The sequence below is a fragment of the Anneissia japonica genome, unplaced genomic scaffold (assembly GCF_011630105.1).
Source record: "Anneissia japonica isolate Jap-2015-1 unplaced genomic scaffold, ASM1163010v1 scaffold24_len2511860_cov200, whole genome shotgun sequence".
NCBI classification, from domain to species: Eukaryota; Metazoa; Echinodermata; class Crinoidea; order Comatulida; family Comatulidae; genus Anneissia; species Anneissia japonica.
Genome location: NW_022730786.1, coordinates 687,191 through 754,558, shown reverse-complemented (window position 1 = coordinate 754,558; position 67,368 = coordinate 687,191). Strand labels below are relative to the sequence as shown.

Here is a 67,368-nt window from a genome sequence, read left to right as displayed (position 1 = left end):
GACGTTGGTACGAGTAGGTTAGTCTACAAACGTCGCCTAAAGTAATTGATTTTACCCGGCAGAACGAAAGAAGGAAACTCCGCTTTTCAGTTGTCTCAGGCGATTGATTTTTGACAAACAATGACCTTTCAGAGGTCAAATTGCTGTCAAGAATATGAATTGGCTGCTTCGCAGCAACAAGTTACTATTTTGTTACTATTACTGGTGATATGTTGTGGTAGAAACTTTTGTGAGATAGTTTTGCAGTGGAAAGAGTCAGGGTGGAACTTCTTTCACCAGTGTCAGAATATAGTTATCAAAAAGATCATTAAATCCAGCTTCTATCGTCCCGCCCTCATTCATTTGTAATTTATGTCATAGAGGCAGAATCAGATACAACTGCTCGAGATCTTAGTCTTAACATCATGGAGGCTTATACATGCAGTATGTTGTTTCTATTGGTAATATGATTAATGTCTGCTCAATATGCTTGGACAGCTGGTTGATAAAGACAACAGTGTGTTTTTAGGGATAACTTATAATAGACTGATAATATAGTGTGATTAATATTATATTAGCTGCTTATCATTTCACATCATGCTTTGTAATAGACATTGTATGTTTGTTTGCAGGGACACTTGTTCATAATTGGACCAGAGGGCAACAGAATTTGTGAGGGAAATCTGGGAAGTCCTTTGGGAGTGCCTTTGTTCTGCCTTGGAAATACAGCACACCTGTATATCTATCAATGGAAAATCTTAACCATTATCAAATACAATGATCAAGATGGGAAGGAAGGTTAAAAAATGGGGAATGATAAAGGAGAAAAGAGATAACAGACAGGGAGTGGAGTTGAATAGCTCAGTGGTTAAGGTGCTTGCCTTCTGATCCCAGGGTCCTGGGTTCAATTCCTGTGACAACAGGACTTTTTCTCACGTCTAAGATCAACTTCACTCCCTAAGCCTCATAAAGGGACTTAGTTTATAAAGTATCATCCTCATCCTGTAAGTGGTGAGTGTACTTGCTGTTGGATGTGAAGGAAATAAAAAAATAAAAAAAAAAAATGAAAACTAACACAACATATAATAATCGTGTAACGGTCTGACAAGACCATTAGTGAGCAAATTGTGCCACAAACCACATTCAGCTCGACAGCATTTTTGTTGCGGCCCATGAAAATATATTTTAAACACAGTGTGTAATGATCCACCTACATTTTTTGGTTAGTAAACCCTTTGTTGTTAGAGCCCAAAGCTGACCCTCTGTAAAAAAGGTTTTAAAAAAAGAGTATAAAGCAGTATAAAAGCAGTGCATTGAGGTTTTTGCAAGCACACTGGAAACATGAAATATTTACTATTTATAATAAAATTTTAAGCCAATTCAAAAAAATAAAGTAGTTTATCGTCCTAATATTTGGAAAAAAAAAAGAGAGAATTGCAGGCATATTTTTTTTTACTTTCCCACTTTTACCAAGTAGACACGTTGAAAGCAAATAAAGATGCACTAGACATGATTCATACCATATGTACAGTATCCTCAATCACAAATGATCGAGAGAGGAATTTTACTGATGTGAGTTTCATTTAGTAAATTCAAGGAAATTTTTTTTTAAATAAATAAATTTGGCGAGACAGAAAATTTCTCACAGAAAATATGATAGTATCATAAAATATCAAACCCTCCCCCAGCTCAGGCATAATTCCTTATCTCACTTAGCTCCCCTTCGGACAGCGTAGCTTCTCCCCTTTCCCACCCAGAAAACATGTCCTACAGCCGCCACTGCTATCTGTTGCAAAATGGGAAGGAGGAGGTAGAAATTCTAAAATTAAAAAAAAAAACATTAAATTCTTCATTTAAAAAGATCAAGTTATATATTTCCCACTAAACACAGATTGGAAGAAAAGATATCAGTTTTTTCTAATGTCCAGATAATTTATTTATATTTATATATTCCTCAAATTGATTACCAGCCAATATAAGTATGCAAACAATATGTTCATTGGCTAGTCACAGACAGTATATCACTAACACTTGAGCCAGTATGCCACACATAACATTATCATTGTACAGTATAGTGACTGTTTGGACAGCTGGTTAATAAGTACAATTGCATTGCGTTTAAGGGATAAACTATATAATGGACGGTAAATGATAAAGTGTGATTAAATGTATTAACTGTCCATTTGATTCACATCATGCATTCTATAGGATAGCCAACACTGCTATATGTCAAATAACACCCAATGGATTTCACAGGTTTTACCTCTTAATATACATGACCCTCTGAAACTAATTATGAACAAAGTATATAAATATGTATATAGGCCTATATTGTTCATCCTCATTGGCAGCTTAATCTCAGTAGACCATGTTCTATGCACCCACTGAGAGGGATTATGCACAAAAATTCTCACTAATTTTTTTCCTAACAAAAGTGCCTATTTTTAGTAATTATTGATCGTTTCTTCATCAACATTTTTGTAAACAATTTAATATGATATTGTTATTATTGTTATACAGTTAAACTTGCCTAAGTCAAATCCAAAATTACATTAAAAAATTGTTCGAAATCATAGATAAAATTTGACTTACAGATTGTTAAATTAATGGAAAACACAACGATTTGGCATATGAAATAGAATCATCGACTTGGAAATTATTTGAGTTAAGCAATAAGTTAAGTAATATTAACTGTAGTTATGAATATGCAGATAGTCATAAACTTTTGATATTGCATGCACCTAATAATTAATTTTCCATTTTATTACTATTATAATTATTATTATTGTTATTATTATTAATATTAGTACTATTATTATTATTATTATTATTATTATCATTACTATTATTATTATCATTATTATTATTATTATTATTATTATTATTATTATCATTACTGTTATTATTATTATTTTAATACTATTATTATTATTATCATTACTATTATTATTATTTTAATTCATTCACACCGAACAGCAAGTAAAATTTTCATTTGGTCAAAAAATTGTAATCCACCGACATTACATGGTAAACAGTAGTTTACTTGTTTGTGAAATATCAAGTAGGTTTGTTTTTCCTTGCATAATAAGTTGCTATTTATAGATTTTTACCTCTTTTTATGTTGTTTGCTTTTGTATGTATTTTTATATTATAAAATAAAAATAATTTTTAAAAAGTATGATAGGCCTATGTGTAATTGTAGTTTGGCTACAATATTTTTTTTTTAATTACCCGGGAGGCATTATGACCAGGACAAACTCTCGTGATGCAATATTACTTGATGAAATTAAAACTTAGATTATTAAAAGTGACATTATTACAATGAGTAATCTAATTATCAAAAGCCTTGGTGAATAAAGGTGAAGTCGTTTATTCTGTGCTACCCTGAGACTCATCCCTTGCAATTTCCCTGCCCAAGGTCACAGCATTAATTAGCATATGCTGATATTCTTGACCTTCAAGCTTTTTGGCAACATACATGGAATGTCCGCTCTGAACGAGGATGACCCTGATATTGTGATGTTGATGGTTAAGGTCATAAGGAACTTCCCAAACTTGGCAATCTTCCTTATAGATTTCAAAAATAAATCGCCTAGAGTCCCGTCCCAATCCTAGGTTCCTCTTCCTTTGAAATCATATGCTACTACTGTATGTACTGTAGTAGGTCTTAGGGTATCAGTGTAGATATCATCATAATGGATAAGAAGGCACGCTATCGGGACTTGCTGTGGTTCGAATTCAGTTGCACTTCCTGAAAGATCAGATGTTATATTCATTGAGTTCCGTTAATGAAATTATTATACCTCCTTGCTTACCGATAGGAATCTTAATTACAGTGCTATGTATATACCGTAAAACCTCGAATAGAACCCTAATGGGCTTAATCTCGAGAAGAAGCCCATCTCGAATTGAAGCCCCTCTATAGTTTGCAGAATTTTTGCTTCAATTTAAAGGTTTTTCGGTTTTGGTGATAACGCCATCTAGAGGTCATCGTCCATCCGAAAATTTACCCACAAGAAATCTTCCAAAAAAGTTTGTCATTAGTTTCAAGTCTACTTAATAATGCTTATTGAAATTGTAATCATCGTGAGGTCCCCATCCCTCATTGGCTGTGGTAAAGCGATTACAGATGCGCGAATTCACTGACTATTAGAATGTTTTGTTCATTGTGTTCACCTCTGTGCAGTCAGAAAATATGGGGCCGTCCCATAATAGAACCTCGGCAATGAACAGATATAGCCCTAGCTATAGTTATTATTGGTCGCCTGATATATTATAAGTAAAAGATGAGATCAGATCAAATCTGTTTGATGAGTTTCGAACGTTGACTCCAATTTTCACGGAAGTTATTTAAAAAGTGAATGTTTTCAAGCGATAACGAGTAACTCATCTCACAAGGATGTACGTCTTCACATAACTGTCCTAATGGCAAGAATCACGTCGATCTTTCAATTCAAAAGTCGTTCCATTTAGTAGTCACCTCCGTGTATGACTAAACTATATTAGTAAGTTCTCGGATTGTATGTTATCAGTTTTACATTTATACAATTAATTAAGGATGTTACCTGAGGGATTGTCAGTGATTACGTCGGCGCGCGAACATTGTTTAATATGCAAATGAGGCTACGCACTTTCAGCCAATCTGGTGATGGTGAGCTCAGATTTTACGACGACAGCCTAGGACGATAGAGTCGCTAAAAAGTTGACAAAAATTTGATACATCTATCTGACAAGCACAGTTAAATAAGAAGGAAGTTTTGGCCATCGCTTTATCTCCAGTTTCCATGTTGTATTAATTGATTACGATTCCAAATCCATCTCCGACAAAGGGGAAATTGAGTCAGTGTCCGTGATTATTAAAGGGGCGAAGTCACGTGAGGATACCTAGTGATTGATGACAGGTGACAAAATGAATATGGGCTAATCTGTCGATCTGAAGGTACCGGTAGTTCGCGATTCGATCGTGAGCTATGCCGCGAAATCTTCTCATATCTTGTGAATTTAGAACATGACCATCAATCTGTTGTTTTTCTCGTCCAAAACTACTTCTGGTGTTCGTAATTTGCGTCTTTGACAAATAAATTTTAATTAGGCCTATTATAATTGCTTAATTTTACATACTGTGATTTATTAGTTACCAACGGAAATTCCCAATCACTAATGCCGGTTTTCCACTAGACGAATTTATTCCGCGCGAATCGTTGCGCATGTACATTCACATTTCTACCAGTTTCGGTTCAGCGAAATTGACATTTCGAACTGTTTCTACTTTTTGCGCATACGAAGCGAAAAATGTGCGCAACCAATCAGAGCTCAGTAACCGAGGCAGCGCCTTCGATTCGCGCGAATAAACTCGCCTAGTGGAAAACAGGCTTAAGCCCCACCCCTCGGATATTGTTGCTATGTCTTCCATGAAAACGAAAACCTAAACGAAAATACAAAAAATACAGTATATCTTATACTCTTTGAGTATATTCCTCGCCAATTAAGAGGATATTCGATATTTGCATAAACTGACCCTAATTACTTGATTGACCCTTGTTATTAATTAGTAATCAGTATAAGAATTTTTTCGTAGAAAGAGTGCCTGTAGTCTGCGAAACTGAACTGTTTCGATCGGTGTGAAATTGAGATCTCGCTAGTGTTTCAGTACAATCGCTGTACTGCGTAGTAGTCTATGAGTCGAGCGTATGGAAACCAAGCTTAATAACTTATAGGCCTATCTGTCATTTTAAATGAGCAACTATTGTTTTAATCGGTGTTTCTCGTGTGTGTGTGTGTGTGTTTTAAAGAACTACCGGTACCTCAGACCGGTTGCCTTTTTAGTATGATGAATATTTAAAAATTGGCCAAAGCCCCGTCAAAGTTTATTTGACAAAAACATGTGACATGCCTGGGGTCTTGATGACATCACGTCATGACCATATATAGATAAATCATGACTAAATATAGGTATACAACATTCTTTTTTGTAATTTGATAGTGTGGACAATCTTTAGCATAATTAACTAAATAGGCCTTATACCCACATTATTACCATATCAAATGTTGATCGGCTGAGGTGTTTCAATAATCCACAAGGGGTTGTTCATAAATATTATTTCGAAGACGAATACAGAGTCGTTGTGTAATCATATTTCGGTCCTGTTATCGCGATATACAGGTTGATGTGAAGTCGTGAAGACTTCTGCCACTTGCAAAGAAGACCTCAATTCGGATGTAGCTTTAATTGAGTTCGCATTTTGATTTATTAGGCCTACATTGAGGAGAAATGGCTGCCGTCTCCTCGCCCGTCCACGGCGCGAAGGATCATGTCATCCAGAACTTCCAAGCTCATCAATGTTGTGTACCAGTGACAGTGACATGCTTCCGGAATTTTAAAAGGTTTACACAAGCTGACGTCATACAAAACATCTTGAGCCCACATTCTATGTTTACTGGTATAGCATCATTAGCATGCCAATCCGCTTTCACATGTTCCGTAGCAAAATTTTAGGAAAAGTTCGTAGGTAGCCAGGTAGAACTCGGGAACGGATATTAAGATATTTTTGAATATTTAAAACTAGAAAAAGGGTGGTTACCTAAACAAAGAATAATCTATTTAAATATTAGATTTTATTAGCCCTAAGTATCAGTAGGCCTATTACGTGAATGTATATTTTCGTAGTGTCGACCAAAAGTATACCGCGCAACAACTGACCAATTAGAACAGGCCCATGAATGTGCGCATGACCCACTACACGTTTACGTACGTGTGTACACGCATGGTTTACGCTGTTGTTTTGTAGGACATTAATACACAAGAGGTGGGGCTTAGGAAAAAGCATCTCAATAGGCCTATCACCGCATATAAATGCCCTTATTCTTTTCAACCCCTGAACGACCCCGAAGACCAAAGAAAATAAAAATGTGTTGTTTAAAGGCGGGGAATGCATGCATTATTACGAAATGTTGATCGATTGTGTGACGAATAACAATGTTAACAAGAGTAGTTGTCGTGACATATGTAAACAAGACACAGGGTAAACGTGATTCGATTAGGGTGGTCTGGTAATACCGAAAAGGTAGACCAGGTATTGCCATATGGTGGTACTCTTCAAAGGATACCGCCTTCTTTGATTAGGAAATTTTATATTGAGTTTGTACCGCCGTCTCTGTAGTTAGGTGCTTATTTCTGATTGCATTTATAACCTAATGACGCTCGACCATATTTTATAGGAATACCGGTACTGTTCCTGGTAGTTCTAATTGTTAATGTGTTGGCCAATTATCTGTTGATGATGGTGAACTTTATACGAAGGGTTCATACTACATTATACACGCTGGGATAGGCTATTTCATTGATTCTTTAGTGTATTCTCGTATCCACACAACGATCATATACACTTATTTTTAGTAAGAACACATTTTATGCTGAATTTACTTACTAACATTAGCCTATAAGAATAAAATAAGAATTGAGGCTGAGGGAAAATGTCAAATGAGGTTTTTATTTTGTTCTAAATAGAAAAACCAAAAAATTTTCATGCACCTTATGTAGAGTGTGTGACCCCCTGTAGTACAGTAATATATGCCTACTACTGTATTTTCTATCTTTAAAAAGTCTGTAAAACTAAGAACATTTTGAGCCTGAAATCGGCAAAAAAAAAAATAAGAACCTTAAGCCTGGGCGTTATCGTTATGTGTGTATCCACACATAACGATAACACCCAAGTTCGGCTTGTGATGGTCGTAGCAGCCTCGTACGAAGCTCTTGCCACGGTATCGATATCTGCCCCATGAATTCTCCCCCAACCCCACCAAGCCAAATTCATAACGAATGCTGTTTTTCTATCTTATATTTCGTATTTTGTTTACAACTATTTTTAATTCAGTATTCACAAAATACGACACTTTTTAGTATAACAAAAGAAAACGAACCAAAAGACCTTTAAATGATGTAACACACGTGCCATACGAAAAAAAATCCTCGTGCCGGTATAACACAGACTAAATAGTCTAGACCACATTTATCTTGACTCAAACGGGATACCACAACCGGGACAAACCATTTCCTGTATTATACTGTATTTACTTATGTGTTATATAGGGCGTTACGACATGATACAGTAAAAAATAGGCAGGCACGGGTGATGACAACGTGATTGGCGATACTAATTGATAGTTTCCGTTGCAGCACCTGTGGGTTTTTAATTGTTACAGTACCATTGAACTTCAATACGGAGACCCTGCTAACACGCAACAAACGACCAAATCGGACTGTCACCCTTATCATAAGTGAACATTTAGCCGGTAGAACAGCTATAAGAATGGGAAATCGAGCTGTATGGCCGGCAAAATAAACACTTCGTTTTGGGAAAACCCCATGGGCAACAGACATTGTTATTCAATGTATTTTCATGTTTGTTCCGTTATAGTTGTGTGTAGGCCTGTGTTTACTTTTTTTTTAATGAAAGTTTGAGCAAGGAGGTGTAAAAATTATTTTTATACCTCCTTGGTTTGAGTTGATGACGTCATCTGCATAATACAGTTCCAGCCCGCCGGTTACTACTCCTATATTTGGTCACACGTGTCTTCCACCCCCAAAAAAACTGACTGCTGGTCGGCGTTTCGTCATCACGTGTTTTTGCTGAAAGTGGTTCTCGTGGGTCTCACGGCCTGCTGTTAAAGTCGCTCTGGTAACAGTACGTACTTATACGCCAAATAAACTGTGTCCAGCAGAATTTCTAGGACGACAAGGAACTCAACAAATGATTGTTTTGGTATAATGCCTTCCACAAAGGCCTATCGATCCAATACGCGAATGGATGCAGACTGGTAGGGCGGATGGTTGGATTGCAAAGTTGAGTACAGCTATCTCATCTTTCTGAGTAGACTTTATTCTTTTTTTTTATAAACTCAACAGCAAAAGTTATTTAATTGTATGATATCTATCTATAAAAAATACCAACAATTTAAGTATCCAGGTACTACAATGCTACAATGAATAAAGGAAGACAGACAAAAATATCAGAAAACCTCGTAAACCCAAATAAAATTGTGCCTACGGGCAGAAAATCCCAAAATTTAATGACCCGAGCTAAATACGTTTGTGATTAGTATACAAATTAATAATAGACCCCTTATTTATACAATGGTCGGTGCTGCTTTCAAGTACTGTATAGTTAAATATTAGTACAGTACAGTCACAGTTAGTAGTACCATGGACCTATTAATAAGGTCCATGGTAGTGTGCAGGAGTAGGCCGTCTATCGTTGGAAGTTGCAAGCTAGGAACACAAGGTCACGAGCGGAAGCAAAAATACACACTTACGTATGGTGGTGTGGGCGGGGCTAGAATTTAATTGACATTTGACCAACCGTGCCGCAGAGGCATTCGAACTATTCGCCGGTAATATATCGGCCTGATTTCCGCGTCATATTTCAAGTAGGCCTAGCAAGTCTATATCACACACGGACTACTCATCTAGCCTACTAACTGTCAAGTCCTCAAAAGGCAAGGTCTTGAACGCATTTGTAAGCCGATTGTCAACACCAACGCCAAAGAAACACGACAAGTGCGGCAGCTACGAGCTGCGCCTGTCGGTTGCTGGGATCATCGCCAAAAACAACGGATTCATATTTGTGTTTATATTCACTAGAATAGAAACTGGTCGTGCAGGAATAATACTATCGTCTGAAAACCAGCAACTTTACTTGTATATATATTTTATAATAGTTGATATTTTACTTACACAATAACACCGGGACATATCACCACCATGACGTCACAGGAGGGTACACAGCTACTTGTTCCCCCTCCCAATAAGGATGAAGAAGATTCGTCAGAAGCGCTTAATAAGCTCAAATTCCACACTAAAAAAATGAACTGGAACTTAAAAATATTGAAAGACCAGTTGGTAAGTAAAACATTTCGATTTCCTACAATATATATATATATATATATATATCTGTATATATATATATATATATATATATATATATATCTGTATATATATCTGTATATATCAATACAGTGCCAGTACTTTCGCTTCCAGTCAGTCTCGATATGGTTTTTCTGTGATTTAATTAAGTATCATTTAGTGTGATTAATGTAAACTTTCTTTACTAATGGTATAAGAGTGATCTGAATGTGTTCGGTTTCTGGAGAATTGTCCTGTTCACAACCGTCGGTGCATTTGCGTAGCATATTCCGAGCGCATTATATTCGAATTAATTAGTGCTCCCTGAATAACGCAGGGTACCAATAAGGTATGATGAGTGATTTTACTGTAGGCCAATATGTCATGGTGATTTGCAAAAAGGTTATTCGCGTCTAGTGTTTAACTAGCCTCGTTTGTGTTTAGTGTCACTTTAGCGATTGCGTGTATCTCGTGGGACCAAGTTGCACGCGAGTTATTGTGTGTTCCACGCGTGATCGTACGTGATTATACCTGTGTGGCCATTAACGATAGATTTCAACCTCATTAAGTACTTATTACGGATCGTAGTCCAAAACAATTTCGATGGTTCGTGTTTTGTCGATTGGATGGATTTGCAATTTACCAACTTTTTCAGACATATAAAACGGCTGTAAAAGTAATCATGTAGGCTAAACGTAGATCTACTTGTAATTCACTGAAATCTCTGTTCCTACCCCATGTAACGGCGGCTACTTTTAGTTTGTTGCGATTAATAGTTGAATCAATTTCAAAATAATTTCGATTTAAATCTCTTTTGTATCGTTTTTGTAATCGTTTGGGACATGGGATCATCGGCGCCGAACTCAATCTGCTATTGTCTATGAAATTGTCATTCGTTGATAAAGATTGCCTTGTTTGATAAAAGAGTCCCATGAATCGGGTTTATTTTGTACCTCGTTGAGTTCCACTGCGCTACCGTAAAACCACGCGATCCCATTATTGTTTCGTGCAAGAATGCCGAACACGCCCTCTCTGCCACCTGGAGTTTAATCGCAAGAAAATAACAGTCTTATAATAATTCCATCCCCTCGATTGTTGACGTTTCACTCTGCCATGGAAACCATTTTTTCATAATTTTAAATTTCCCGTTGGCTGTACTCACTCGTTATACTGTAATTGGGTGTTGAAAATGTCTATTGAGAAACATATTATTATGCCATTTTCAATCATAATATCTCAGTTACAAGTTTCTCTAGGCTTATTTGCTTGGAATGAAGTTTGAAAATAATGTTTTCAGTTCTTCATTTCGAGGTCATTTTGACTCGGATATTATTGATACATGAATAGTAGGCCTATATTAAGAATCTCATGATGATATTAATTAATATTCATATATTTAATGCTTGCGGTACACCACGAGATAGTTCTGAAAAGAATTGTTGTTTGTTAAGAATGTCTCGATATTTCGGCTGTTGCTTCAGTCGTCTTCTGAAGAATAATGTCTGCAGAGAATCCAAACAGGGAAATACTTATATGTTTGGATAGTGAGACTTGCTGCTGATTGGTGGACTAAACAATTATTATTTTATTTATTAAATTTGAAAAATTCTTTTATTTTAAAAAATGTATTGATATTACCTGTTGTCTGTCGCTGCCATCCGTTCTCAGCGGTTTGATGACCATGGTGGATTTAGCGTAGGCTAGGCCTATATCTTTCTCTACTGCATTTCACACACATTCCGCTCCTTAGATTTTTTGCACAAACATTGCCGTTATCATTCAACTTGTCCTTGAACTTCCCTCATATCATATCCTTGTAATTTCGCCTATTTTCCCTTGTAAATTCCCCTAGAATTTCTCAAAACGATTTCTTTTCTTTCCTTCATATTCTATTAGGGCCTATATGATATTGTATCATTGTAATTTTAACTGCCATTGTTATGGTTATCTTTAATCATTATTATAATGGCACAAGTAATCTGACGGGGGGGGGGGGGTACTTCTCCTTTATTATGACCGTCGCCGATGGAACTTTTCAATTTAGAAACTGACCAATCAGAACATGGCCAAAATTACGCGCATGTCTCACAAACACTACCTTACGTATCCGGGTACATGATGTCGTTTTTAGTAGGACCTCATCAACGATACCCAAGGGGCGGGACACAACAGAACGGTCCATTCCCTTAGGACATTACCTGTGAGACAATATTGAAATAATAATAATATAGTAATTAAAATAAACAGAAGAGCGGAAATACTAGGTCTAGAAGGCGAGACTCGGTTTGCGTTTGAGTTCTTTTGTCGGGATACTTTAATGCTTGATTAATTCAATCACTTAAAATTGTTTATATACCAACGAAATAAGCATAATAATGCAACAGATATGGGTGTGTGGATCTCCTCTATTCATTACTTCATGAAATGGGCCTTTAGGTAGTTAGGCAATCAAAACATTACAATTATCAATTGATCTCACGGCTAGTGTGTATAGCCATGGAGGTATACCTCCATGTATAGCAAGCAAGCAAACAGTAGAGCCACTCGGAGCGGAAGTAAAACAAGTGCAACATATGCGAACAGTTAAACACGACGAAAGGTTTAATACCGACAGGACACCAGGGACATGTCCTTTTGGAAGGGTTACTAACTATAAATCAAAGAGATTATCACGTTTGAGCGCCAAATTACTACTGTATATCATAGTATTAATTTAGTTTTCCTTTATATTATTATTCTGTGCTTTCTCATTCAATGTGTAGTCATTGTTGGCTGTTGATGGTTAACATAAACTATTGATACTATCGTGAAATGTTCATGGTCAAAGGATCGACAAATATAAACAAGTTTAATGTTTAAATTGATTTGTAAACACAACACAACCTCTAGAACTTGAAATCAACTCAAGGCAGATGCTTCAAAAAATATGTTGATTGATATTAAACCTCCGGACCTTGGTATTTTTGCCTATACATTCATCGTTAAAGTTGTCCTTCGACGACCGCAACTCAGACCAAGGAGGTCCCAAACGAACACCGCTTAATGTATGGGTCTAGAAAATAACAATCTGTTTTGGAACTGCAGCTTTAGTCTACTGTATGTGTACCCTACCTCATTTTTTAGAGTCAATTAAGTTTCAAGCAACTCGAGATTATACGAGATTTAAACTGAACTATTTGTAAGTTATTTACTGTATTGTCCATGGTATGGGACATGGTCTCTATACGATCCATGTAAACGGTGCAGTCGTGCATTAGTACGATACATTACAGGCCTTGTTTTTGTTGTTAATGGTCTTGTTTGGCATTGCAAATGCTAAAGAAAATGACCTGATCATGCAATGGTACAGTAAAACAGGGTGCTTCTCTATTGAGATCACCGCCTTTGATAATAATTTTAACTGTAGTTTTGGAAATAAATGTGTTTTAATATTTTTCTTCTCTTTTTGTTCTTCGTCGGTGAGTTGCTCTTTTTTTTTTCTTCTTTTTTTTTCTGTTTTCGTCAACAACCCGGTGACAAAGTCAATAGTTTGTATGCCAACGACCTTGTCTTTTTGGTGCCATTTGTTGGCCTAGGATTTGTAAACAATTTTTTTTTCTGTAGATTCGATCAAAAATTGTTAATTCGGTCATATATGGTCTGTGGTTCGGTGATTGTTGATTGAAGTTTGAACACTGGTGTAAAAAAAACTACTGAAGAATGCAAACGGTAGCACTTAGCGCGACCCTCAAACACAGACGTATTGTCAGTTGATGATAGATGGGCGGACATTCCGGGTCACCTGACTGGTCAGAGTGACCGCCAAGGGTCTAGCTGTCAAAGTCTCCGACAATGAAGAAAATTAGCAGTAGTATTTAACAACAAAAACATTAAACTGAACTTCCTAATCATGACTATCAACGTAGTTGTGTCGATGCCAAAATTATAGAGGGCGGCACAGCAGCACTGGAATTTTGCGTTCTTGTGGCACGAGCCTGCAGGGAACATTGTCTATTTTTGAAGTGCATTGTTTATTTTCTGGCATTAACTTAGCTATCAGTGAAAACTCCTATTGATCCTCGCATGCCACATGCAAAGAAAGTGGTCTTTCATACCCTTCGGCGGCATTTTGAGACCGTCCGTCACATGCTCACGGAGAAAAAATAGGTGCCTAATGGATTTTGCCATTTAAATCAATGTATGTAGTTCAAGGGGAATTTTTTTAATATCTCCTGAAACAAGTCCCCGGGCATCTCCCTATGAGTTGTATACCGGTAGACAATCCGAGCATAGGCCTATATATAAATGTGCATGGTATACCGATAGTCCGTTAACCGTGTTGAGATCAGAAGTTCACAAAAAATCATTAATTTAAGAGATATGCCGAGTGGTGTTACTCGTTCTTTATGGCCGCTACATCTCGTAAATTGAAGTGGACTTCACACACTGTCGATGACTGTTCAATTTGTTTCCCATTGTTATATGTCCTTCAAATCATGGCATGCAAATGTCTGTATGAAGAACATGATTCTCTTTGACGAACGTATTGTCGCACGTCCGAGTACTGTTGAATGTTGGGAGCCCATACTCATCCTCGACAATCTTCGGCCAGTTGTTTTCCATGCCGCCTTTTAACCTTCCCAGTTGATTTCAACATATAGTGAGGTACTGGTACTGTACAAAGACGCATGAGCTGAAATTTCACTCAATCCAATGCTTCCGCGCCACTTACCCCTGTGACGCATCAATAAGTAGGGTATAATAAAAGTACCGTAGAAATTTTACGTTAGGCCTGCATTTACTGTATTGATCAGTTTTCAGTTGTACCACCCATGTTTAAAACAATAATACCGTAAAACCTCGAATTGAAGCGCAGTGGGCTTAATCTCGAGATGAAGCCCATTTCAAATTGAAGCCCATGGGTTTCTTTTCAATATAGGCTTCTTTTCGAGATTGTAAAGTACATAGCCTACACTGTAGGCCTACATGAATTTCAGAATACAAAATAAATACAAGCTTGGTTTATACAGTAGTTTAGGTGATTTAATGCCAGTTAAATACACTCTATGATAAAGATTGATGTTACAGTGGCCTTATTTATTGTGTTATAGTACATTTTCACAAAATTTACAGCATTCATTTAGAAAAGAAGCCCTCTCTTTACTTGCAAAAATAGTCTCGAAAAAAAAGAAGAAGAAGAAGAAGCCCAGGGCTTCAATTCGAGGTTTTACGGTAGGCCTAATGTATAAGAAATATTAAATGTTTTAGGCAAATGTGATTATCTGATATTGGGTGGGATTCAGATCATGTTTATAAATTTTTAAAAAACATAAACTTTGACATATTTTTTGTCCGAATGTCTACTATTTATCGCCATCATCTACCGTTCATTTGTGATAGAAGTTCTCCTTGTTCTAATTGTCAGTTAAAGCTAACCTATTGAAATACAGGCCTACAGCTCAATCTAGTGGCAGTACATCTTAAATTTCCTGCCGAAAGATAAGTTATGATCCATTTCAGCAATGAATCTCGGAAACAAGCGTTAATATACTGTAACTTCCAATGAGATGCAGGTCGAAACCATTTAGTTTCCGCAGATTTACAACATTTTATACAAAACTCACTAGATTGATTGCCAACCACTTCAAAGGTCTTTCCAAAGAATAAGAGCAGTGTAATTTACGCGCCTGAACGCGTTAACAGACAATGAAAATAATTTTCTGGTTTTTTAAAGTTAATGTTTAAGCAATTCAAATACAGTACATTGGATTTTGTAATTTCTCATGCTTTTATTGCCTGAATACGGACAGTATATCGTTCACACGGTCTCATTATAAGTAGCTAATTAACCGGTAATTTTGATTAGAATAACTCATGTCCACTGAATAAAAAACAAAAAGGTCATTGCCATATTTAGGCCTAGGTGTTAAAGTATGCCCTGTTTGTCATTACCTTGAGGAAGACGATGTGTTCGAGCCGTTGATGGCAATTGGAATGCCAGTGTGGTTTGAAAGGAAAACGAGTTTAATTGGTTTTCTGCAGAATACCACGAGTTATAAGTTTTGAAGATGCAATACACTGAACTGTTAGCCTAATAATTAAGAGAAAGTTGTATTTTATACCAATGAGGGTGACCCTGCCAAGTAAGATCAGAGAGGGTCAGTCATTGATATTGGGGGGGGGGGGCTCTTAAATATAGCTAGTCCCAGCTTCGACTTGCCGGTTTTCATAGTTTGGTGTTCCTTCTATTCAGTTTAGCCAAATATTGGCACATGATAATGTTAATAAGTGTAAAAGTACTTGTATTAAAACTATTCATTAGTGATAAAAAAAAATGTCATTTGAGATTCACTTTCTTCTTCCAAGCAGATAACTTCGTGATAATCTTTGATTTGTACATACGCAGGCTTCCAATGATCCCGGTCACGCGCAGACGCTATGTGTTTTTGAAGCAGCAACTGGCCTTGGCATTCTCCAGCACTTGTCATGTAGCATGTCCGAGGGGCATACAAAGCCCCGTCCCGTGCCTCACCTTCAGACCAGTTAGGTGTTTTGACATTCGTGAAGTGTTTTTCTAGACACGACACCACGCATGGAGGAACGTGAAGATGATTAGCGGTTTTTTGCTGACAGATTATTTTACGCGTGTGCCTTTTTGCGCTTTGGGGTGTCTGCCTAAAATAGCATGATTGTTATCACGAACTATTTTTGGATCACGCCTGATGTATTTTTTTCCTTTAAAATTCCTTGGTACCTTGTAATGGTGACATGAATGCATTTTAGATGCCATTGTGATTTCAGCTATGCCTATAAACATAATTAACACCGTATAATAAACACTTTTATGGTACACATATGTTTTATCTACTTAAATTTTACAAAAATCTCAAATTATTTTAGTAACCTGTTAGTTTTATAGAATCTCAAATTCTCATATTTTTAATCATCTTATTTCCTTGTGCCTCACCAATGAACGACACACTGGACGCATTGTATAGTGTCTGTGCCTCTCGTAATGGTGCTGGGGACATTGTTGTGATGAGGATTCTTCTTATCCATGACCCCGTGATAAGGATGATATTCACGATGACAATAACATGATGTTGATGATGACAATAATGATGATCGCAGTGGCTAATGATAATGACTAAACGTGACGTATGATGTCAGATGATGTCTTTTACGAGTGCGGATGTTTGGTATGTCGATGTATATACCATCATTTAGGACGTGGTTCCGTGAAATTTCATGCCCCTTGGTTACGATGGATTCCATAGCCATGTGGCGTTGGACTACAGAGCATTTCAATGCTAGTACCACATCAAATTAGTTTTTGTTTTATTCAAATTACTGTAGGGCCTAGTTAATAAATGTATTCGATGCTGATGATAACGTTGACGATAATAGCATGATGTTGATAATGACGATGATGATGATGACAATAATGATGATCGCAGTGGCTAATGATGATGACTAAATGTGACGTATGATGTCAGATGATGTCTTTTACGAGTGCGGATCGTTGGTATGACGATGTATATATACCATCATTTAGCTTATCTAATTAAAATGATTCATTCGGCCTATAGGCCTATAATACTAGTATATTTTATGGTTTTTTTTTCTTTTTTCTTCCTCTTTTTTCGCCCAACCCATCAAGAACAGACACTATTTAACTGTGGAAGTGTAAAGGTTAGATTTCCAGATTATATCTATCACGGCAATTTTACATTGGAATGTCGGACATGCGCACTCACCTCCATTCATTGCCAAGCTCAATGGAATGTAAAGATACTCAGGCAGTAACGCATGATGACGACTAATCAACGCCTTGTGTTTACCGTATCAACAATCGCATTCATAATTTTAATATCATGTTTCCAAGAATAGTAATAATAGAACTAAGTGTTATGCCAGGGAAGTGGGACGTGGTTCTGTGAAATTTCATGCCCCATGGTTACGATGGATTCCATAGCCATGTGTCGTTGGACTACAGAGCATTTCAATGCCAGTACCACATCAAATTAGTTTTTGTTTTATTCAAATTACTGTAGGGGCCTAGTTAATAAATATATCCGTTAGGTTGATTCAATTCAAATTCAATTCCATTTGATTTCAGGCATTGTCAATATAAAATGAAAACTACGAGACAAATGAAATTGAGGGAAATGCTGTCTCTTATACACATCTAGATGTGTATAAGAGACAGTATATATATATGTAAGTATGTATATTATATGTCGTGGAAGTTACACCTGTTTGCTCCGCAGATTTATTTGCGTCTCTAGATATATCTTATCATGCTGTGCTGACCCTTCCATCCATACCTACCATTTTTATTGCGTCATGAGATCATGCCACCATTTTTACTACGTCATTGTGAAATGTCTGTTATGATATGGAATGGAACGGCTAATATTTTTTGTATTGGATAAATGATCTCTGTGGATTCAAAAAAATGTATGGAATTAGAAATTAATTACTTCTTATCCGATCCGCGTAACTATGAAGGTACAGGTGAATTTAGCTTGAGAAGGTCTGCAGGTTCACGACCTTAAAACTTTCATTAAGTTTAAAGCACTTTAAAAGTACTTGCTATTAATCATAAAACAAACGCCAAACGGAATTTTATTGTTCCTGATGTCATGTCCTCCGAACTACAGACCATCCAGCAGGTACCAGCGTGTTGTCTTATCGTATTCGTTGAAGCATACATCCCGGTGAAGAGTTAAACAATAATAATATAAATTGCGAAAATGAGTACCGGTAACTTACAATAGTCATCAATATTATTGTCGGACATTAGACATGACTCATTCGACGGCTTCTGGAACAGTGGTGCCTAGATAGTAGGACCGTGTTGCTATGTTGACATAATTAGGTTTAGTTCTATTATTATTATTATTATTATTATTATTATTATTATTATTATTAGGCCTATTATTATTATTAGGCCTATTATTATTAATATTATTATTATAATCGTTTGTTAGATTTTATTTTTATGTACTGAATTGTCATATTTTATTATTATTATGTTAGGCCTATATTATATTTCATCTGCTGCTGTTGTTTTTGTTATTATTATACATTTAGGCTTACTACTATCGTCATTTTATTTGTAATCATGTTGTCATTATAACTACATTAATAAGTTTCCTTCAGATTATTTATTTCTCATTACTTTGTTCATTGCTACACACGCAGTCAATGGATTCAATCTCGGATTAACCGAAGTTGGTGGACTCATTGATTTATCAATTTACGACATGTCACGGAAAGTACAGGTAACCCGCCGCACGTCCGCCCTTCAATATATAAGTACGTGTTATAAATGACCCACGGTTTAAAATCCAGGTATTCGGCGATACCGCCCGCTCACAATCATTTTTTTTTCCACAAACAGGTGCAAATATGTCACTTTCACATTGAAAATTCAATTGGCTTCATATTAATATTCAATCACTTTCACGCATTTCGATACAGGACGACTTACGATATTCGTCAAGTCGATTGATTGATTGAATTAAATGATTAATTGATTGATAGATTGATCGGTTCGTCGGTTGATTGTTTGAAGTAACGAGATGGTTAAAGGAAAGGTTAAAGGTTATTCATTTGACTGTTTCTAATGAAGATTAATTTATTAAGACTATCGAGATTGGTTGCTTGATTGATTAATTGATCAATTTATCGATTGATGGTTTAATGTAATGATGACGATTTGAATTAAGAGATCAATGATTAATTGAGATTTGCTTTATTAATTGGTTTATTGGATGATTCATGGATGGATATATGATGATTGATTTGAATAAAAATTGATTTTTTTGAGATTATTTATTTAAACTGATTGAGATTAATTGTGATTTGAATGATCGCCAAGAAAAATTTTACAGAGAATGTTTAAATTGACCAGGCTGTCATTTTAATTACCGGTAGGCCTATGGTGCTTCTTGAAATAGTCCCTTTAATACTTCAGCATATATTACTCTATCATGGTAATGATTGATTGATATTGATTTCTTGTCTGATATATTTAATATCGTTAAGAATAATGTGGAAATGAGATTGATCGGTCGTTACCGAATGTCATAGGCCGCTCATCTCACGCTACACTGTATACCGGTATGAGACTTCATGTTTACTCGCTATAGCAACTTTGTGTAGGCCTACATTACATTACCACCACACACCACTTTTTGTAAACTTTCTAAAAAGTTACCGAATTTTTGTACGGACTCTTGCTGCATCCCATCCCTAACACATAAAAATAGATAGGCCTAGGTCATTGATCGATGTGCCTTATCTGAAGGATTATGAGGACAGGCGCGTGCCTTATCTTGTTCATTCTTAATGAACGTTGTTATAGATATGTTCTTCCAATTAAGACAAACCCTTCGGAATATCGATGTTTTCGTGAAAGTGGGGGTCGAGTGATTTGATCAGTCTACGTAACACCGATTGCCTCACATTGAAAATTGTCACGAAATGAAAATCCATAAATATCAATTTGTCGACATTTTTAGATAATTGCCGATGATAATGTATGTATTCGATGTACCACATTTTAAGACGGTAAGTTTTGCCAAAGTCCTGTGTAATTCTTTATACCAGGTTACTTGTCACACTGCTACTGTATGTGACATGGTCAATGTCGTTCGGTAATCATGAGGAAACAGGGATGGCGCCAGCAAACAAACACCACCCCCCCCCCCCCCCCACAAACGTCGGGAAGAAAAATAACCACAATTCGTCGTGGAGAAAAAAAAAACGTGCATTTTCTACATTATAGGCCTAGTAGACTCCAAAATCGATTAAATAAGCCTTTAAAACCCCTAGATTGCGATATTTTAGGGGGCGGCCCTCTGGAATCCTTTCGAGAGACGCCCGACCACGCCCACTTTGTTTTCGTCGAGGACATAGCCCCTCCCCCCCCCCCCGGTCGGGGACCTCGGACCTATCGTCGGGCAATTTCTGGCGCCACCACTGTAAGCAAAGTGTTATCATGAGGCTATTAATACGGTTGTTAATACCCTCTCCTACCCCCGTACACATATCAACACTTACCCCAATCCCAAAAACTATTGCTTTTTATGAAAAAACACCTAAAATGATTACAGTAGTAATATTTCCTCTGCTATAGATTTTGTTGACCTACAGTATATACAGTGGGTACTTTTATAATGATGTTAAGTTTTCCTTCAATCTTATTAGTGGTTTAACCAGTTGTACACCCATCTAGACTTGTGGTCACAGTAGGTTGGTCATCTCATGGAGGTATAATACCTCCTTGGTCATTTTTTCAGTAGGCCTAACCGAGATAACAGTCATATTTGAATTAGTCCGGCCTTGACTGACACGTTTCTCATCAGGTGATGCCAACAGGTGAAAGTTCTTTGTAAAAACTATCTGTTGACCGTGTTCCTAAGATAAAACCAATTTGTAATTTCACTGTTTCCTGATAAAACAAACTCCATTATGTTTTAAAACCAGACGGTAACGAAAATATTTCTTCTAATAAGTCCTATTATTAATTCCTGTTTTGGTTTTAGGATGTACTGTAAATTGTTTCCTCCTTTTTTTGAATAGTTATGATAGTGAGAACCAGTGCGAAGTTGTAGAACCATTAAAATTACTATACAATAATGTAGTAAGCACTGATGTTAAATTAGTATTAACTGATAGGCCTACACTTTTTTTTTACACAGTGTTCTTATTTTTTGGTCAATTTCATGCTCAAAATGTTCTTATTTTGTCCTTATTTTAAATATTTTTCAAACATAGAAAATTATTATTGTACAGCAGTATACTACTGTGTACTGGAATGTAGATAAAAGTGGCCCTGAAAAAAGAGCTTCGGAAAAAAATGGCCCAGAAAAAGGGCCCGGTAAAATGGTTCCAAATGACAGGTTCACCTACTGTACTGTATTATAGGGTATGTCATAGTCACACCTACTGCACATAAGGTACAGATATAATTTTGTTTTTTCTATGTAAAAATAAAATATAAAAACCTCGTTTGACATTTTACCTTAGCCTCAATTAGTTCTTATTTTGTTCTTAATTTAGGCCTAAAGCAATTTCAGCCTTAGTGTTCTTATAAAATGTGTTCTTATAAAAACAAAGTGTACTACTGCAAAGGTATGTGCCATAGTGTGAGAACTGGTGAAGTATAGTAGTGTATTATTATTATTATAGAGTTGAAGATAGTGCAATTTGCAATAAGAACTTTTTTTTTTATAAAGAACAGTGACTGCAATGAAAACCTTTTGTAAAGTAATGTATAGGATAGGTGAATCGACAGTATATATCAGCCTGGTGCATATAGTGACAAGTAAGAATGTCATTTACAAATAGTAATAGCTGTATAACATTTTTGTAGTTTAATGAATAACAAGAAAATACCACAAAAACAAAAAGAACAAGAAAAATCTTAAGTAATAGACTGTTAGGAGATATGAAGGATGTTTCTGCAAAAGAATTACTAGTGATAATATTGCACCAGAAATGAATACGTTATAATAAATTTATTTTGTGTTTATGTTGCTGTCTGGAAAATTACAGCAATTAAATATAAAATATGAATAATGTTCGTTTGCAACCGGTGGAAATAAAAACTAAAATTCACTCCATGTCACGAAATTTGATTATAAAACGATACAATAGAACAAGTGTGTTCCATGAATTATTACGAGTAATTTTACACAGTAGGGAACAAAAGTATTCAGGGTTTCATATTTCAGTTGTACAGTAGTATTGAATTTATCATTTCTGCATATCGTACTACTGTAGTATGGAACCCTGGTTATTGTCTGCATTTTCAGTTTTCCAACAACGAGATACAATCAATCATTCATTCTGGAGGATCGCATTTAACAGTAAAAAATCAAAATAAATGTTGTGCTCTCTAGAACTTTTTCTTTTTATTGGAGTCTAGACTTTGTCAACGTCGTTTGCGGCAGGAGGTATTTTTGTTCCCGTGGTGTAAAATGTACACTTTCCTTCCTCTGGCTTACTGCCCGTTCTGTTTTTCACCTGCTGATCTGCCACTCAATTTCTGTTATGTGGTATAAGTATTATGCTTATACCATACCAGATTCAAATGGTTATTTTAGTTTAAATACCCGTAACTGAAAAGTAAAAAGACAACAATAAACATCTGTTGATGTAATTATATCATATTATTGAGGTAGGAAAATTCCTTATTGAATTACCGTATCATCTGAAGTAATCTGGAAACCCTTATAAATCCAATTAAAACATGGAATTGCTCAAACCTGTCTCTTATACACATCTAGATGTGTATAAGAGACAGCCACGCCTTTAACTGGCCAAAAAAAATAAGAACAATAAGCTTGAGCAAAGTTTTACTGGTTCTTATATTTTTTTTTAAAGTGTATATGCCATAGGAATTATGCCACTTGTACCTCCATTAACAGGCTAGGAAAGAACATATCTGAGAGTTATATAAAACGTTAGAATTTTGTTGTTGTATTCACCGGTATCGGTTCCAACAAAAGAATTCCAAGTGACGATACTGAAGGAAGTGAAGTTGACGAGTGATGACGATACAGATGCCTCAAAAACAATGAACCTCTCAGTGGTATGAACTCATAACGCTTATGGTTCAAAGATCAGAGTACATCATATTACGCTTACAGGATTAAAAATAAACTACTGTGTAATAATGCAACAAAAAAAGAGAATACTCCAGATATAGTTTCAATGGTTCATTCGGTGTTTTCTTTGAAGCTCCTTTTTATACTGAAAATACACCTCGTTGCCACGGTGACTGTATTGCGGATCGTTGTTATGGACAACAGCAGACTGTAGACGAAGTATAGCAATTCAATATTATTTAAATTTTATAAACAATAGTGTACAATATTTATCATAACCGTAGTGATAAATAGGCCTACATAAACGTTTACATTATTTATTCTCAATTTTGATTGTATAAATTCATATTACACTCATATACAGTAGATGTTTATTATAAAGAAGCATTTAATAAAACGAAAGTAGAAGTATATTGATAGTGTAGTGTCACATTCGCGCTACATAAAATAAACAGACTATGATCATTGTTATTGTAGTACTGTGATACTTTCCTGTCTGCTAAGTTTTTAGTTTTTGGAAAAATCTATAAAGTACCGTAGTTTTTAGGGGGGAAACCATATCGAATTATGATAAAGAATATCTTCAGACATGATTATGATATAGACCCGTACTGAAATACGGATGTTCGTTTGATTACAGCATGTTTAGGCGTAGTTAGTTTGAATTTATAATATCAGGCGATTGAGGAATGGTTCTACAATTCAGGAGATGTGAGTTGTTAATCAAACAAACAGAACATTAATAAGGCAAAGTATTTTGGAATGAGAACAAGTCCAGTAGTGTCCATTACAAAAAATGGTATTACTGCAAATTGTGTTTCTTGTTTAACGAAGTAAATCAGAGAGGCGGATACGCAAAATTCCTAATGATTCTTTGTTTTGGACAGTCTTTATTTCAATAAATCTATTACCAGATCACTTTTCAGGGAGTTTTATATAGTTATTTGCTTTTATCTTGCATAGTTGAGGTTGAAAACATCATTGGAAAACACGCGTTTCTTCGATTATATGTTTATTGAACCGGCCTATCGTTACGGTCAATTCATGAAACATGCATTACTCATACATTATGGCGAGAAGGATTATTTTTGCAGTTGGTTTAGTGTTTATTTATACACAACTGCCGTGTCCTTCGATCGTATTTTGTGGTTGAAGATATGACAGTATCGTCAGCCGCCATATACTGCTTATGACGACAATGCATGAATTTGAGAATATTGGGCCAAATTGAACGTACGCGCTCCTCACAATACGAGATATTCTTTATGTCACGTTAAGACTTCTTGCTGTTAATGGAAATGCTCATTAAAGACTTGTTTATATGGTATACATTACATACGACATGAAATGATCACATGGAGAGGGTTGATGCACCAACTCGTAGCAAAATATCACGTTCCAAAGATCATTGATACGACAATATTTTATACCAAAATGTATTTTCGTCACAAAATCCATGTTCACTATTGTTTTGTTCCATCGGATATCGTTGTAGTCTTGTCAGCCCGTGATTGCCAGGCTCAGACGATGCACTTGCAACAGAATAACTTCGTGTAATTTTTTTTTTATCGCACACCGACCTATATTCTGTGACGAAAGTCTAATGTTTGATTCATTCGCCAATTAGGCTAGAATAGAATTAACCTTACATTGCACCAAACAAATAATACCGTTTGAGCCCATTATGTCGAGGCGCAACATTCATCTGCTCCCGATCCAGTGCGTTATCGGTAGGCGTTCAAACTTAACGTAGACTTACCAAATAATCATCTACCTAGGTAATGAGCAGTGACAGTGTATTACTGTAATTAAGTCACCTGTAAACGTATTTGCAGACGTTAAATTACAACTTTAATTTGTAGTGACAGTAAAAGATGAGGTTCACGTTATTAACAACACACACTGATCTTAACATGTATAAATGTGGTGTTTATTACGATGAATACACTTTTTTTATAAGAACACATTTTATAGGAACACTAAGGTTGAAATTGCTTAAAAATTAAGAACAAATTGAGGCTGAGGTAAAATGTCAAATGAAAAATTTTACGGATTCTTATAAAAAAAAAGTGTAGTAGGAGAAAGCCTCTATTATTGTGAAGTGTTATCGATCTTCGATTTTAAACTATTTGCTGACCAGTGTAAATTAATGCAATTCTGCTCACAATCATTAATTCATTTGTGCATATCAGTTATATCAGTTATAAGGATTAGATTCAATATCTGGACTTGAGGGTACTATTTGGAAACTTCACCAACGTGATGTGGTGTTATACCAGCTGTTATTTGGTTTTTATTCGTAGAAATATTTTCTATTTACCGCCATGCTATCGTCGCTTTCATTTCCTTCGTCCTTCATTTAAGGTTTCACAAACATAAACAAATCCCAGCGTGCATTTCGACCAGCTGTTCTCCAACTCATTTAAGTGCTAATTAAAGAATCATCTTTAATGAACTTTCACTTTATAATAAAACACGCACTCTCGGTAGGTCTATGTTGATTTCAACAATTTCATAATGTCTTTTCATTTTTTAAAATTCCATATTTTGAATACATTAAATTCTCTTTCCTGTATTTGGTATTCACGATGGACTTTCTTTTGTGACCTTTTAGCTTTTGTGACGCAAAGCCGTTGTGACGTTTGAACTTATCCCATTGATATGAATCATTCTTTATGTTTTCATGTAGGCCAACTCTTGTTTTTGAGAACGCTCTATATTGTTTTTGTAAGTAAACTACCCCTGTTGAGAAATAGTTATGATTCCTGCGTTCCTTTCTATCGTTGTCACTTTATTATTTGTTAGTTTGGCTATGGCAAAATATTTTACGGGAGTAGCAAATGAATCATTGATAACAAAGGCCTGAATAATGGTAATGAAATATATATTATTCTTTTTATTGTTTATACATATCTGTTATACTCAATTTTAACATATATTATCGTACCCTCCCATAGTGTAAAATAGGCCTACAAAGGGAACAAAGGTAGAGGTCTGTCTCAAATGTCCAGTTAACAATTACCGTAATAATTTCAGTCATACTGTTGTTTCATAATTTGTTAATATTGTTATTTATAGCATTCATTACTACTTTCCTTACGTTCCCAATCAACTGGTTAGAAATTTCTAATATTGTCCCGCCAAAAGAGTTAAAAGTTGTTGGACGTTGAGGGCAGTAGAACGTCTGTCATTGGAAACTCTTTTACATTATATGTGACTCAGTAGGTTGTTAACTTATGTAATAATTTCATTGAGCAATTTATATTTTAATTTTTGAGGTTTTCTTGGTTGTTTGGGTGCCAGTGGGCCTAAGGAAAGGACACTGATATTTCGCTATCGTATGATCCCAAACAGGTTGATAGAAAACAGAGCAACATAACAGGTTATTTTTCTCGTTGAGTCAAGGAGACGTCGAATTCTAGTACTACCGCGATTTTTCATGTACTTTCTGTCGCCAATATTTGGTATGGCCAATTTATCATGACAATAATAACCAGGCCATTGGGATATATTCGTTCGAGCCGGGGCGCGCAGCCGGGGCACGACAGCAATCGGTATAAATTACGACCGATTTAGTGTCCGGGTGTATTTTTTATTCAACGCTTGTATACCATTCCTAGTTAAATGTTAAGCAAATACCTAACCGGATGACTGGATATGGAAGGTCAAAATAACCATTCGTCAGTCTATCAACATCAAACCGACATCAAACTTAATACACGTGATGCCATAAAATGAATCAAAATAGTTGATGATAATTAGCCTACCCATCAATCAATCCAGAAATTCAGTCAACTATCAGTGGCGGCAGTACGGAGGGGGGAGGGTGCTAGAGCCCCCCCCCCCCCACGTCGGGGAAGTTAGATTCGTCGTCGGAGGACTAAAAAAAAACACCAACGCGTTTGTGCGTTAATTACAAAAGAAACTCGTTCAGATATGTTTGGCGAGTTAATTTTAGCCATCATCTGAAATACTTTTGCATCTCAATTGTTACACACGTATAATTCAGTGATATATAATCGAAGTCATAGCCCTACTCTCATCACCTGTTTCGATATGTAATATAGCGTAGCTGTGTTTATTTTTGCTATTTTTTAAACACTTTTGTCGTGTCAATAATGTCCCTGCAGTGAGGATAAACTGGAGAACATTAGGAACTGTTAACCACAAAATTGAAGGTTGATGTACATTCTTCGGTGATTTGTCACAAGTCCCACATGAATGCAAGTTCAACAGAGTGTCGATTGTACATATGATTTCGACCAACGTAACTCAGCATTGTCGCTACTTAAAACTGTCATTTGATATAAATTCTTCAAACCCCCATCAAACCTTCTGCAAAACTTTTTTTTTCACAATAGCGTACAGAAAGGTAGTCCTACGCCTGTTATACCAGTTACGCATACGTTTTTTACAAGGGCCCTTCCGCTACTTCCCGACCTTGGGTATTGCTAAGTGTTAGACCATAAACAGAGCGAACTTGTATGTTTGCGGCACATGGGCGTATTTTTGGCCATTCCGATTGGTCAGTTTTTTTATTTCAGGTTCATTATCAATATAGCTTTTTTGATAGCTTTAATGTTGGCGTATTTTACACGCCCTCATCGTTTCAAATAAGTGAACTGTCTGCATACCAGATATTGATTTATGATTCTCTGCGCATGTTTGCAAGATAATTGCCGGTGATAATCATGATTTAAACGGTTGTATGGGGTCAAATGAATAAAAATAAGTACGGAACTGAATTACAGCGTAATATGCCAGACACCGCAAATAAATGAGGAGACCATATTATTGCCATGACTTCTTCGCGTTATTTAATTAGGTTTATTCCGGTTTTGATGGGCCCACAATTAAGCTACTGATTTGCGATAATGATTATGGAATTGAGAATCATTGTTTCGAATAACTTAACTCAGGGCCAATCAACCTACCAACCTGTAGGATATACCAATATCATTTATGTTACACCTTACAAATTATGAGGATATTTTTTTCGGCCTCTTTTCATCTTATTGGGGTGAAACACGCGGGGAAAAGTTATCAAACACAACAGAACATTATTGTATTCACACACTATGTCAGGGGTGTATCCAGGATTTTTTTCTGGGTGGGTCGTAATCATAATTTTTTGGACCTGTTCACAATGAAATTACAGCAAGATGTGATTAAAATGTCAATACAATTTTTTTTAATAGAAATTGCTAGCGAATTGACACAGACTGAAGACGTTCATTCCTTAGTGAAAAACGTTTCTGGAATTGAGATAGATTACATCACACAGTTGGCAAGGTCTTTGGACTCATTGCTGGTACATCATCAATGCTTTTTCATTTATGTCCTTGTGGAAAGGCCCTAGAAAAAAAAATGTCTGGAAAAAATGTGGACCTTTGAAAATTTTATGGGGTCGTACGCCCTTCCCGACCTCCCACCCCCTTGCATTCACCCATGTATGGTCCAAATAAATACAGTGAAACTGGTACTCACGTGAATGTAGTATGACGTAAGTGGCCGTATGTAAATTAGGCATGTACGTGGTTTTATTAATCCCACGTGCTGACTTAAATAGCGATGTGCGAATTTAGAAATACAAACGGTTAGCAGAAGCTATGCAGCACCGGGTGGGAGATGGGAGTATGCAGAAAGATGGCTAGCTTGATTGTGTGATGATCATATGTACAAGATGCTTTTAGTAGTATGGACCTGAATAATCGTGGTTGGTCAGGAGGTAAAATCGAAAAAGACCGAACTAAACAAATAGTAATCTATTGATTGATAGTGTGCCTCTAATTACTTTTGGGTAACAAGTGCGATATTTAAACTAGAAGAACCTCTTACATAAATAAATTTTAGAAGTACTTTGACACGATCGTCCTATTATATATCGATAGCAGTCTGAAAAAAAATCACAGACCACACTGGATCCTTGTTTGAATTCCACCCATGGTTACTTACACAGAAATTTTATACATATACTCTTCGCAAATATGAAAAGTCATAAGATAACAATCTAACGCGCTGCCGCTCCGTGAGGAAATGGGAATCCCTCTATGCAATGTCAAATGCTGCTACCTACAGTTGTTAAGGGTCAGAAAGTTAGAAAAGCAAACGATGGTGAAACCGAGACCTTTCCCACAGCTTAAAATATATTAGAGTGACTGACAGGTAACGAAAAATGGCCTATGAACAAATGATTATCTTGTTTAGTGATCGTTATAATAACATACTTTTTCCTTCAATAAGTAAGTCCTACAAATTCTGTATTCATCTAGCCAAGGAAATGATTAAAACATAATATGATAGGAGAAATTGATTTTCCTCCTATACCTTTTTTTTGCCCAGACTTAGTGTTCTTATTTTTTGCCAATTTCAGGCTCAAAATGTTCTTCTATAGCTCTTATTTTACACACTTTTTTAAAGATAGAACACTATTATTGTACGGTTATGTACTGTATTATTGAGGGACATAGTGACACCTACTGCACATAAGGTACAGATAAGATTTGTGGGTTTTCTTTTTAACACCCTCATTTGAAATTGTCCTTATTTTGTTCTTATATATATATGTATAAAATGTGTACAAGTATACCGGTAGTTAATTCTTAAGGTTTTACAATTATATCATCTATCTTTTCGTTTTCATAATTTTTCGATGTACATTTTCTTGTTTATATTTATAATCGGAATGAGTGAAATATTTGTCTTGAAATCACTCGCTTATTGAATGTCATATAATACCGGACTGTTTTAACCGTCAGAATAACATGTTATAAATAATTTTAATCAATTTTAAACAAGTATTGAAATATTATTATGCTCCTTTCTTGTGTTTCAGACGGGATTGGAAGCATCTGGAAATAGTCTTTCTCGACAAATGGCATCAATGTACAGAACCTTTCAAGAGATGAAGGAAGCCGGAGAAATCAGTGACGTAGAAATTGAGATCGATGAAGATGAACTCTCTCCTAATTCTCGGATGAGTGATACTACTGGCTTTGGATCATATGACGGGTTGACATCGTACTCTGCAGACGATGCCATGGACACAGAGGACGAATTAGAGGAGTATAGTGACTTAGAAACCGATAGTACAACTAGTTCTGGGCAAAGAAAGAAGAAACTGTATAGTCAAATTTCAGTCGAAAGGCCAGATAATGTTAACGAGAAACGTAAAAGATTAACTCATCGTAAGCGACAATCTTCTGAAATCCAATGTGAAAGTGATACGGATTCTGAGTGCGAAAATGGGCAATGTTCCTGCTGTATGTCGCGAAGTTCTTTCGGATCTGTAACACCGAGCAAACGATATTATTTTGAGGATCGATCCCGTGCTGACGATACGTCTAGTAGCTCTTGCAGTGATTACGAGGAACCTATTAAACGGAACGCAATGCCCTTGCACGAGCGTCACAGCCCATTCTATATTCCAGGCCAAGGCAACTCTTCGAGTGAGGAAGAAGACATGTGCCAAGAAGATATGCAATGTCTGCTGACTCCTAATGACATAACTAAAGACTGTCGCGATGGAGACAGTGAGGGGTCTCTTCAAAAGCGGCTCAGTCCACTTGGGTGTGAAAGCCCGATACATTACGACTCACAAGGAGGTATTATGAACGCTCCGTCGGGAAATGAAAGCGAGGACAAGTCATTGGAAGACAAAGTTAAAGAGTTAACTGTAGAACTAGAGCATTGCAAGGAGGAAATGAATAAAAGGACGCAAAAGAGGAAGAAATCTAAAGGAAACGAAGACGGTTCAATTGAGCAAATGAACAACAACAATTTGCCTAAAGTGACACAAAAACAAACAAGTGACAATGAAGCAGACTTGAGTGCAAAAAGTGAGTCCACTTTGAATTCTGGTAAAATCTCGGACAAAAGAAGACTGTTTGAAAAAGACATAAAGAAAGATGAACAAATAACCAAACCTGTCCTTAAACGAAAAGAATCAATAGGAAACGCAATGATGGACCGATTAAAAGCTCAATTTGAAAGTTCAGATGCTAAGAAATCTGGAACTCTTCGTGAAAAGCTTGGCGCGAAAGGCAGGAGAGACAGTATACAAGACAAAATTAAGATGCTTGAGCATAAAGTCCAAGAAGAGAGTGACAAAAGTGACAGTAGCACTTTAAAATCGTCTTCAGAATCTAGAGCTTTACAAAAGCAAATGTCAGCCAACAGAAAATTATCGAAAGATCTGAAAAATTTGTTTGAGAAAGATATGAATCAAAATGACGTTTCATCAAAGCAGAAGACATCGAAACAAGCAGTGATTGTAAATAATCACCGCGAGAGTCCGGCTCAACTCCTGCAAATTCCTGCAACTGAAAAACATTCGAAAAAGTCCATCAAAACTGCACAGGAATCAAAAACAAAAGGTACTTCCAAACATGCTGTCAAAACGCCATTGAAACGAGAAACGTCTAAGGAAATTGCCCTTAAACAAGCTGAACAAACACCAGATGCCGATTACGAGCAAAGAGACAAAGTCGCATCTAAGAAGAAGTTTCAAGAACTACAAAGCAAGTGGCAACCGAAGCTTGTGGTAAAATCGTCGGGGAAACAACCTAAACCAGAGCTACAGAAACGGATACAACGCCTGCAGAAGGCCGCCCTCAATTCAGGAAAACCAGGAAGTCCTAAGATTGGCAGACGCGCAGTCTCTAGAGCAGTTATACATATGAATAAAAAAGAAAAGAAGGAAGAGTCCAAAATTATGGAATTTAATCCTGATTCTGGTGAGGTAATCATTGGACAAATGACAGAAACCGATAAAGATGGCTACAAAACCGTTAAGTTGCGTGGAAATGGGTTAGTTGTAACTTTGAAAATTAATCCAAATGGAAAGAGTGGCAAATCTGGAGATGTTGAAATTTGTCCAAGCTGCCACAAACATACTGACAAGGAGTCCAAGAAGGATGTAGCAAATGAAATGCGCATTGTCGTACCACAGGCTCTTCAAAACCAACACGTAGTACCACAGACAATTAAGCACCATCGTAAACCATCTGTGCCACAGACGATTCAAATTGAACGTATGCAACCACAAACCTCTCAGAACCAACGTAGAGTTTCAGTTCCATCGAACACACAGACGATCCAATTGCCTGTTAGAAAAATGTCAACAAGTTCTATAACTACGTACATAAACGAACCAGGCCCTTCTGTTGGCCCAGGTCCAAAATACATAACCGTAACACCAAGTGAAAACTACACTAACCAAGCGGTACCACGTGTTTACGTTAGACCTCACCAGATGAACGCACAGACTGGACAGCAACGGATCACAGTCATCCCCGTTCAAGCAGGAATCGGTGATTGTCCACGATTCCAACTAAAAAGCGTCAGCAGTGGTGGGAACACTGTGCAGCTACAGAAGTCCAAGTCTACAACAAGGTACACTATACGCAACCCCAGACAGCAGTTTACGTGAACCATACCTCCATGCGTGAACGATCATTCAACATGAAAAATAAAGAGACAAGCTGAAAAGTGGTTGCTAGGCAATATTATTTTGGCGCAATGTAAAGTAAAGAGAAAGCTGTACAGTACTTAATTTTAATTTCTGAAAGGTTTTTATTTAAAAAAAATTTTACTCGTCATGTATTTGATTTGCGGCAAAAAAAGTACTTATTTGGAAAAAAAAAAGAAAACTTAACAATGCTTGAATTTTAGGAAATTTTTAAACTTGTAAGAATGTATGACGAATTCCCTGAGATTGGACGATGGTAAACATTATCAAATAATAACGTGGTACGAATAGGGGAAAAATAGGAAATAATACAGTTATATACAAACTTGGCGATAGCTCGTCATTAGAGCAACTGAATGGGTACCGTACTAGTCTTGATGGGAAAAACACCTTTCTCATACAGAATTATTAATTTCAATTATGTAGTTATTATTTTCCCGTATCGTAGACCTACTGTTCTTATAAACTGAACGCATAGACCATAGTAGTAGGCACTAGGAAAGTTGAATACATTTACTTTTACATTTATTTGGTCAATCTAGGCCTATTTATCTTTAATAATTGCCAAAAGCAACCTATGTGCTCTAATGGAAACGTTTAGTTCTACGATCGTGTCTTCACAGACTGCATAGTTACCAACCTGAGAGATGCGTGACTACACCAGTTGACTGGGGGACGAGCCGCTAGGGCCTCCGCTGAGGAGTCCAGGGGCGGAACCCCGGTGGGGTAAAACCCCGCCTTTTAGTTACATAATCAACAGTTGTGGCAATTAGCCCGCAAGTCCGCCCGCGCCTCATAGATTCTAAGTGCGTGGTTGGCTGGGTTTTGGTAGAGAAAGAGAAATTTTGTCGGTGAATTTATTCTCGAATGAGATAACGAAAGCACTCTTGACTCAAAGACTGCATGACCATTTTTATATCCTTAATAAAACAAATTTCTTCTAATTTTAAAAACATTTTCCACCGAATTCGTGATAATTCGGTATCACGCATAGACTTGTGCTAAATGCGTGACAAATTTATGATCACGCATGTGTTTCTGCAAAATGCGTGTTTCATCCAAAATCACTTTGAAATGCGGGACCGTCCCGCGTGATGCGAGACGGTTGGTAACTATGCAGACTGTATGAGTAGGAGTACGGCTTTGCTAGAATTACAATTTCTTACAGGAGTATCGGTTAATAGCTGAAATATAATGATTATTGCTTTAATCACAGAGATGATGCTGTCCAAATAATAAATAGGTGAATTAGATGGTTATGACTGTAGCGCCCTCAACGCCTCTGCTAGACCACACTCCGGTGAATTTGAATTCAACATGCCAGTCTATAATACTTAGGATGATCGTTAGAAACTATAATAATTTTAATGAACAAGTTGACAAAAGCTTTCCTTTGATTTTATAGGCGGAAAAAAAGAATATTCTCAGAAATTAAAGCAAAATTTCTCCCATTTTTTGTGCAATACCAGAGAGGTCTAATTAAATGAAGAAACAAATTCAAGTTTGGTTCTTCATAACTTCTCATTTGACTTGACAAAGTTTATTTTAATTTTTTTAAGTGCAATGAATGATCTAACTTGTTCTAAATATACATGTAATCGAGTATTCCTTGGCAGTGCATTGGGCTTGAGAATACAGAAAAGGGTAATATGATTTGAGGTGTAATGCTGGGGAAATACCTTCAAATGTAGCACAAACTTTGAAAGTTAAAAAAAAATCTATGCATAGGGCATAGGTCACTCGGGTGTCACATCCAACTTAGATGTGTATAAGAGACAGTATATATATATATATATATATACACATACATACATATAATTTTAAATATCAAACTATATTGCATAGTTTTGTTCTATTTCTAGTAGTTTTAAAACATTTTAAAGGGTTTTTAAAAACATGAGTAATTCTTCACTTGAAGTGTTTATATACAATGTTCTCAGGTAACATAAATAGTTATAACAGGTTTTCAATTGCTGTGTAAATGGAATAACTCAACACTAAGCCCTGCCCCTTGGATACTGTTGCTAAGGTGGACTAGTGCATATTCCTGGCCCTGTTCTGATTGGTCAGTTAAGCTTGATTGACACTTCGGAAAAGTCCATAATATTTAAATAGGCCTCATCTAAAACAGTTATTCATCACATTAAACAGTATTTTCATCAACTTCTTTGTAAATTAAGTTATATAAGGTGCTCTTAATTTAGTATATAAGAGATGGTCCTCTTTTGGATAATTTTAATCACAAATATATTGTGCTAAGGTTAATATAAAAGGTAAAAAATAGTTAATCAAGCTTGTGGTGCTGTATGTGCATGTGTTTACTCTGCTGGATCCTGGCGGATATCAATGCTACACACTGACGAGGTCACCCAGGGAAAAGAAAGTTTTGAAAAATGCAAAATTAAATACAGTTTTATGAATTCGTTCTTACAGTTATTACTAGAGATAAACAATATACTGCAAATACTTTTAATTATAACAAAAAAAAAGTATAGTGTAGTTCGTAATAAAGGGGAGTTTTAGAGTTGAAATTTCTATTTAATGTATTTTGATGAATTAAGACGTTATTGGTAAAGGTTATCACAACTTCTAGCTCGGTTGTGAAGAACGCCAAAAAAAAAAAAACCAAAAGCAAATTCATCTTAATTTGCCATAGCCTAGGCAGTGAATTCAAGGACACTGATTCTGCTTATTGATACACATTCGGAAAGAACTGAACTCATGAATATTAATGAATTCTTTGAGACTACCTAGCAAGTGAAGATTTGAAATAATATAGTATTTATTTTTGTATTTATTATACACTATATACATTTTCATTATACTCCAGAACTCCCTTTTAACTCACAAAGAAACAGATTCATGATATTATTTATTTGTTATATCATGCATGTATTTATTGGGTTTAAAACCATTTTTATATAAAACAGTTGCATTTTTTAATTAAATCATGGATACAGGCCAGTACCTCAGTAGTAGTACGGATTGTAATTTGGAACAGACATTTTCACCATTTATGTTATTGCTCTAAAAAAATAATATTTGTTAATAAATATTGTACTTGCATGAACTTTGGGATCAATTATCTGTTTTCGCCACACACATTTTACAAATTGATTTATTTCAAACCTAATGAAGTTATATTACAATAATATAATTAAAAATAAAATACATAGAGCATTTAAAAACCAAGTTCTTAGGAATTAAAATAAAACTAATGTTAGATAGGCCCATGTTCAATACACGGTACAATTTAAACAAGATACGAGTAATACGTGCTGCTCTCACATAAGTACTGCATTAAAGTTTCCAAAACAGAGATACGGTAAGCGTAGCAGCTACAGTACATAGGCCTACAAACAACTGCATAGTTAAGGAGATATTTGCTATGGAAAGGATCATATAATTATAAAATTCAACTGCAATGTAACTTTATTAATTTTATTTCCACATTAAATATTTTAATGGTACAGTAATTATCAATTGATAATCAGAATATAACGAAGCAATAACCTAGTGTGAGTATCATCACAACAGAAATTTCAAAATATGAAAATAAAATTCAAAATAATAATATAACAACAATAACAACATGACCATAAAAATGTATTGCTAATAACTTCCAATGTTCACTTGATGGAAACAATAATACTGCAAGTACTTTCTTTGGTTGATATTTAGTGCAATTGACTTGTACTAATTTTGAACATATTTTGCCCTGAGAACAACAGTTGTTTGATGAGAGACTTGCATAATCAACTCATACTACTGGGGCGGATGCAGGATCTAGCGGTATGAGTGCGTGAGAGACCACACCACCTCAGCCCGACCATGGTTCAGGCTGAGGTAAGAAAATTTTGAGAATAAGGACCTCTAGGTGGCACTCTCATACATTAAAAATCTTATCGGTAATTTATATCAACAATACAATACAATACAATTATTTTTTATAACACAATTTAGGGGGGTGCGATCACACTGTCTGCATCCCCTGCAACCACCCCAGTACTAGGCAACAATCTCAACTTGAATACTCAGCTCTATTCCTGCCTCAGGAAGCCATTATTTTTGTTGATTTTTATATTTCTTTTATACTGTTTTCCTTTGCCAACTATCTACTCTTCCTATTCTGTTTGAGTTCATCCAACATACAGTACCCACAAAGATCAAACAAACTCTATAGTGTCAAGAAAAACCCCTCCAATTATGGACCAATTTTCTGTGGTCCCAAGTGAACAAATGTCTTTTATCTTTATTATTCCAATTAGAGACCAAAGCTGCTAAGACCATGGAAACTCAGTCCCAAAAATTTTCTTTAATTGGAGGGAGACTTATATAAAACAAATACAGTATTCAATAAATTTCCAAAAATTGATTAATAGTGTGTGCGCCCTCACAGCTCATCTCTATTAGTGCTTGGTGGCAGAAGAGCAGCAAACAATTCCATCCAGAATTTCACTTTATCTTCTTTTAAATGTTGGGCCAACTCGGGTGTCACATCCAACTTCATAAAGTTACCCTCGTCAGGATTGTAAGGAGACCAATCAGGGGCCATAGATATGACCTTTGGTTCAATACCATTAGGGTCTCTGCCAAAACAAAAAATCAATTGATCAGTATGGAAGTTTGTGTAAAGCATTTACAATTTTTGTTTGCATATTCGTTTACATATTCAGGTTTTTGTATATAGTACAAATAATTTCCTCGAGTCATTTGCATTTACACCACCTGCTTTGAAATTCCTAATCATCTGCTATCAGGTTGAATTCAATATTTCAATCTTTATTATACAGTACCTGTATTTACATGCTCTAGAATTTTGCGCTATGGTTTATAGTATTTCCACAGACCTACTATACAGCTACTTGATTATAGAAATATGTAATTCCCACATCTTACCCATATTTTGCAAAATTTGCCCAGTAAGTCATCATGGTATGAGTGAGCTCAACCTCCTCACTAGTGTAATTAATATGTATTTGTTCATCTTGATTCATTAATGGGAAACCGATAACAAACTTCTCTTCATCGCCGTGATCTGCTCGCACCCACTCAGGGCTTGCAGCAAACGACGGTCTGTGCTGGAATTCATAGAAGAATGAAGTTCCACCAACAGCTACACAAAAGAGAAAACAAGAAATTATTACAAGAATTTACGAGGCCATTTGTTGTCACCTACCAGATTAACAAAAGCTGTAAATCAAAAAAATTGAAGTAAAGGAAGGTTAGTTGGTTGTGACACAGTAACTCAGACCTTGATATGAAGTTCAAAATACGTATTTAAATATTATTTGCAGTTTTCCAGTTTCACTCCCTTTTAGAACTATTGTATACATGAGAACTCACAAATATTCTTATATTTCACTTGAACGGTGGAAATACTTGAGGGGGAGGGAGTTAGTAATAGTCTCAACCAGGGGACCCACGAAGCTGGAGTTGGGGGCCCCTCAATGATTAAGTGAGGGAGTGCTATGTTGCAAAATAAGATGGTACAGGTATGAGGTGTTTTTTTGCCTCATACATTTTCATTCGGGGTGGGGGAAACTGGGACTACCACTTACACTACCACTGCTCCCCACACCTCAAAAACAAGATTCAACCAAAAGAACCACAAAAGTTTATTTATTTATTTTATTATGTGGCGAGTACTGTATATCACTGTTTGGTCATTTAAAAAAAAACATGAATTCAAATATTATTACCATTGTGAGCATTAGCAAACATCACTGCAGGGGTCAAGAAGAAGCTGTCACCTATGACTTCTGTCAATTGCATGAATGCTTTGAAATCATCTTCTTCATTGCCTAGATATGTCTCTGCAATCTTCTTCACAGTATCTTGATTATCTCCTGGCATCACTCCCGAAATCTAAAGTGTGAAGGTTAATGAGATGCATGTTTCATGACAATCATTCATATGTCGAATTTAATTGTTTTTCACATAGATGATGCTTATGTATATTTTTTTGTGCACTTCCTTTTTCATTCCATTTGGGATTAAACTGAGTACTTTCTGGAACCTTGGAAAAATATGACATTTTCTAGAAAAAACAAACATGAAAAAAATATGTAGGTCTATTTAAATTAATAAATTCTTTGGCAATATTTCAATTTTCTATTCAATGTTTTTTTTACAACCACCTGCACCCTCAAGAGAATATACAGAATGTAATTTTGAAAATAGAACTGGATTTCTACTGTATTAAGCCTAAAAAAAAACATGAAAAAGATTTACTACAGTATGGTGTACTTTTGAATATGGTGTTATTTGTCTGTACATCTCAACTTTGGAATGTCATTTACGCACAGTACATCAAATTCATTGCACATATTTGTCCCGGTTCTCAAACCACTGACCAAAAATCTGTGCATTTATTACGAGACAATTTTTAAAGGGTATAATAGTGATGAAAATTATTTTCCTGTTACACTTATCAATTACATTATAATGTTGTATGGTCATTCAATCAATCAATATTAATCAATCAATGAATTTTGTTCATAACTGAATGTGTCACAAGCAATGAACCTAAAAATGCTTTCATGTTCCTTAGATCGAAATTTATGCCAAAAACCATTACGTTAAAGCTCTACAGAGAGCTAAAATTAGATCAGGAATGTTCACAGGAAAGAAATACTGCATCCACCTGTAAGCTACTGAGTAAACAACTCACATTATATTTATTGCATTGGATTTATTTATGACATTTAATGTACATGCAGAGCATTATTTTTCCCATGAAAAAAGGTGTAGAAAATGGGTGACATTATTAGATTAGTTGTTGGCACTGTGCTGCATTTTCTTTGAGGAAAGAGGGAATAATAGATTTTTAAAAAAAGGAACATTAGCCAAAAAAAGCAGAATGATAATTTAAAATCCAGGTCGGTTTTTTTTTTCTACTACAAGCCTACTTTAGGCCTAATTCTTGAGTTCATCGGTAACCATCAATCACCCCATGTATTTTGCCAACCCTAAAATTTTGAGATTTTGGGTTGGTTGATTTTCGGGGCTTATTAAGAGATGTGAGGAAAGAAATACTATCAAGAAAATGTACAGGTAGGAGTCGAATACCGCATTGAAGAAAGGGAAAAATTATTAGGTATATGGCAAAAATTATTAGGAATTGAGTAATTGGAAAATAGTATACTGAGGTAAGAGAAACTACATTAGTTTTGTAGAATGGGTCAGTACTGGAAATACAATAATATTGAATATTTGTGCAATATATAAAAAATATTTGATATTAATGCAAGGGGAAATAACCTGGAATACTGAAAAAATAAAAATGTATATTGAAAAGTGTTTTTTAGCAACCAAAAAATATATTGATTGATTGATTGATGTAAGTATATATGGATTCTACAATAAGGAAATAAATGACAACTAACCATGCCCAAAAGAACTTGTTGAAACATGTCAGCTGAGAACTGTGAGGTTAAATCTGGTGCAACTCTAGTTTTCAATAATGAAAATCCACCTTCGTGGTTATTCACACCAAGCAAGATGTCATTGCGATGAAGCATCCCCTTGGATACCAACACAATAGGATCATCCACAAGGAAGTATTTATCGACAACTGGCGTAAAGACCATAATTGGTTTATCAGGTGCATCAAGCTTAGCGTAAACTATCTCCTCGGCTGGCTTTTCAAGCAAGCACTCGATTTGTTGCTTTGTCGTTTCACTTGCACATCCTAGTTCCTCAGCAAGGACAGCAGCCCATTTCTTTGGATTTTTTGAGTAAGCTAACGGGCAGTTTGCCAAACCACTTTCCATAATACCCCTTTCAAAGACGCCACGGCTATGCCGCGATAAAAAGTGGAAGCCTACACTCATTGCCCCGGATGATTCTCCAACTATGGTGACCTTAGATTGGTCCCCACCAAAGTACTTAATATTTGATTTGATCCATCGCAAAGCTATATTCTGGTCAAGCAAACCGTAATTCCCTGGGGCATTAACGTCCTCCGTACTCAAAAATCCAAGAGCACCCAGTCTATAATTCATAGCAACAAAGACAACATTCTGATAGGTTGCATAAGCTGATCCATCATATGCACTCGCTCCCCCGTTCATAAATGCCCCTCCATGAATCCACACCATTACAGCTAACTCTGCTTTGCGGTCAAGTGTTGGAGTATAAATATTCAAATATAAACAATCTTCATCAGTGTCCATTCGTGGAAAGTGGTAACTTGAAAATGCATTGGCTAGAACATCAACGTTTTGAGGACATAGGGGAGGATAGTTGGTAGCATCAAATTCACCATACATTGGTGGCAATCGTTTCGGGTACGAGAATCGTTGATCTCCCACAGGCGGTGATGCATACGGTACTCCAAGGAATGCATAAACAGGTTTAGTGCTTTCTGCTGCATGAAATACCTTACCCTTCATTGAGACATAGCCCATTTCAACAACAGGTGATTCGTCACATGAACACCCTGTTCAGGAAAAAAATTGTACAAACTAGATTCAAATATTTCAGTAAATCTTCATTACAGGTAGTTTGAGTTCAATAATATCAAATTTACCATAACTTACCTCAGATAGGATTTAGGAAGATGATTAATGATAATCAATGATAAAAAGAAAGCAGTGGATACTGTTACACCAGTCTTATTCTGATTGGATGGTCGGCGTCCCAATCAGGATTTGGCTTAATTAAGATTGGTGTATTAATTAGTCACCATCAATATTTAATATCTAAATTGTATTACTTAATGTTTCATATTATTTTGTACATTCCAAAGTGGAAAATAAAATTATGAAAACACAATCCTAACATTTTTAATTTAGTACCACAGGTCTAGGCTACGTCAGGTCAGTGATTGATAAACAGCTACCGTTCCTGGCCACAGACAGGTACCACTGGCTTCATTCAGTTCAGTTGGAAATTTAGGCCACTATAAATAAGGCCTAGTATTAAGTAGTACAGGCTAACTAAACCCCCCTAAAAACACTGGATAAATGTAAATATAAGATGACGCAAGACGTGCATGTCACGTGGATATTATTAACAAACTTACATGTTAAAGTTAAAATGACTATTATAAAAGAGAAGTAAAACATTATGATGAAAGTTCTGCACAAAAAGAAAACACCGGGTGGTCACGCTTCTTCAAATCGCAGTCTTTCTAAACATAACCTTTGACTTTGTTCTTATTTTCAACCACACTATGCATTAATGGATAAAGTACATTTGTATTTATTTCTTTAAATAACTAGCAACATCCAATTTTTCATAGCATCTTAGCATTGTATCAAAGGTTATATATTATAATGTAGTATTTCAGTAACTGTATGTCGTTTACAAAGCAAATAAAAAGAGATGAAACATAGTGTGTTCTCACCCGAGAAACTTCTGCGATCCTGGGAGTTCATAGGTGGCGCTTTACACGTGGATTCGCCCGGTGTTTCGGTAAGTTTCATCATACTGTTTGTTAACAAAATGCGTGATTGCATAAGTTTTCTGCATTGTCAAAATATAGAGTATACCTATATTATTTGATATAGATAAATTAAAATCCACACATTACTTCATTTAGTCGATATAAGCACGTATTCCAACCTAGGCCTAGGCCAAGCCAGACAATGCGGCGTGGATCCTGTCTGTGGCGATTTGAAGCAGCTGCAGCTTTCTGATTGAGACTAGAAAGTTGCTCATTCTCCCTACTCAACTTTTAAGCCTAGGACTGTGTTTCTTTTGAACTGATTTTCGTGTTCCACGGTCTTTTACCCAAGGAGGTACTACTTCACCTAACTATACATTCTTGTCATTTACTTGCCTGGGTAGTTAGGTTTCTATTCTATATTTTTTTGTAATAAAAATTAGTAAATTTTTAGAATTTTTGATTGCTCAAAAAAGGGGCAAGTTGGTTTTAAGTAAGTTAGGTACAAGTGTTGATTTATTATTTGAAAGAAGGGAAAGTTTGTTGTCTGTCTAGAGAATCAAGTGGTCTAATTTTATGAACTACAAGCACCTTAATCCTCACTCTGCGAAGTATCAAGCCCTCTGTAGTAATAGTGATAGTGAAGATATGGTCAAATAAGCGGAACCTTTAGAAGACTCGAATCATCAAGTAAGAATCAAGTAAGTAAGTAAGAACTTATACATAGATTTTTCTTTTATTTATTAGGTTTTGTATTAAAACAACATTTGAACCATGGTTGAAGCTGTGCCTGATCATATCAACTTCCCAAAAGAAGAAGAAAAGATTCTAGAACTCTGGAAGGCGATTGACGCCTTCAATAATTGTCTGAAGCAATCGAAAGGCAAACCAAGGTAAATACAATGTAAAAATGAATTTTTAAGTTTTAATGTGAGTAGATGGTACTGAATATATTTTCAGTATTGTAAAGTTTTTTGAATAATTGATAAAATCACATTTTGCAGGAGGAATCTTAAGTTCTTAAGCTCAGTACAGACTATCAAACTTCATTTGACAAAAAAAATGTGAAATGCTTAAATATGGTCATAATGACATCACATCGGGAATACATCAATATCTTTTATCATGATGCGACTAACACCGCTACTTTTACTTACTTATTTTCTTGTATGTCAGGTACTCATTTTACGATGGCCCACCATTTGCCACTGGTCTGCCTCATTATGGTCACATCCTAGCAGGCACCATTAAGGACATTGTCACTCGCTATGCCCATCAGAATGGATTCCATGTAGAGAGGCGTTTTGGCTGGGATTGCCATGGTTTACCAGTGGTGAGTTTTTTTTTTTATTACGAAGTACCAAGTAAAAATCTTCAATCTTTTTAACACAAAGCTAACCCTCTAATTGGAGACTAAGCCACAAGACTGCCCCACATTTACAGGCACCAGTGGTGGTCAGGAATTGGAGGGCAAATTGTATGTCTAAGACAAATTTAGCTCTTTCCAGTCATTTACAACTTTTATACAGAAATTTTTTCATTCATTTAGGAGTACGAAATTGATAAGAAGCTTGGTATCACAGGCCCTGAAGATGTCATGAAGATGGGTATCACAAATTACAATAAGGAATGCAGGCAGATTGTAATGCGGTACTCAAGTGAATGGGAGGTCAGTATTAAAGTTAATTATTTGACTAACATTTGACATCGCCTAGCTGCCAGTATGAAAGGCCTCGAATAGGCCTATGAATTTTCTGTTTGCTACTAAGTGATGCTACTCTAATTTTGACAAACGTTTTGTAATTTTTTTAATAATAAATGGAATAAATACTCGGCAAGTAATCATTACAACAATGTTTGGTTCATGCAACTCATAAGCCAAATTGCCGTACTATGTTGCTGTCAGCATCCATCGGGCAACGGGCAAATGCGGTAGGGTAGTGTATAAAGCTTTCACGTTTCTTGGCCTAGCGCGCTTGCACTTGGCAGCCTCTGAAGAGATAAGACAAACATCACTTTAAAAATTGTATGAATATAGAAAAAATATAATTTCATAGATTTTTATATTTTTTATCGATTCCTAATATATATAACTACTGTATGACATATGTGAATTTCATCCATGTAGCTTTCATAAAAAAAATAAAACCAGTATCCTGTTTTCCCATGCATTTCTCCTATACTTTTGCCTAAAAGGGTAGGGCGTCACCAGTATTTGATTTAGGCCAATGTAAACATTGAAAGGGGTCTATAAATAATGCATATGTAGTAAAAAAATTTAAATCGTGGTTTTTTTTCATCTTTTTTTGGCATACATATTGTGTTACTACTGTTTACTATTTACGAATAATATCATTTTAATGATTATGATTTCCATTTTCTGTCAGTTTATTGTGAATCGTTTAGGGCGTTGGATCGACTTCAAGAATGACTACAAGACCATGTACCCCTGGTTTATGGAAACCATCTGGTGGGTGTTTAAACAGCTCTTTGAAAAGGGCCTAGTCTACAGAGGTTTCAAGGTAAGAACTAAAGTCTACTTTAAACTCAACAGCCAATCATAGAACTTACATTTCAGGATATTCACAAAAAGCATAAGATAGGGGATGTGAAATTTCACTTACAAATAATAGAATAAAAAGAAATTTGTGTGTGATATTATTTTTATTAGTTAAAACTATGTTTTTTTAACAATTAGGTGATGCCCTTCTCAACAGCTTGTAGCACCCCCTTGTCAAACTTTGAGTCTGGCCAGAACTACAAGGATGTAGTAGACCCTGCAGGTTAGTGTGTGTAAATGTAGTTAAAAAAATTTGCAACCATTACCACACCCAATAGGTAAGAGGAGACAAACACAGGTAGAGTGCCTTGCCATGTATGCAACTAATTCGTGATCTAACAGTGGCATATCTAAGGGGTAAATCTTTTGGGATTCCAACTGATCATGAATTCCTGGATGGTTCATTGTAATTAAATATGTTTGAAAAAACTAAAGCATATGTGCCCTTAAATTTAGGATCTATTGGAATAGGTGGTGGGGTTGACGAGGGGACACCAAGGTGAAGTTGGGGCTTGATAATTAAGTAAGGGGTGCACATGCCCTCTTCCCCCTCTCCTATTGAAAATGTTCAAAGGAAACAAAATCACACTCAGGTAGTTAAAGATCATTTTATATAACCTTATTTTACAAGCTAGGATCTATGATAGGCCTACTGGATTACGGGAATGCGTGAGATAGGTAAAATGGGGGCAACGTGGAAAGCACCATGCAATATTTTTTTATGAGCGCCGTTCTCAAATAAGCACCGCACTGAAGCCTCCAAAAATGATATAAGCACGATAGTGCTTATTCAAGTATTTATGGTATTTTTTCATTGTGTACTCTTTCAGTAAAGGGATGACCCCCATATTCAATTTATAACATATAAGACAAACACATATTTCATATAATAATTATTTCTATATTTTTTCAATGTTAGTAATTGTAAACTTCCCACTGGATGATGACCCAAATGTTTCGGTGATCGCCTGGACAACGACACCTTGGACATTGCCTAGCAACCTGGCCTTGTGCGTCCATCCACAGTTGGACTATGTCAAGATCAAGCATGTGAAAGATGACAAAGTCTATATAATGATGGAAGCTCGCTTGGGGGCGCTTTTCAAGAAGGAGAATGAATATGAAATTCTTGAAAGGTAAGGTTTCATATTAGAAGTATGGTAGATTTTTATTATAATTATTTTTATTATTTTTGTATATAGCTTGTAATTATTACACGTTTTAATGTATTATGAGCGATGTGATAATACTATAATAAAAAAAAATATAGTAAGAAATAATTTTAATTGTGTATAAATGTTGCAATTAGTTATCTGTAATTATTAGGTTTTGTTTTCTTAACAGGTTCAAAGGTAGTACATTAAAAGGAAAGAAATACAAACCACTGTTCAACTACTTCTTAGAGGTATGATAACTGCATTTTATTAATTTAAAATCTTTTAGTGACATTGTGAAATTGGAAGCAAATTATGTTGATTTTCTGCTTAAGTCAGTGCAAGGACATAGTGTACATTACTTTAAAAATATAAAAAAGGGATTGATATCACAAAGTATAATGTCTATGAATAAAAATAAAAATACTATGCATATAAATATATGTGTAAATTTAAGACTTTAATATATGATAATTGAATTTAGTATAAAGAGAAAATTGTTTAAATGTTTTAAATGTTTAGTTGTGTCTGAATGTTTTTTTTAAATCAAATAAAATAAATATGTGAATATTAATAATAAAAAGTTTTGAGAACAACATGTTATTCCCATTTGGATTCAAACTAATCATAATATAGAAAAATCATGTACATGAAATATAAACGTATGATTAAATTGTATGATAAATGTATTTATTGCAAATTTCGGGATGCATCACATTCAGGATGTATAATCTTTTCACCTGATTTTACAGCTGAAGAAAACTGGAGCCTTCACGATCTGTAATGACACGTATGTTACAGAGGACAGTGGTACTGGAGTTGTCCACCAAGCTGCCTACTTTGGAGCTGTAAGTAGTTTAATCATTCTTGTTTCCACAGATATTTGATCAATTAAGTTTTTGGATCATTTAATATGTTTATCAACAGTGCCACCTATTATATCTGAACAGTGTCCCTTATCTATATTTTTGGATAATTTGTTCAATTTGGTTTTTTAATATATCTATTATAGGATGATTACAGAGTGTGCTTAGAACATGGCGTCATCACTAAAGAAATGATTGTCTGCCCCGTTGATGAATCAGGCAAGTTTACTCAAGAGGTCACAGACTTTGCAGGTCAATATGTAAAGGTAATGTTTAATATAAAATGACTTTTTTTTGTTCATTTTAAATTTTTGTATTAATATATTTTAAATTTTGTAACCTTTTTTGTTTGTATTTGTTTTAACCTATTGCCTATAAGAGAGCATTTAAATTATACAAATAAAAGAATTCTAGTTTGTTTCACTTAACTTCATAATTGACCTTTAGCCTCTTGTTTGATTGAACTCTCACCCTTTATGCTTCACCTCATCAGGATGCTGATAAAAACATCATTCGCTGGTTGAAGCAGAATGGACGTCTGGTTGATCAGAGCACATACAAACACAGCTACCCATTCTGTTGGCGATCTGAGACCCCACTCATCTACAAAGCTGTACCGAGTTGGTTTATCCGGGTTGAGCCCCTTGTAGAGAAACTGCTGGCTAATAATCAGAAGACGTACTGGTAAGATTTTTTTTTCCTTTGACTTCAATAAATTGTACATTCTAATCGGTGCACATTTATTTTACTGTGTGGAGAGGAAATATCACAGAAAAGTTATTCGAACCCAGTATTTGTAAACAGATCGTGTAAGTTATACATGGAGTAATATGTAGATGCATCGTTGTTGTTCTAATACGTACAGTATTGAGTGGACTCTGAAATGTATTTTCGTTATTCCTTAGATAATAAATGTGATTCGGTTGAATTTACTGCACTGCCTCTGATTCAGTTAGTACACAAAGTGTCATAAATATACAGTATATAATGGTCACAGGCCTGGGTCACTACCGCTGCACCCCCTTTGCCCACTTTGCAGTACAAACTGTCAAAGATTATTGTCATTATATGTATTCTTTCAACGGTTGTATTTTAAAATTTTGTACAACATGTAGGGTACCTGAGTTCGTTAAGGAGAAGCGCTTTGCAAACTGGTTACGTGATGCTCGTGATTGGGCAGTGTCACGTAATCGATACTGGGGTACACCGATCCCGCTGTGGGTTAGTGAAGATTTGGAGGAAGTTGTCTGCATTGGGTCTATCCAACAACTTGAAGAGTTGTCAGGACATAAAGTCACAGATCTTCATCGAGAAAAGTAAGACAATTAGCTTTTAACATAATGTTTGCTGTCTTTTTATCACAACTATTAGTTTTATATATCTTGAAATCACTGTGTATTTTGTAGTAGCATTAGGAAAGTATTCAAATCAGTTACACATATTCAAAATGTATAGTATTAAAATGTATAGTATTGTAAAATTCTTATTTAATAAAATGCTTTTATTTATTTAATTAAATATTTGTTTTATAAATAATAAGGCAGTCACATGTTTATTATCAAACAATTTAGTATCATAGCCTATCACTGGCTGAATGAATGCTGGATGTTCATATTTTTATTAGGCATTGTAGGAATGATTTTGACCTTAAAATTCTTAAAAGTCTATAAACAGCTCAAGCATCATTGAGAAACTAACTTACTGAGTATTTTCTTTCTTGTTTTAGTGTTGACGGCTTAACCATTCCATCCAAACGTCCAGGACATCCTCCTTTGAAGAGAGTGTCAGAGGTTTTTGACTGCTGGTTTGAAAGTGGAAGGTAAGAACCCCTTCCCTCCCCCTCCCAAAACAAACATTACTACCTTTTATGTTTTCAAATATCTATTTTCTTTCCTCTGAACTTCACTTTTCCCTCTGTTTTTTCTACCAGCATGCCTTACGCTCAGCAACATTACCCATTTGAACACAAAAGGGAATTTGAAGACTGTTTCCCGGCGGATTTCATTGCGGAAGGAATTGATCAGACCAGAGGATGGTAAGTTCATAAGAGTAACAGTGATTTGTAATCTGTAATAATAATAATAATAATAATGGTGACTTATAAAGCGCATATAGTGGAGACCTCTATGCGCTTAACGTAAATCCACCCTTTGTTCAGCTATATTTTTTTTCTTGCTGGGTTACCATCCATCCTCCCACCCAGCGGCCTCTAGGGCCGGAGATGGGGTTGCCAGTTAGTCGCCGGTAGCTCGAGTGGATGCATTTTAACGTCATACCCAGGACAACTAAAGCTAATCTTAACTACCTAAAACTAGCTTAAATTGAAGGAAAAATCATCCCTGCTGGACACCATTCCAGTATTTTAATTAACGTTTTTGGGTTAACTTGAAACAGTTAGTTAGAAATATAGGAATTGTACTGTGCTACACAGATATTTGTACAAGAATTTGTTCACTAGTCATTTGAGTTTGAAAGTGAACACCACATATTGTTTCCTTGTTTAAAGGTTTTACACACTGTTGGTGTTATCCACTGCTTTGTTCGACGAACCTCCTTTCAAGAACCTGATAGCAAACGGTCTTGTATTGGCTTCCGATGGCCAGAAGATGAGCAAACGCAAGAAAAACTATCCTGACCCGTTAAATGTGGTCGATAAGTATGGTGCTGATGCTCTAAGGTTAGTTAGGTTCTTATAATTGGCTTCCACAAAAAGCGAAGTTCATTAGGGCTTTTGTATTTGCTCATGTTCTTCATGTTGTTGGGTTAAGGGAGGGCGGGGGCATGGTGGGTGTTGGTGATGTCCTTGGTGGTATGTGTAAATTCTTTATTACCACAATAACTGAATTTGCGTCAAGTATTAATAGTTTTAAACCTGGCAGAATACAATTCCATAATTAATACTTTGTCAATAAATTTACATTGGGTATAGATAATTAGGTAAGACTTCTATCATTCATCAAATTATTATTAAAGTTGTGGAAATAAATATTGTACAGTGAACTCAAGTACACTTAATTATGATTTTATTATGTTGTGTTTTAAAATGTTCAAATATTTCATTTTGGCAGACTGTATCTGATCAACTCCCCTGTTGTGCGAGCTGAGAGTCTTCGCTTCAAAGAATCTGGAGTTAAAGACGTCTTGAAAGATGTATTTCTACCATGGTACAATGCCTACCGCTTCTTGATTCAAAACGTCCAGAGATTTGAAATTGTAAGTTTAACATTTTGGAGTATTCTATTTATATTAAAAGATAGAAAAATATATAACACTTTACCTTAATAAACTGACTGCTGCTCTTGTTTTTTGCTAGAACACCCCTTAAAATTAATAGAACTATCCATGTCAGCGCATTGCATGTTCATGCTAGCTCCCGTGTTTGTCTTCATTTTGATGAACACCTCCAACAATAGAAATACTCTTAAGAAGGAAGAGGTTTATCTGTATCTCTATCGTCCGGTCTGTAAACTACTTCTCAGCATATCACACCAAATTTTTTAAACTCGGACACTCATGGAGTGGTCAGCTTTTTAGTTATTAGAATTAATGTTAAATTCTGTTTTCAATTATTACATCTTATTTTAATTTCATTCATTTATTTGTTATCCTATTTTCGGTTTTGTTTTAAGTATTTTTCCTCAAGACATTTAAAACTGTTTATGTTTCTTGCGTTGATGGCGTTGGTTTTCTAATGCTTAGCTCGAATTGGTGTTTAACAAAATCTATTTTCTGGTCCTATTTAGGAGGATAGTGAGGTACTGATGTTCAACGAGGATGAATTTATCCCAAGTGGCAATTTTATGGACAAGTGGATCCTTTCCTTCACTCAGAGTCTCATCAAGTTTGTGAGACAGGAAATGGCAGGTAAGATTTCATTAAATATTGACTAATCTCCTTGAAATTAATAAAATACAAGAGGAAATGGCAGGTAAGATTTCTTTAAATATTGACTAATCTCCTTGGAATTAATAAAATACAAGAACTATTTTTCTTTTTATACAAGGTACATAATACATAAATACATACATGCTTTTTTCATTGTAAGAAAATAATATACAACATATTTGCACTCTACTTCTTTTATGTATGTTAAGCATACCCGGTTACATGATAAGCAAAAAGCAATGTATTTTCAATTCCAGCTTATAATATATATAAATATCAATCAAGAATTTGTTAGAACTGCCTTCCATCCATCATCTCTGTCCATTATGAGTGCAGTATCAACATTTCTTGGTAAATTATTAACTTTTTCTAGTTGATCCAGATATGTCAAGCATGGCCTTTTTCTTTTAAGTTGACCATATACAGGTTGCCAGAACAATATCTTGGAATTAATTTCTCTCTTACTTTATAACAGCGACCTGAGAATAGTAATCTGCGTTTTGTAAGTATTTCAGTAATTGGTGGTATCTCAGATTATAGTTCCTCATTAGGAACATGTTCTGGAAAATTAATATTGAGAATGGGTCTCAGCAGTCGTATGTAGCAGCTATCAAGACTACGTTTCAGTGCTACTTTATGGCGAGACTTTTTTTATACCTTGCTTAACAAACCCACCACCCGCCAGTATTGATGATTGAATAAAAATAAAATTTAATTTTGGCTAATTAGCGCACCCGCTGCCACAAAAAAATGGAAATTTCAGAAAAAAATAAAAGTTTTTTCTTTATTTGTATTACGCCCTCCGCTGCCTTGAAATCTCCAAAAATAAGATATGTATATTTCTTCTTAATTATATAAATTTAAAGCATTTAACCATCCCATTACTACACTGTTTATATTCAACAATAACATTTTTATTTTCTCCTCCCTCTTAATGTTTTTGGCTAAATCCTTTGCTAAATAAGAAAACATTTTTTTTTTCTTCCGCCCTCGGATGATCTTTAAAAAAAATAAGTTTGCGAAACAAAAGGTATAAAAAGAGGGTCCACGTCTCAGCATTATACAGTTCTTCTATAATATAACTTTATGCTTGTTCGATTTTACAATTCCTCTACATTGTTCCACAATTTAACAAAATAGTGATAGATTTCTCTGCAACTAGATATACATTACATGCAGCAGTAAAATCTGGTTGTCAAAGAGGGGGGGGTTATATATACAGCTGCTTGCACTCTCTCACTTCACAAACTTGGGGAATCGGCAATGTAACTACATGGCTAGTGAATCAATAAAAAAAAAATGACCAAGTATAGTTTTTGCTTTATTTTATATTCTAGTTCTTTGTCTCTTGATTTTACAGGTCTCAGGCTTAAGAAAATACAAAAACTTGGGCTATGTTTATACAGTTTATGGCTTGTTAAATTTTCCAATTCTACTAGATTTTTCCACTTAGCAATTAACAAATTAGTGATAAGATTTCTTTCCACATAAATGTACATTACAAGTTACAGTTGAAACTGGTTGTCAATTAGTTGGTTATATTTACATTTTCTCACTTGTCAATCACAAGCTGGATTATCGACAACGTTAAACTGCGTGGAAAGTGGATACATTTTTTTAAATGGCCAAGCATAAGCTTTGTTTAAGACATACCGGCTTTCTATTCTAGTTCTGTCTTTTTTTATTATCTTACAGCTTACAGGCTATACACAGTCATTCCACAGTTAGTCAAGTTTGTTGATAAACTCACCAATTGGTATGTGCGTTCCAACAGGAAACGTATTAAGGTGAGTGCTTTCATGACTGACTGCACAGAAAGATATTAATGCTACTGCATTGTAGCCTGTCGTCCACCAGATGGAATGTTTAGTTGTAGGTAATTTCAGTAGGTTATACAGTATTATGTTATTATATATTATATTCTATTATACCTGTATGTTATCTCAAACTTCACAAGCTAGTAATTTCTGTAACTATGTCTTCAAATTTCCGTAGTAAATGAAAAATGTCCATAGAACCTAATAATGTTCTTTGAGGGCAAGATGTGAGTTACTCAAAATTGCTGGTAACAACAGTTGTAGCATTTCAAACAAACTGGACAGATTGAAGATTTATGGTCACTTTTCTTGGGTTTTACAATAATTTATCAGTGATCTGACAAAGTCTTGGGTTCTTAGGAACCAATTAGCCAAAGGTCCTGATGGAAAAATCATTAGACCTATATATATCTGTCTCTTATACACATCTAGATGTGTATAATTTCCATAATACAGTGTATGTCCATAATTAGGCAAATTTCCATAGCGACTACGGACGTTCTGTAGAACTTGAAAACTCTGTTATCTTGCATTGTTATTATATTATTGTGTTGACATCAATTAAAAATATAATTACATACCTGATACTTGATGCTTTTTTCAAGTTTCATATTCTATATACTTGAAATGAAAATGGTAATGATAAAAATTGCAAGATGAAATTCATTTCAAATGTATACATTGACATTTGACAATAATGTGTATCTTGTTCCTTGTACAATGTAGGGTGAGGGCGGTGTTCAGGATTGCAGGCATGCATTGGAGACCCTATTCATGGTTCTATTTTCAATGGTGAAGGTGATGGCACCTTTCACTCCATTTCTAACGGAACTTATCTACCAGAATCTACGTAAACTTGTTGATCCCGAGAGCACAAAGGGGATTAACGTCGACAGCGTACACTACCTAATGATTCCGAAACCAAGGTAAATATGAAGATGGAGAAAATATCAAACCAACAATATAATTTTTAAAAGTGAAATAATTTTGACAATATATTTAATTTAAAATTAATTAAATGATTATTAAATTAAAGTATTAATTAAAATAAAAATAACTACATAAATATACTTAAATTAATACATCAAAATGTAGATTTTTAATGTCCTTTAGCTCATCATAGACAGTATGTGGTTAGTCTGTTTTCTTTTTTATAAATTTATATCAACCATTAATTATAACATCTCATCAATAGGGAAGATTTGATCAACCCGGACATTGAACGTGCCGTTGCACGCATGCAGTCCACCATTGAGCTTGGCCGAGTTATTCGAGACCGCAAGACCATGCCGACTAAGTATCCGCTCAGGGAAGTAGTGGTTATTCACCCTGATGAGCAGTGTCTAAAGGACGTAACAAGTCTAGAACAGTACATCTTAGAGGTTTGTTCACTTAAATGAAAATATATTTTGATAATTATTTGTATTAAATCAATTAAATTAATAATTAGTATATTAGAGATTGCCTGTGTACAGTTAGTATGGGCAACTGATGATGGTAGTAGAACACTACTGAACCATAGGTGGCGGGGGGCGCTAGGTCCACCCGTCGGGCAGGAAATCACAATTCGTCAGGGATGAAAAAAAATGACATGTATTTTCTACATATTAGTAAACTCTAAATCGATTAAATAAGCCTTTGAAACCCATAAATTTCTAAAGATTTTGAGCGACGCCCAACCACGCCAACTTTGCCCTCGTCAGGGGCCCTTGGACGCCCTGTCGGGCAAATCCTGGCGCCACCCTCCTAAGAACTGTTGTGCTGGTATTAAACTTATTAGCAGTCTGCTGCTGAATCATTCTTTTGGTAAAATTAATAGAATAAAATGTATGTTTGTAATCACATTGCACGCACACACAATGAATGTATGATAGAAATGTCACTCTTGCTTCCATGAAGAAATGTGTCTGTTTCAACACTTTTTCCTAGGAATTAAATATACGTAGCCTGACAACGTCGCAGGATCAGTTAAAATATGGTGTCTCACTGAAAGCTGAGCCAGACAGCATGGTCCTAGGAAAGCGATTAAAAGGCAGCTTCAAAGCAGTGTCACAAGCCATCCGAGAACTCACAAACGAGCAACTGAAATGCTTCCGTGAGACAGGTGAAATTGATGTTTTAGGCCACAAGCTTGGTGAAGATGACCTGCGCTTGACATACACATTTGCACAGGGAGTCAATGGAGCTACCTCAAAGTATGAAGCCCATTCTGACAATGAGGTAAGGCCTGTCTAAAATATCTTTCAGCTCATTGCATAATCAATGCTGTGTTTTTATAGTAATAATAATAATCATGCCAAAGATTTATATATCGCAAAATGAATAATCAAAGGCACTGAGTGTTATTACTTCTGGTCAGTGGATATCATGTAACTGCAAACCAGCTCAAATTGCAACCTTCTCTGCTCCCTGGGAAGCATACCTAGTCGTGCACGTGTACTCTGCGCTTGAAACTAGTACCATCAATGCCACAACATCCTACCAGGAACCATTTGTAGTCCTGGGTAGGGACATAAATCAAGTTTTGCTTCTACGGTCAGCCCCTCCAATTTTTTTTTTTACTCTATGAAATTGTTAGAATGTTTTTCTTTGGTGAAATAAAGTGAACCTTGATCCCTTGACCTCAAGGTAGGGAGTCTAAGCCACAACCAATGCACCAACCGCTTCTAGTATTAATAAGGGCTTATTTAAGGAATATTTAAGTTAAAGTCTAGATCCAAAAAGCATTACTTGAATGTTCCCCAGGGAGGGGATATTGTTAAAACACTTGCATACATGTGATAGACAAAAACTACAGTATAGATGAAGTGTTGATGTCTTGCCCAAGGTCACAAACAAGTGTGATCATCAATCTTACAACCTGTGAGTTGAAAGGCCGTAACCTTAGCCCTCTGCCTCACACTTTTGTAGATAATATTTTGGCAGTTTATAAAAGGAGTACGTCTCTTGTAGGAATGATATATATATATATACATATATGTATGTATATATATATATATGTATATATAAATAAATATATGTATATAAAATACATAGTGATATATATATATATATATATGTATATGTATATATATATATATGTATAAATAAATATATCTATATGTATATAAAATACATAGTGATCAGTATTTTCAATAAAATTGATGCAATCGATGCGGTTATAACAATTTTGTTTTTGTTTAATCAAGAAGTGTTTTATAATTAACTTTTTTTAATAATAATTCTTTTTCAGATTTTAGTGCTGCTAGATGTAACGCCGGATCAGTCAATGTTGGATGAAGGCATAGCAAGAGAGGTGATTAACCGCATCCAAAAACTACGAAAGAAGGTACAGATATTCAATTTTATTGTATTGCAGAGAAAATATTTTATTATTGATTTTATAATATTATTTCTTATTGTTTTTATTTCTAGTTATTGTCTTCTATTTTTGTTGACAGTGTATTAAGCATTGCTTCGACAATGAGTATCATGTAACAATAATCCATTGGTTGCCACTGATGATGAGCACTGGCTTTCTCAAAACATACGTACTGTCTTAAGAATAAAGGCTTCTGTCCTGTTCATAAAATGCCTCATTGTTTTTGTAGGCTCTTTCATAGCCTTGTATATAATAACAATAATCATAATAATGGATTTTTAATGTGCACATTTCCAGGAAAATCTATTTCCAGCGTCACAAACAACTAAATGGACTTCATGCTCAAAATTGGATCGTTTATGTTTTGTAATAAAACTAATTGCATGTTCTGTGTATTGTTGTAGAATAAATGAGAAAATTTTTTTTGTATTTGATCATTATTAATTATTTGTATTATATTTCCATTTTAAGGGTTATTATGGATAAATAGACAAAGGGAACTGCTGTGAGTTAGCTTCATTGCTATTGATTGTGTTTCATATGTTGCTTTTCTCTATTTAATCAGGCAGGCCTTCAACCTGTTGATAAGATTGGCATTTTCTATGATGTTGAGCCATCTACTGCAAGTTTAGCCTCCATTATTCCCAGTCACTCAGAATACATCTTCAACACTATCAAGCAGCCACTTAGTGCCTACCCTCCAACAGGAACAGAAATCATCACAGAGACCACTGATGTAAGTAGGGAAGGGTCAAAGGTCATCAGTTGGACTCAGCAGCTTGTTGCATTACTTCATTTTTTTTCTCTATGCAATTTTTTTTTATTGCTATTTCTTATATTTCTTGACTGTAAAGCACATAGGCTTTTAGCATATGTATCAGGTTGGAATAATTATTATTATGTATTTTTTTCTACATTCAAAATGTGGATCTTTACTTGTCAAATTCTAAAACTCCCACAGATATGAAACTAAAACACTCAATTGCTCATTTTAGACAATTAAATAAGTTATCAACTTTCAATATAACACAAATAGAAACAATTTAATTACAGACATTTTATTACTAATATCCTTGAATTGATTACCAAATTAAAAATCTAAATAATACAAGTATTAGCGTCCGTGCTGGGGACAGTGGTTCCACATTCTAATTCTCAATTGAAGGCTCATAACCTTCTTAGATATTAGAAAAGGCAATTTAAGTGCTAATTGTTACGGTTTATTGATTAAACTGACACAGTATATATTTGGTATGATATTTTGCACAATGCTTCTCAAAACCTTTTTGGGTAAATGTAAACCTATAAAGCTCTGTGCAGATTGTTTGTCAAACTTTCTTTGACAAAAAACATTTGTATGCCCATATATAGTCATGATATGCTTATATATGGTCATGATGTGCCTATATATGGTCATGATGTGATGTCATCATGACCATATTGAGGCATGTCAAATAGTCTGAAGATGGCTTAAGTCATGAAATTTATATTAAATTTTTTTTTAACCTAAATCGCTATTCACCTGTAAGCTACTTGGGGTTTATTTTTTTCAATTCTCCGATCTCAATTTACCAACTTGATGTCACTTTGTTATCTATACTGACAATTTAATTAATGTTCTTAGCTCAAAGGAACCAAATTGAAACTGACCATCGTAAGACGAGATGGAGACGACAACAATACTTCTTCTACCTCAAATGACGTACAAGTTAAGAGCATTCCTAAACCAGAAACAAATCCAGCATGCCGCTACATCAACTTAATGCTATGCAATGCTAAGCCTGAGACTGGCTCAACAAGTTGCTTTGGGTCTCTGCTCCTGGAGAACCCCAAAGGGGAATCCCCCATTGGCTATGATGTAATGAAGCAGCAAGTTCAAGTTGTATTTGGCCTGCGAGGGAAGGTGTTGAAAATTTACAAATCGCCTGATCAATCTTCAGGTAGGTGCAATTTTCACACCAGTCCAGTATCTTCATGACAGATTTGTGATTTAACCATATATGGGTATAATATGATATCATCTTGCCCATATATAGATGTAATATGACATCATCATGCCCATATATGGATAAATTACAGATTTTCTTGGTAGTGTTGACATTCTCTTAAGCCTTGTCCAGACTTAGCGAATTTTATTTAACAAATCATGTGACATACCTAAATATGGTCATGATGACTTAACATCATGACCATATATGCACATTATGACTATATATGGGCCAGAACAGTTATTTTGTCAAATAAAACTTGATAGTGTGGGCAGACTTAATGAAAATTATAAACTTTAGCATCTTTCTCATTGTCATTTTCAGTATTTTTATTTTATATTTGATTTTTTTTTATTGATGAACATCATCCAGTAATTTTACTTCTTCCAACAGAATTTGTGTCATCAGACTTGGGTAACCTAGATGCATTGTCTGGCTCAACGCTTTACGTGTTTGTGGCATCGGTGTTGTCCAGCAATACTGCAGCACCAGTCAACGCTACAAGCCCTCTATGCCGGTTTGTGAACGTGGAGCTACACAGTAAATCAAACACTAGGACAGGCACAGTCCTCCTTGAAAACCCACAAGAAAATTTTGCAATGGAGTTTGCTACACTGAGACAACAAGTGGATGCCATGTTCAGCCTAGCAGGAAAACCAGTTACCATCTGCCAATCAAATAAGAAAGAAAAAGGTATTTATAGGCCTATATTGTTTTAATGTGTTTATAATCATTACTAAGGCAAACCATCACTTACCCATACATGATAATCAGTGGCAGATCCAGGAATTCAAAAGAGGGGGCTTAGAGAGGGACTTTCACAGATAGTGTCTACACTAAGAAAATTTATGATTAATGCATTTCTAGATGACCGGAAATGGCACTCGTAGACTCAAAATTTGAGTAGAATTTTCTTTTTATCTCAATTTTCTTTTAATTTAGAAAAAATTAGGGGGCCCAGGCTAGCTGGCACCCCCCCCCCCCTTGAATCTGCCACTGATAATCATATTTTTTCATATTAGATTTGAACCTTTTAATTCTTAAAAATACATTTTAAGCTGAATGACAGTTGTACCAAATCTCAACATTCCAGCATGTAGCAATAAAATACTGTGTTATTTATCACTGTGAAAATTAATGTTATTTTAGTATATCAGGATAATAAAAGCTGGGATGTCTAAGGCCAGTTAGCACTAATTTGTGATTTAATCATTAGGGAGGTTTCGCACGCAAACGCAATACGGTTAGTGCGACGGATACGTCATCATTTATGATGTCATACGCCAGTTGCTATCCGCTAAATGTGTAGACGACACGGATATTTCACTTACTACACATAAGTGAAAAAACGCATAGGTAAATTTTGGATTTCCATTAGGATCTTTGTTTTTTTTTTTTTTCACATTTTACAGTGTCAAGTGTAAAAAATAAATGTATCTTTGAATACGTAGTGCCATTTTTGTGACATTTCAAGACAGCAAATTACAATAGCATGCATCTCGTTTTGGGGTATCAAAATGATGGTGCTTGTACCTGGTGGTGTCAGGATTTTTGTGTAGGCCTAAGCCTAGCTTGTAGCCAGGCATTTTTGGGTCATATAAAAACAATAGACCCTATCAGAAAATAACCAACTCTTCTGGGCAGCAAAGGAAGGAGTATTTTTCAGCTACCATTTTCAATTTCAATTTCCAAAACCTTACATATTAAAACTCTAAAAGCATGATATGAGAGAAGAAAATAGAGTAGGCCTAGAGGCCTACGCTAGGCCCTAAGCTAAGGCCCTAGGGTAGGCCTACGCTTGAATTGCGAAAAACACAGAATGGCTACAAAATGTTAAGGATAGCTAAACGTATGCGTACACGTATTCCTTCGAGTTCGAAACCTATCGAATGATAAAATGTACTCGCCCACATGTTTAAGTATTACATGGTATTGCTTTTTTATTCACACCTAATCCATCGCAGAATATTATTTCAAATCAGGACAACATAAACTGGGAGGCCTAATGCTAGTTTGCACCAATTTAAATAGTGAGTTGATGATGAAAGTTACTTGCCTGTATGTTTAAGCATTCCAAGTTGTTTTTTGGTTGGTTTTTTTGTATGCCTCATCAATTATTACATTATTGTTATTCATCAGGGCTCATAAACCAGGAGGCTAATGTTCGTGTGCACTAATACAAAACATTTAATCAATACATTTTTTTTGCTTCACATAAAACTCAATACATCCTAACCTCCTGATCCTAATTTGCACATAATGCCATAATTTGTGTTCACCTCATCCAGAATAGAATATTCCTTCTAAGTGGAGCAGCCTATTATTGATTGTAAAAAACCACTAAATTCACACTGCGATACTAGATTTCACTGTGTATTTATTCCGATCAGGAATGAAATAGATCTTGTTTCTGCTGATTGTTGTTAATCATTTCTAAGCAATTCAGCTACTGATTGGCCGTGGTGTTCTTGAAACTGAAATAGTCTTTGGTTAGCCTAAAGCTATCTGTTTCTTCTAATCTCTGAACCATTAATTTCAGTCCCTGAAGATATTCTGAAATTTATGTAAAACCTCAAGCAGGTGATAAAACAACGTGTAAAAATTGTACATTTCTGCCGCATTAATTGCCAGATTTTTCTTCAGAAACATGATTCTCATCCACCCCCCACCCCCCAACCAAAAAAAAGCTCTGTCATTACCACTGCAATTTTCTAACCAAAAAGTTAACCTCAATCAAGTAGTTTAAAAGCACCCCTTGTGTCACCTAATTTTACATGCTAGCATCTTCTCAATTATTGTAATACTGCAGCTAAACCTTCTTACCCCTTCCCTTGTCACACTGAATATGACAATTTACAATTTTAATACATTTTAACAGGTTTATACACATGATCAGTAAAAGAATGACCAGTGTGAAAAAATAAATGGATGTTTATATATATATGTACATAATGGTGAAGTATACATAATTGAGCTATAGTATTATACCTCCATTGTTATAATATAAACACCATTAAGACAGTAATAATGATAATGAGAAATGTAAACTATGGGCTAATAAAGACAATTTAATATATTCATTAATTAATTCTTGTAAATACTCATAATCAGTGAAAGAATATTCGAGTTGATTCGTGAAACCATGAATGGATAATTTTTACATAATTGGATCTAACTAAGTTTATATAATGTATATAATATGGTCATATAAGTCCAAAAACTATTAATGCAAGACTGCAATAATGATATTGAGTAGTAATGAATATGGGCTAACAATTACCACTAACTTTACCATGGTGGTTAAGAGGCTTTGCTTTGATTTCAAGAGTCCTGGGTTCAAATCCTATCAAGATCCTGAACTGAGCCTCATTATGAAAACTTAGAGTGAACACTAGCTTTATCACTAAATAGACTCCTTAGCATAAATTATTGCGCCACATGAGCCCAAGTAACCTGTTGGCCTTGCCAAAGACATGGTCAACATGAAAAGCAAACGTTAGTTTTTTGTCAATAAAAATGCCTAAGTCTCTATGCCATTCAACATTTTCAAGTACCTCGTAAATCATGTATTTAAAATTAATTGGTTTAGTTTTAAGTGTACAAGAGAGTACTTTGCATTTCTCAGACTTCAGCGACATTTTCCAATTGGTAACCCAATGTCCGAGTTTGTCAAGGTCGGGCTGGAGTGCATGCGAGCTGTCTCTTATACACATCTAGATGTGTATAAGAGACAGATATATATATATGCAATACTGTATATGGTTATGCTGATGAAGTCTTGACAAGACAAAATATTTGTTTCCTGAATAAAATATTTTGAGTTCTACTGTTTATGTGAGGGTTTTAGCATTATTATTTTATTGAAGTGGCACTTCCTTTCATTTAGATACAATTATACAAACAAAAAATAATTTACAAACAGACCAGGAAACAATTTAGTGTTCGTGGTTAGTGTACTAAGTTAATTACGTACATCTACAGAGCTATTATGTACATTAAATCAACAGCTTATCTGTTATCCAAAGGATGACATAATTAAAGTGTTCTTTTATAAGTGAACATGCACACCAAAGCTTAAAACACTCTCTACAAAAAAAAATAATATGAAAATTTTAATCATGAATGAAAGATACATTCTGTGTTGAGCTTAAAATGGGAAGTATTTTATTTACCAATTAACATACTATGATTTCTATGTTCTTTATATAGACAATTGGATTATTTTGTGATCAATTTAGGTTTTCATAGTAATAAGCCTCCAAATTAATTTTCACCTCTGTATCTTTGGTTTTTTTGTTATTTTTTGTATGTAGATCACATTGTCTCACTGGGACAATATTTTTGTTCCTTCATTTATTAGCTCACATCTGTTTAAATATGTTCTGCTAAATACCTGGGAGGCATAATGTTAATATATATATAGATCATAATGCAGATATCCAATCAATAATACAGTGAAATGCAGAGATACCGTTCAAAATTCCTATGTATATTTATACACCATATATTTACAGCTGTCAAATATTTGATTGATTGATTGATTGATTTGTGTCTTTCAGTTTTGATGATTGATTTATTTGTGTCTTTCAGTTTTGACATGTGACTCGGCAAATGATGTCCTAAGTTTTCATGGCACAACACTACACGCATTTGTGTGAAGAATCCGATAAATATCTTAGATAATTAGTAAACTAACATGTCAGTTTTTGGAGCAGCTAACATAGATTTATTATGCTATTAATGTCTGTTACATGATTATTCTGCTGTTTTCAGTGGTTGATGAGTGCCTTCCTAACAAGAATTGTCAGTAGATATTTATTTTTGCCAATCCAATTTTTCTTTTTTTCTGGCTGTCACTAGATTTTTTTTTTTCAATTATCTTTTTTTTTTTAAAGTTTGCAATTTGCCAATTACTGGATGCAATACACTCTGGTGGAAAAGACCACCTTTGGTACAGTGGTGTCCCGGTTTTTAGCATCACTAATTAGAAAAATAACTATCATAAAAATAAGGGATAAGTGCTCATCCAGGGCCCCAAAAAGTGGTCTTTAAATTGGAGGTGGTCTTTATTTGGAAGGGTCTTTAATTAGAGTGAGACCTGTAATTAGACCAAAAAGCTAAACCTGAGAGACCAAAAATCTAGGGTTAGCAAAACTTGATAAAACTCAAAGGAGAAGCACTATACAAATACTCATAAACATAAAGTAACCAATACTTATTGATCCCTGTTGCTATGGGTGTGAGAGCATCTGTAACCTTGGTGATGGTTCCATATCTGTAAGGATAAATGGGTTTGCTTTTTTGGATTTCATTGGATTACCCCAGTGGTTATCATTCCATCGCCCAGAATATAATACATGGGGTCACAGAGAGTAATGGTCAGCCAAGTATTACAATGTATCATGCAATTTATATTTCTACCCATAATTTTAATAAAATATATCTAAATATATAAATGGTTATTAAACACTTTATAATATGATGGCATTTTGGCATCACATATTCAATTTTAATAGTCATAAATTATCTCTAAAATAATTGAATACAATAATATATTGGATTTAAGAAATTTAAATGCTTTAAATAATTCAATTTTGGTAACTTTATAAAAGAATGTTATTAAAGGCATGGGTGACTTATAAATTCAGTCAACTTTTTTAGGAGGCATGTCCCAGTTACTGATTAAGGTTTAAAATAACGTTGGCCTCATAAAGTGTGCTCGTGCTAAGTAATGTTGGAATATATCGTACTTATGCTTTAGTAAGCAAAACTTTATAAAAACAGTTGCTTAACAGAATGAATTGTATTATTGCATCATGAAGGTGTTATAAACAGATGCGGTAATTGACACGGGAAAAGACGAGGAAACAGGGGACTTAAGCTCAGTTAGAACAGGCCAACTCCAGACACAAATAGCAATTGTTTCTTTTTAACTCTTTAGGTAAAGTCTAATACATTCTAAAACAACTCAGAACAGTCTAAGAAAACCCTAACTTTTGTCAGTTTCCGTGGGCACCAGGAGGTGTAGTGTTGTGTTTCAACTGGGACTCACCCATGAACTCTGTCAAGGCCTGGCGACCCCAACTGCTTCAACTAGAAATGTCAGACACCCCTGTTGAAATGCTTTACCCCTCTGTAAAATCTTATTAATCTTACCAGCAATTTTTAGAAGAATAATGATGTAACTGATTTTGTGTGGGTTAGATTTAATATATAAAAGGGAAGTATAGTTGAGCTGGTATAGTGGTTCATAACTTAAAGGTGAAGTACTATACAAATACTTATTAACATAAAGTAACCAATAATTATTGACCTCTGTTCCAATGGGTGTGAGAACATCTGTAATCTTGGTGATGGCAATGTCCATGTCTGTAACGATAAATGTGATTTCATTTTTTGGAAATAAAAGTCTTATTAACAATAAGGAAAATGAAGTGTTTGTTATGGCTGATTGCAAAAAAAAAAATACAAATACATAATTCTTTATTTTGTCAAAATCCATATAAATAAAATCAACAGAATGAAAGTTGAAAAACAAGATAAAAAAAGGAACCCTTGTTAGGCCTGAAAGGGCTTGTTAAAAATAGAGAGGGGACTAAACGAAGCAAACACAATATAGTCAAAATGTAAGATTAATTAAAAATAAATAAAAATGAAAGGAAGTAGGCCTATACTATAAACACTGAAACAATAATACACTTAAACTAACCTACAACTAAGTTAATGTGGAAAGAGATAATATCAGCTTTTTAAATGATATAAATAAAATTCTGTATAATTCAGATATAAGATGATGAATTAATTAATTAGTTGCCTGCAAACAAAAGATATAACAGGTGGTACACTATTTTGTACACATTAATTAGCCTATACCTAATTCATGAAATACATTAAATATGGTTTTGATACATGTTTTTATGCCAATATGAAAAACATTCAATTAAAATTATTATACATCCACCGAAAATAACATGTTGAAAAACCCGCAATAGTGAAAATACAAGTTTTAATTACTTATTTAAAAGAACCACACAAGTTCCATTAAATAACAAAATCGAAAAAAAATCAAATATTTCCAGATGTTTACTAAAACAAAAATCCTTAAATTCGTTTTCCCCGATTTTATTTTTAATATTCAAAATGCGTTTCTTATGTCTAATACTATATTAGCTATTCCCAATTATTTCCCCTACAATTCTTAGAATATTTATTTGTATGATATATCATTTTTCCCTCCTTTTTCTATATCTGTAGGCGATGAAGATATTTTTGTCAATTGAAAGATACTTTGCTTAAATATACAAAGAGAGGAATTAAAATATCGAATTTTATTGTTGGCGTTATTTACTCAACGCAGATAATCCTAGTACTGTACTGTATATGTTTCCAATAATACACTGTTACGCATCGTGACGTCACGACGGGATATAAATAATTAAGAAGGGCAAAACATCTCAAGCTCATTATAAGAAAGTGTAACTTCTAAAAATAGACGGAGCGTCTTGCTTTCTTGGCACGATCGTTTACAATATAGACTAAAAATCACATTTCTTTGACGCACTCAAACAGATCCGACTATTTTAGGCGTAGAGACTCAATTTAATGTGTGTCGTTATTAGGTGATTAAATTAGTGACAATTTAATTTTAACACGGTTGTCCTATACCAAAAAATACCACTGATTTATAAATAGGCGCTATGCCAAGAGTATGAAACACATAATTGTGCTTTAATGGGTAATTGGTAGCATTGTGTAGGTGGAAAAGAAAACATCAGCAATGTAATATGCCTAACATAACGTAACATAACGTGAAATTGGGGAAGTACTTTGAATGTAATGTGCCTAATAATGTTAAGCTTTAATGCGCATAAATCCGCCTGCCCATGCTCTTGAAAAATGTAGAGCAGAGCTCAAATCACTATCGTACTTGACAATTTCAAAGTGTCATAAAATTTAAGACTTTCAAGAATTCAATTTGAAACAGAGAATGGCTCAGATCGATAAGATCAACTTCAAACGAGCCTTATATCCTACAAAATTAAACAGGGTATAGGCCTAAACCTACGTAAAAATCAAATTAGTATAGACCCGGCAGATTACACTATGACGATGACGATCAACGATAAAAAGCTGAAAAGCAATTAATTATATAGAAAATAAAAGAATTGAGAGAATTTTTCACACTAGCACGATTATTCGATAACGATAGTAAGTATAATTTCACAAATCAAATCAAATGACGTCATAGTAAAGGGAAAGGGATAAAATCGTAGTAAAAACGATTTTATCGTTTTCTCATTATTATGACGTCATTTGGCCTATAATGAATTAAGAATGTTATTTACTTCGGTTCTTGTTATCTTGTCTCGATAAAATGTATTAGGTTATTTCAGAACTTTGTAACTGCAAGGAAAAGAGCTATACAAAAAACATGTAACAAGTAGACCTAATCATATACATGCACTATATCGTTCTTTCTCTCCAAGATTGTTCTATGCCTGGTGAAATTGGACTGTTAATCCTGTTATTGGCAAATAATAGGCCTACCGTAGAACCTCGAATAGAAGCCCAATGGCGTAATCTCGAGAAGAAGCCTATTTCGAATTGAAGTCCCTTTTTTAGTTTGCAAAAGTTGCCTCGAAAAGAAGCCCAAGTAGGCCTATCCCTATTTATAGTTTATAGTAGTAATTTCCAAAATTTACAGCATTCATATTGAAAAGAAGCCCCCTCTTTCCTTTACAAAAGTAACCTTGAAAAGAAGTCCATGGAAAAGAAGCCCATGACTTCTACTGCAGATTTTACGGTACCGTAGTTAACCCGTAGGTAGGCCTATATACAGTATCTACATTTAGGTTCACTTTACTTGGCTTTACTATGGTTTCATGTCTAAAAAGAGAACAGAATACACGTGAATGTCATTTGGGAAAATGTGTTTGTTCATTCTCTGACGTAAGCATTATTGTGAAAACAAGTTAAAAATATGTTTTCATAATCTAAAAAATAACACATTCGCACACACGCTGTATTGTTTGTTTATGTGACATGTTAAAAAGGTGTTTTGTGTGTGTAGGTTGCTCGTCTGTAAGATATAGCCCTTTTTAATTTGTATTTTTCATTTCATTTTGCTTTTCTATTGTTTTTGTTTCATTCTCAAGTAGAGTGCACGTGAATTGTATTCTGGCGATGTAGATTGTTTTATGATTCCATTTCTGACGTAAGCATTAGTGAAAAAGTCGGAAACATGCTTTCGTTATTCACTCTTAAAACAACATTAATGTCCCTGCCAATTTTTTACCTCTACGATAGAAATGAAATACAATATAAATGTTATTTGAGGCGGTTAAAAAAACGGCTGAAACATTAATAGTTTTCAGCTGCAGGTTGTTTACTAGTACG

At 35.0% G+C, this 67,368-nt stretch overlaps 4 protein-coding genes across 6 annotated transcripts in view; 3 read left to right on the top strand and 1 right to left on the bottom strand.

Annotated features, from left to right (window-relative positions):
• The window catches only part of LOC117115092 (centromere protein P-like), a 40,203-nt gene extending 39,448 nt beyond the window's left edge, over positions 1–755 (top strand). For both annotated transcript variants that reach the window (XM_033258760.1, XM_033258759.1), the window contains exon 9: positions 612–755. The gene's annotated coding sequence lies outside the window, so the exon portion shown is untranslated. The remainder of the gene's footprint in view (positions 1–611) is intronic.
• Positions 756–9,188: 8,433 nt separating this feature from the next.
• On the top strand, positions 9,189–34,683 carry LOC117115022. Its single transcript, XM_033258662.1, has 2 exons — positions 9,189–9,877; positions 30,317–34,683. Exons 1-2 carry the CDS (start codon positions 9,740–9,742, stop codon positions 32,909–32,911), a joined length of 2,733 nt encoding a protein of 910 aa, XP_033114553.1. The 5' UTR covers positions 9,189–9,739; the 3' UTR covers positions 32,912–34,683.
• A 364-nt stretch (positions 34,684–35,047) lies between these two features.
• LOC117115024 (fatty acyl-CoA hydrolase precursor, medium chain-like) lies at positions 35,048–42,111 on the bottom strand. Its single transcript, XM_033258663.1, has 5 exons — positions 41,979–42,111; positions 40,339–41,393; positions 38,653–38,818; positions 37,850–38,066; positions 35,048–37,539 (listed from the first exon to the last, which is right to left on the bottom strand). The coding sequence occupies exons 1-5, from the start codon at positions 42,019–42,021 to the stop codon at positions 37,344–37,346; spliced, it is 1,677 nt and encodes a 558-aa protein (XP_033114554.1). The 5' UTR covers positions 42,022–42,111; the 3' UTR covers positions 35,048–37,343.
• A 171-nt stretch (positions 42,112–42,282) lies between these two features.
• Positions 42,283–64,402, top strand: LOC117115069 (isoleucine--tRNA ligase, cytoplasmic-like). Of its 2 annotated transcripts, none has more exons than XM_033258724.1 (26): positions 42,283–42,370; positions 43,089–43,234; positions 43,518–43,674; positions 43,891–44,010; positions 44,729–44,863; positions 45,040–45,124; positions 45,821–46,037; positions 46,246–46,306; positions 46,808–46,903; positions 47,068–47,187; positions 47,415–47,605; positions 48,037–48,237; positions 48,648–48,740; positions 48,852–48,956; positions 49,428–49,598; positions 49,990–50,134; positions 50,665–50,785; positions 52,502–52,593; positions 53,350–53,549; positions 53,819–54,005; positions 54,553–54,843; positions 55,856–55,951; positions 56,550–56,720; positions 57,609–57,924; positions 58,366–58,665; positions 62,563–64,402. In XM_033258724.1, exons 2-26 carry the CDS (start codon positions 43,116–43,118, stop codon positions 62,628–62,630), a joined length of 3,858 nt encoding a protein of 1,285 aa, XP_033114615.1. In that variant the 5' UTR covers positions 42,283–42,370; positions 43,089–43,115; the 3' UTR covers positions 62,631–64,402. The 2 variants fall into 2 exon arrangements, with proteins under 2 accessions (XP_033114615.1, XP_033114616.1); XM_033258725.1 differs by lacking the exon at positions 42,283–42,370 and adding an exon at positions 42,418–42,696.
• The last annotated feature ends 2,966 nt before the right edge of the window (positions 64,403–67,368 follow it).

Excerpts from the sequence above, each read along its gene's own strand:
- LOC117115069 (XM_033258724.1), top strand. The coding sequence starts at position 43,116 with ATGGTTGAAGCTGTGCCTGATCATATCAACTTCCCAAAAGAAGAAGAA. Across the intron at positions 44,864-45,039 it reads TAGTCTACAGAGGTTTCAAG|GTGATGCCCTTCTCAACAGC; the intron begins GTAAGAACTAAA and ends TTTAACAATTAG. Across the intron at positions 56,721-57,608 it reads TCATCACAGAGACCACTGAT|CTCAAAGGAACCAAATTGAA; the intron begins GTAAGTAGGGAA and ends TAATGTTCTTAG.
- LOC117115022 (XM_033258662.1), top strand. The coding sequence starts at position 9,740 with ATGACGTCACAGGAGGGTACACAGCTACTTGTTCCCCCTCCCAATAAG. Across the intron at positions 9,878-30,316 it reads AAATATTGAAAGACCAGTTG|ACGGGATTGGAAGCATCTGG; the intron begins GTAAGTAAAACA and ends CTTGTGTTTCAG.
- LOC117115024 (XM_033258663.1), bottom strand. The coding sequence starts at position 42,021 with ATGTTTTACTTCTCTTTTATAATAGTCATTTTAACTTTAACAT. Across the intron at positions 38,819-40,338 it reads AACAAGTTCTTTTGGGCATG|ATTTCGGGAGTGATGCCAGG; the intron begins GTTAGTTGTCAT and ends TTCACACTTTAG. Across the intron at positions 37,540-37,849 it reads GCAAATTTTGCAAAATATGG|AGACCCTAATGGTATTGAAC; the intron begins GTAAGATGTGGG and ends TTGTTTTGGCAG.